This window comes from Rattus norvegicus, chromosome 17 (genome assembly GCF_036323735.1).
Source record: "Rattus norvegicus strain BN/NHsdMcwi chromosome 17, GRCr8, whole genome shotgun sequence".
In the NCBI taxonomy this organism is placed as follows: domain Eukaryota; kingdom Metazoa; phylum Chordata; class Mammalia; order Rodentia; family Muridae; genus Rattus; species Rattus norvegicus.
In genome coordinates this window covers 39,594,698-39,666,786 of record NC_086035.1, presented here as the reverse complement: position 1 = coordinate 39,666,786, position 72,089 = coordinate 39,594,698, and the positions used below count along the sequence as shown (strand labels likewise).

Below are 72,089 nucleotides of genomic sequence, written 5' to 3'. Positions count from 1 at the left end.
ACAGTGGCTCACTACTTCTTGTAACTTCACTTCCAGAAGTTCCAGAAGATCCGAGGCCCTTTTCTTGCCACACACAAAATGTACTTCCATACATGCAGGCAAACAAATGCACATACACATATATAAACAGACATACACAATACATATACACAAATTAAAAGTATTTTTAAATGATAAAACTCAAAACAATCAAAATATCATTTATTACATTGACTAAAATGCAGAAGATTCTGAAAATGGAATATTATATAACACTAAAAATTAGAGGAGGTCGTATCAAGTTATGAAACAGCATGGAATCATTTAAATCCCTCTTTCCAAGGGAAAGAAGGCTGTACTAGGCATGGTTCTGCCTACACAGCTTCCTGGAAAAAAACAAAATCGCAGAAAATGGACATTTGAGCTTAGAGAGGAGAGAGGGATGGTGTCTCAGCATGGAACCTACTGTGTGGGATATTAGCTGCTGGGAACATGCTTCTCCATGTATGTCAGAGCTCCATAGAATGCATGGCACCAAATGGGAACTCCACTGTTTTGTAGTGTGGGAAATGTTACAGGTGTGGAAATGGGAAACATAGGGACTCGCTCTCAGTTCTGTTGTGAACTGAAGATAATTTTATAACAAACGTGTTATTAATTAAAACTTAGAGTAAATGAATACTGGTTTAGAAATAAGATGTTTTTACACATTTATTTTCTCATTCCCTGTCGCTACCCCCACCCCCGTGTGTGTGTGTGTGTGTGTGTGTGTGTGTTGTGTGTGTTTGCATGTAGATAAATGCAAGTGTGCCTGTGCCTGAATATAGAAGTTGGGTGGACAATTTACCGGCTTGGAGATTGCCAAGTATACTCGGTTGGCTGGCCAATAGGTCTCAGGGATCTGCTTGTCTTGTTTTTCCAAACATGAGACTAAAAAGCACAGAATCATACCTGGTTTTTCTTTGTTTTATGTGTTTTCTGAAGATGGAATGCATATTCTTATGCTTCCAGGGGAAGATTTTCCTGGCTGGGCTGACCACATCCATTTCCACCCACCTCTTTCTCTTTTCACTCACCAAACTAAAAACAAATATAGATTTTTGCACAATATGAGCTTTAAGGTAGGTCACTGTAATCTTATAACAAACTTATAAGGCAGTGCTCTGTAACTGTAACTTTGTAGTGATGTAATAGAAGGTCAGTGCGCTAGAGTCAGGGAGATTAGTGTACACTCTACATAGTTCCAGCAGTAGAAATATTATGACAAGAATTTTGGGAAGCAAAGGAGTATATGAACATTGCAGAATGGAAAGCTGGGAAATTTATAAACATGAAAACATTTCAATTTTCTTTTAAGACTTAGTGCTAAAATGTGTTTCTAAAGAGTTCATAGCTACCAGGCAAACAGACACCTTTTCTAGATTTCCAGAAGCAATGAAAACTAAGACTCCATCATGTACAACAAAATATTCAGTCTCAAATTCTGCCTTCATGTTATTTGAAAGCGCTAGGTTTGAGAATCTTTTAGATATAGTTGCTATTTCTACCTTTTTCTATTACTACCTTTGCAGTTCCAGAAGGAAATTGATCATGATTTATCCTCAGTTGTTCAAAGCGAAGTGAGAGAACCATTATACATTGAAGGTTTCTTTAAGAAACTCACCTGGAAATTGGTACAAGGTTATGACGAAATTAATTGTGAATTGTTACTTTTATTGGCAAATGTCTGGTATAATTCCATGCCTTATGTGTTCTCTTTCCCTGGTTCATGAAAATCTGAGGATGATGTAACTCTTGATCCAGAAAGCTAAACTCATACTCAGACTCAAAATTGTGCATAATATGCCCAATATTACATTACATGCTCTGAAATCTACACATAAGCCATGTCATTTTAACATATCCTGCCTGTGTGTTTGAAAATGGTGTCATGGAACATTCTGAGGAAGGAAAGGTTCTGGTCAATGGATATTCTAGCACACAAGGACTCACGAGAATCCATACCCTGTGCAACTCTCTGGTTCCTATCTGGTTTTTTGTTTTTTAATACCCTAGACCTAACTTGCCCCTCCCCTGGATCCTGCATAACTCCTTTCCCTACACACTCTGATTATTTTAACTTTCATTTTTCCATACTTGTAGCACCTAACATCATTTGGTGAAAATAAACTATAAAAATAAATACCGAGGTCTTGAATTCTACTGCTAAGACTTCCTACATCTTTCAATATTTATAGCACATAAAACAGCCACCAATATATCATTTTATTTTTCTTCTTCTTAGGCAGCTACCATTTGTAGGATCTCAGTCCCACAACTATTGAATCCGATATATCGGTTGTATTCATTTTTTCTGGGAAATGGACAAACATCTGTTTATACCAGAAAGAGCAGTTCTGAACCAAAATGATAATCCCAACCAAGTCTGGTTTTTATAATTCAATGAATTAACTGGGGATACTTACTCAAAGGCATGTGGAGCCCCCAAATCTCACTCCATGTGGGTAAAACAAATGCCATGTCCCTGAAGTTCCTTTTCTAATTAGTGGGTGATTCTTCCTAATAAGTCTCCTTTTCTTAACCAGTTTCTTACTGATTATGGAATGCAGTGAGGAGCAACATGGCTGGGACAACTAGTTGAGCTACCTGATTTTTCTAAGTTTTGTGAGCTTCTCAGCCTGGTGAGTTGCATGATCTTCCTGAATCTCATGAACTTCTCCTAAGTCTACAGGATGGAGTGGTTCAGTATCAAGGAAATGGGTACACTGCATTGTCTCAGCTGCTTTGGCTGGGAGAGAGTTTTAAGAGACTGCGATTTCTGCAGCATATTCCTGAGACTCATGAAAGGTCATGGGAAATCCCCAGGTCCCTCCAGGTAATTAAGATAAGCTGGTCCTGACAGGACCCTCTCCACTGATTTGTTATGATGGCACTGTGCTCCATTTCTTCATTACTCCCTATTTCCCTTTTCCCACAAAGCCAGAAGATCTAAACAACAGCAGTAACAAAACCAGGTATGCTGTAACCTCTCAGCCACCTCCCATTTAAAACAGCTGCTCAGTGTCATGGCTACAGCGCTTTTGCAGAGAACAGATGAGTTACTAAGCTAACTGCATCCCAGATTTGGTCAGTTACATGGTGCCTCATGGTTGGAAAGATCTTTTGCTTTTCATCAAGAACATCACAGAAAACTATGTTTCAGTACGTCCTCTCAATGTGAATCATTAAACCTAATGTTGATATATTATACTGATGATTCTTACAAATGAACACAAAATGAGATACTAGAATCAGAAAAGAAGATATTATTGGAAAGAAGGATGAAGGTTCCGAATGAGTTGCAATTTAGCAACTTTAGTACTATTATTGGTTTTCGTCCCAGTTAGGCTGTTATATAAGAGTCAACACCTGTGAGGCAATCTGATGCATTTTAGGAAACTCCCTGTGGTATGTTTGTAATGTTCTATAAATCAAACCTTATTTCAAACTCAAAAGTTTCCAAAAACACAAAATCTACAAGACAAACAAGGGAGATGACTGATAAGTCCAGAAATCTGTCAGTGAACAATATGGTTTTTCTCTGACTGTCTGGAATTTGAAATTATCCCCCAGACACATTTAATATTCTGCACTAGGAAACAAGAAATGTGGCCAAATAGAATTTAGGTGTTCAACTTTCATTATTTACAGTTATATACTCAAAAACAGTTTAAAGTTAATTAAACCTATTGGTGCTCCATCTTCTCCAAGACTAAATGCAGAATGTGGTGGGAGTCTTCCTTTCCCCCTATTTTCAAATACACTGGGAGAGGATTGTTCAGAGTTCAGCAGCGTGACAGCTTCAGAGTCTTGTGTGGCTGTCCTCCAAATGAACTAAAGTAGTTTTAAATACTCCGCCCTCCCTCTCCTCAAGCCCTCTCTCAACCCATTCAGTCCCATCTCAGACCACAGGAGATTCCAGAAAGCACTGAGAACTAAGCCCTTCCTAGTGCAGCTGGAGTTTATTAAGTTGAAAGATTCCCAAGGCTTGTCTCAGTGTTTTTACAAATTTGCATTTGAAAGTAAACTTAGGAAAAACGAATAATATTTGTTTAAAAATGTGTTGCTCTTGCTATTAAGACACAATTTAAGAACACACAAAGGAGCTTGCATTATCATTTGTGGGATGCTTGTGGCTTTCCTTCTTACTCTGGTGTGATTAGGAAGCCTGCAGTACTGTTTTTATATGAAGTTGTTTGAATCAAAGCAGCTGTTTTTTGCTGAGACAGTATGCCAAATTTGCTAGAAATTTTAAGGGCATAGTTTTAATGGGGGACTCTATCCAAGAAGTTGCAAGAGGCTTCTCTAGGCTAAATTAAACAAATTCCATATCCCCATTGTCTCCCCAGAGCTCTAATAAACATCATGGACGGGAAAGGCACTGTCAGGTGAGTAGTCACAAGTTCATCCATATGGGAGAAATGGCTGCAACACTGCAGCAAGAAGTCCAAGATGATTGCTTTCTTGTTTTCTCACAAAATCATATTTAACTTCTCTATTTCAGCAAACAGTACTCAGTTTTTTTTAAGATTCATGAAATATATAATTTTTAGATTTTTCTTACTTGTCTGTTGTTATTGGCTTAAATACAGTTTTCATTATTCACTAATTCATTCAAAATGACTTCAATACCAATGTTTGTTAGGGCATCCAATATATTGATGAATGTTGTGTATACACCCTTCCTGGAGTTTTTCATTTAACCAAATGTTTCTGGAGGAAGCTCAGCTCAAGGATATCAAAGAAGCCCCGGAGTGACTTTTATTGCCATTAGGAGTTCAACCCTCACCATGGTCCTATACGCTTTCAAACTTACTGTTTCTTGCATAGGGACTTCTTTGCATGGAATTTCTTTCTTTCTTTTCTTTTGTTTTGTTTTATCTTCTATATATTGCATTGTGGGTTTTTTTTTTGTTTTTGTTTTTCCATCCTTATTAACTTGGGTATTTCTTATTTACATTTCAAATGTTATTCCCTTTCCAGATTTCTAGGCCAACATCCCCCTAACCCCTCCCCCTTCCCTTCTATGTGGATGTTCCCCTCCCCCTCATTACCACCTTCCCCCAACAATCCCGTTCACTGGGGGTCCAGCCTTGGCAGGACCAAGGGCTTCCCCTTCCACTGGTGCCCTTACGAGGTTATTCATTGCTACCTATGCAGTTGGAGCCCAGGATCAGTCCATGTATAGTGGTTTAGTCCCTGGAAGCTCTGGTTGCTTGGCATTGTTGTTCATATGGGGTCTCAAGCCCCCTCATGCTCTTTCAGTCCTTTCTCTGATTCCTTCAACTGGGGTCCCATTCTCAGTTCAGTGGTTTGCTGCTGGCATTCGCCTATGTAGTTGCCGTATTCTGGCTGTGTCTCTCAGGAGAGATCTACATCTGTTTCCTGTCAGCCTGCATTTCTTTGCTTCGTCCATCTTATCTAGTTTGGTGGAATTTCTTATTAAAGAATGTAGTTTTCCTTTTGCACGTGCTTCAGAGTCAGCCCTAGGATTACCTTTTCTGAGATGTGCCCTCCACTGAAGGCTTATACAACAAAAGAATCATCTAAACTAAAAGAGATAATCCAGTGGATAGGTTCTGTCTTCCATGTTGTCTCAAGAGTTTTCAGATGCTTGTTTCTGAGGAGAGTATCTAAAGCAAGACTTGGCCAGGGCCAGTTAAGGCTTGTATCAGGAAGGTTTGGCAGTTGGATGCCAAGGGATGGGTTTTGGCTGTTGCTATGTTTGTGCACTGTTTTTTGGTTACTGTTTTTCTTGCTATGATAGAAAAGATAATGGCTATTCTCAAATTCATGTAAGTTGCTTAATAAGAACAGGCCATGTTGCTCTTGCTCTGAAGGCATCCTAGAATCCTTGGCTAGTTCCCAGTACACTAGCATAACAGAATAGTCCCAGTGTAGGTTAGTGATGGTATTATACACCAAGCTCCAACCATTGTCTAAATTGTCTATCAGGTGACCTGTATTCTCTCAGAAACATCTTTACCGACTAGAGCAAATCATGAAAGATATAATCTGGTCAATAATCTAAAGACATATTTTTTTCTGGAGGATTGCTGACCAAGCTCTCCAAGTGACTCCAGGGAACTGAGGCAGTCTCCAGTGGAGCCCTTGTATCTTCTTCCTTTTTTTGTATTCTGACTTTGAACAAGGGGCACTATGCTTCTGGTCCTTTGGGGAGGACACGACCATGACTATGATCATATACATGGAACCGACATATGATTGGGCCTATTATTATCCTTCAGCGAGGGACAGGAGAGGATCACAGGCTCACAAAACTTGGAAGACTCATATTACCATTATCAAAATTATATAAAGAGCAAACAACTGCTGGGAGAGAGGAAACTTTACAGTTAGGTGCTGCCTGTAAGTTTTTGAGTGATTGCCCATTTTAAGGTGAGGCTTTTGGATGACACGGTAGACAGAGCCCGACGTGCTCTTATAAACAAACCTTTACTGATGCTCTTTTAAAGAACCCTCCACCCATGTTTTTATAAGGTACCACAGTAAACGCATTGGTTCACAAACTTGATTGGGGTGAATCTTTCATTTGGTCTGCCATTACTTCTAAGTCTTGTGGAACATAGTTTCCTCAAGAGAAGCAATACAACAAATGGCTTCCCATAGACCTACTTCAAAAGTGGCCCGTGGTTATTCTGAAGATCATTCAGTCCTTGAGAGGTTAGGTCAGCCATTCTCCTGTCTACAGGAAGGTATTGCTGTCAAAAATTTTACCGTTTCCTCTCTCCAGCTTATTCTTATATAAAGTTTCCCTTTAAGATATTGTAACGGCTCTTTCTTTTCTATTTAATTCACCTTGACTTCACTCTTTCAGGGACTTCCAGCATCCCATTGTGAACGCAGGACATAATAACTCTTATCAATTTTATGGCATAGTGGTTAGAATTAATTTATATCCATTTGCACACACACACACACACACACACAAATGGGTCCTTAAATTTATATTGTACATTTATTGTTGTTTAGATTATTAATTCCATAAGAAAATTATGTTCCAGCTTTTATTTTAGCTTGTATTGTGTCTGACAATATTTTACAAATAGAGATAGTTAAATGTGAGACCAGTTAATGAAAAAAACAAATATCACTTCTGATTTCAGTGTGTGGAGAATATGAGGAGACCTTATTTCTCTCTGTTTTGTAGAAATCAATTTCTTGATGGTATCAATGTTGAGCAGAATCTGATTACCTTACTTGGATATAAACACAGACTGTTTGAAAACCATAACAAAATCTATGGTGGTGGTTTGAACAGTATGGCTCCCATGCACTCATGTGTTTGAATGCTTGGTCCATATGGAATAGCACTATTAGGAGGTGTGGTCTTCATGGAGGAAGTATGTCATTGTGAGATTGAGGTCTCTTATATTCAAGGTATACTAAGTGTGGCTCAGAGTCTTTCTTTCTACCTGTGAATCCGGATATAGAACTCTCAGCTCCTTTCCTAGTACCATGTCTGCCCACATGCCAGCATAAAAATAATGGACTAAACCTCTGAAACTGTAAGTCACCCTGAATTAATTTTTTTTTGCACAAGAGTTGTCATGGTCATCGTGTCTCTTCACAGTAATAAAATCCTAAACAAGACACTTATTAATGAATATTCATAAAATATGAAACAATATCCTCATTCCAAAAAGACGTTTTAGCATTCAAAATTGCTTTTATTGAAAATTGCGGTTTTCAGGCGAATCTATTGGTCTTTTAAACCTTTGTTACTTTTACATGTATTTGTTGTTGTTTTTGTTTTTTATTGTGAAGGCAAGTTCAACCAATACATTTACTGACATAAAAATATATTTTAGTTAAAATAGAATTATATTACTTTTCCCTTCCCTTTCATCCTTTTAGCCTTCCAGCCCCTCATTCTACCCTCTCAAACTGAAAGCTTTTTTCCTTTAATTTTTATTGTCTTACACACACACACACACACACACACACACACACACACACACACACAGGCACACCATATACATACACATATATGAATTTGTATGCATAAATATACAAAGATAACATAATGGATCCATTTTTATTGTTGTTATCTATGATTTCAAGCCTGACCGTTTTGTACTGGGTAATCAATAAGAAGATGCATACCATGGAGAGGTTAATTACTTTTTGTGGAGAGTAACTATCCAAATGGAAGCTTTGTTAATATTTAACTTATATTTTTCATTTTAGCAATGATAACATATATATTATTATTGTATTGGATATTTTCTTTGTATACATTTCAAATGTCACCCCCTTTCCCCGTTTCCCATCCAGAAACCCCCCATTCCATCCCCCATCCCCTGCCTCCATGAGGGTGCTCCGTTACCTACTCACTCTCACCTGGCACCCTACCCTGGCATTCCTCTTTAATGGGACATTGAGCCTTGACAGGACCAAGGGCCTCTCCTCCCATTGATGCCCAACAAGGCCCATTCTCTGATACCTATGTGGATAGAGCCATGGGTCACTCCAGGGATGCTCTTTTGTTGGTGGTTTAGTCCCAGGGAACTCTGGGATGTCTTTTTGGTTGATATTGTTGTTCTTCCTATAGTTTTGCAAATCCCCAGAGCTACCTCAGGCCTTTCTCTTAATTCCTCCATTGGGGACCCCATTCTCAGTTCAGTGGTTGGCTTCGAGCATCTGCCTCTGTATTTGTCAGGTTCTGGCAGAGCTTCTCAGGAGACAGCCATATTAGGCTCCTGTCAGCATACACCACTTAGCATCCCCAATAGTGACTGGGTTTGGTGACTGCATGTGGGATGAGTCTCCATGTGTGTAGTCTCAGAATGGCCACTGGATGGAGTTTCTGCTACACATTTTATCTCGGAAATTCCTCCTGTGAGTATTTTGTTCCCCCTTCTAAAAAGAACTGAAGCATTCACACTTTGGTCTTCCTTCTTCTTGAACTTCATGTGGTCTGTTAATTGTATCTTGGGTATTTGGAGGTTTTGGACTAATATCTACTTATTAGTAGGTACATATCATATGTGTTATTTTGTGACTGGATTACCTCACTCAGGATGATATTTTCTAGTTCCATTCATTTGCCTCAGAATTTCATGAAGTCACTGTTTTTAATAGTTGAGTAGTACTCCATTGTGTAGATGTACCATTCCTTCTTTATCCATTCCTGTATTGAAGGACATCTGGTTCTTTCCAACTTTGACTATAATAAATAAGGTAGCTATGAACATAGTGTCCTTGTTATATGTTGTAACATTTATTTGGGTATATGTCCAGGAGTGGTAGAGCTGTGTCCTAAGGTAGTATGCCCAATATTCTGAGTAACAGCCAAACTCATTTCCAGAGTTGTTGTACAAGCTTGCAATCCCACCAACAATGGAGGAATGTTCCTCTTTTTCCACTTCCTTGACAGCATCTGCTGTCACCTGAGTTTTTGATGTTGGCCATTCTGACTGATATGAGGTGATATCTCAGGGTTGTTTTGATTTGTATTTCCCTGATGACTAAGGATGTTGAACATTTCTTTAGGTGCTTCATAGCCATTCAGTATTCCTCAGTTGAGAATTCTTTGCTTAGCTTCTGTACCACATTTTTAAAAAGATTTATTTGATTCTCTGGAGTCTAACTTCTCTAGTTCTTTGTATATTTTGGATATTAGCCCTCTATCAGATATAGGATAGGTAAAGATCTTTTCCCAATCTGTTGGTTGCCATTTTGTCCTGTTGACAGTGTTCTTTGCCTTTCAGAAGCTTTGCAATTTTATGAGGTCCCATTTGTTGATTCTTGATCTTAGAGCATAAGTCATTGTGTTGTGTTTAGGAAATTTTCCCCTGTGCCCATGTGTTTGAGGCACTTCCCCGCTTTCTCATCTATTAGTTTTAGTGTATCTGAATTTATGTGGAGGTCTTTGACACACTTGGACTTGAGCTTTGTGCAAGATGATAAGAAAAGATCAATTTGCATTCTTCTACATGCTGACCTTCAGTTGAACTAGCACCATTTGTTGAAAATGTCTTTTTTCCACTGTATGGTTTTAGCTCCTTTGTCAAATATGAAGTAAACATAAGTGTGCAGATTCATTTTTGGGTCTTCAAATCTATTCCATTTATCTAGCTGCCTGTCTCTGTACCAATACAACATAGTTTTTTTTTAAATCACTTTTACTCTATAGTACAGATTGAGGTCAGTGATGGTGATTCCCCCAGAAGTTCTCTTATTGTTGAGGATAGTTTTGGGTATCCTGTGTTTTTGTTATTCCAAATGAATTGGCAAATTGCTCTTTCTAATTCTATGAAGAATTGAGTTGGAATTTTGATGGAGATTGCACAGAATCTGTAGATTGCTTTTAGCAAGATGGCCATTTTTATTATATTGATCCTGTCAATCCATGAACATCGGAGGTCTTTCAATCTTCTGAGATCTTCAATTTCTTTCTTCAGAGAATTGAAGTTTTTGTCATACAGATCTTTTACCTGCTTGGTTACAGCCACACCAAGTTATTTTATACTATTTGAGACTATTGTGAATGGCGTTGTTTCCCTAATTTCTTTCTCAACCTGTTTATACTTTGAATAGAGGAAGGCTACTGATTTGTTTGAATTAATGTTATATCCAGCCACTTTGCTGAAGTTGTTTATCAGGTTTAGAAGTTCTCTGTTAGAATTTTTGGGATCACTTAAGGATACTATCATATCATTTGAAAATAGTGATATTTGACTTCTTCCTTTCCAATTTGTATCCCTTTAACCTATTATTGTTGTCTAATGGCTCTGGCTAGGACTTCAAGTACTATATTGAATAGGTAGGGGGAGAGTGGACAGCCTTGCCTAGTCCCTGATTTTAGTGGGATTGCTTCCAGTTTCCTTCATTGAGTTTGATGTTGGCTACTGGTTTGCTGTATATTGATTTTACTATGTTTAGGTATGGATTTTGAATTCCTGATCTTTCAAAGACTTTTATCATAAAGGGGTGTTAAATTTTGTCAAATGCTTTCTCAGCATCTAATGAAATGATAATGTTTTTTTTAGCTTGTTTATATAGTGGATTATGTTGATGGATTTTTGTATATTGAACCATCCCTGCATCCCTGGGATGAAGCCTACTTCATCATGAGGAATGATCATTTTGATGTGTCCTTGGTTTTGGTTTGTGCGAATTTTATAGAGTATTTTTGCATCGATATTCATAAAAAATTTGGTCTGAAGTTCTTTTTTTGTTGGGTCTTTATGTGGTTTAGGTATAAGTGTAATTGTGACTTCATAGAACAAATTTGATAGTGTTCTCTCTGTTTCTCTTTTGTGGAATAGTTTGAAGAGTATTGGTACTAGGTCTTCTTTGGAGGTCTGATAGAATTCTGCACTAAATCGATCTGATCCTGGCATTTTTGTTTGTTTGTTTGTTTGTTTGTTTGTTTTTTGGTTGGGAGACTTTTAATGACTGCTTCCATTTCTTTAGGAGTTATAGGATTGCTTAGATGGTTTATCTGATCCTGATTTAACTTTGATACCTGGTATCTGTCTAAAAATTTTTCCATTTCCTCCATATTTTCCAGTTTCGTTGTAATATAGTCTTTTGTAGTAGGATGTGTCCCATAATTTTGGGTGTGTTGCACCTTCATTTTTACTAAATTCTAAAACGTCTTTAATTTCTTTCTTTATTTCTTCCTTGACCAAGTTATCATTGAGTAGAGCGTTGTTCAGCTTCCATGTGTACATAGGCTTTCTATTGTACTTGTTATAAGAAAAACAAGCCTTAGTCCTTGATGGTTTGATGGGATGATGGGATTATTTCAATCTTTTTGTATCTGTTGAGGCCTGTTTTGTTACCAATTAAATAGTCAATTTTGGAGAAGGTACTGTGAGGTGCTGAGAAGAAGGAATATTCTTTTGTTTTAGGATGAAATGTTCTATAGATGTCTGTTAAATCCAGTTTATTCATAACTTCTGTTAGTTTCACTGTGGTGTCTCTGTTTAGTTTCTGCTCCCATGATCTGTCCACAGCTGAGAGTGGGTTGTTGAAGTCTCCCACTTTTATTGTGTGAGGTGCTATGTGTGCTTTGAACTTTAGTAAAGTTTCTTTTATAATGTTGGTGCCCTTGCATTTGGTCCATAGATGTTCAGAATTGAGAATTCATCCTGGTAGATATTTCCTTTGACGTGTGTAAAGTATCTGGTACTGGCGGAAGTCTAAAAATAGTTTCAGGGCTAGTCAGGCCTTCAAAGTCACCCTCCCTTCTAGATATGATTGCTTATTTCAAAAATATAGTTGTGAAGATTGTTTTTATTTTCTATGAGTTCTGCTGTACTGCATTTCTTATCACCTTAATAAACCTCTGCTGACCCTCTTTGAAACCCCTTTTCTCAGCATTCTTCCCCTATTCTTTTGTGTGTGTGACTCACTGGGTTTAATTAGAGTTGCTTTTTTTGAGCATAGGTAAGGGGTTATTCACTGGAGTCTGGGCAACTCCTCACTACACCACTGAAGAAAATGACTCCCTCTTAGGATCCAGAAAGGTTGGGGATTGGCAGGAAGGGCCTTATGGCACCTCATCCCACATCTTTATTTTCTTCTTGCTCCCTTCACACAATTTTACAATCACTCACCTTGTAAACAACAGCCTCTGGATTTAGGGACACTTGGTGCATGCTGTGGTTGTACTGTCTATTATCATTGGAGATGAAAGCACTTCTTTCTTTGGTTTGAGGTAATAAATTAATAGACTAGTGGGGACTCCAGTGGAGAAGTTAGGGGAAGGACTGAGGAGCTGAAGGGGTTTGTCACCCCATGGGAAGAACAACAATATCAACTAACCAGAACCCCCAAATCTCCCAGGGACTAAACCACCAACCAAAGAGCATATATGGGGGACCCATGGCTCCAGCTGCATATGTAACAGATGATTGCCTTTTCTAGCATCAATGGAAGGGAAACCCCTTGGCCCTGTGGAAGCTCAATGAGCCAGCATAGGGGAATGCTAGAGTGCTGAGGCAGGAGTGGATGGGGATCAACCTGATAGAGTCAGGGGAGGGGAGATATGATGGGTGTTTACAGAGGGAAAACTGGGAAGGAGAATAACATTTGAAATGTAAGTAAAAATAACCAATACAAAAACAAAAAAATGCAGTCAGGTTGAGAATGTGCAGAATTTCTTTGTGTCACTCATTCAGCTAGGTTCTATAATGACTCTAGACATAATGCATACTATAGGAGCAGGTGTCCTCAGGGGACATGGAGAAGTGACACCATTTTAGATAAGAAACCTGAACATCTGTAGCCTTTTGTTTCAATGGTGAGGTCCTGACCAGTCTCCAAAGACATAGACAGAACCTACATTTCATAGAACTTAAGGGAGAAAGTCAAATTATCAACCTATGCTGGGAATACTGTGGGATAAACTTTCTTTTGTTGAGTTTTGTCATGTTAATCAGTTGTTAACAAATAGTCAATGATATAACATGCTAATGAACTACAGACCACAGAAGCAATGGCTGATCCCCACCGTCCTCTGCTAGCTGGTGACCTTGGTCTGAACTTTTTATTTTCTGGTGTATGAAACTGAGCTGTTAGCAATGCATTATTCTTTCTTGTTGCTTTTATGGGTTCAGTAAAATGCTTATAAAATAACTCATATAATACTACACAAAAGAGCAACAAAGCACCCAGCTGGGGGTAACTATTACTACCATTTTAGTGATTCTTACTTATAGTATTTTGAAAGGACGCCTTGGGGATAAATTGGGCTTTTTGGCACTATTGGGGATTGGACCTAGTGCTTCCCAGAAGCTGGGCAAGTGTCTACAAGTCAAAGCCAACAGTCAACATGGTAATCTATATTACACATATTCAGATACTTCTGTCTGGATACTTCTTAAGATTGAGTTTTAAATACACGCCCTTGAACAGTATCTATTGAGGATATTTTATTACCAACGTCATATTAAAAAGTCAATGAAGTATTCTATGTTGGAAATGGCCAGATAGACTTTGATTGGAATGGTAGATTATTTCTAAGGCTGTTAATGGTACTTTTTAAAAAAGTTATTTTGAAGTCCAGAAAACAAGAAACAGTAATTTAAAGATTGAAATTGTAATCTTGATTAATTTGAAATGATAAATCCACTGTGAATGTAACTTCAATATTTCTAAATTAAATTATTTTCAAAATTAAATTAAATTAAAAAACAACTTAATTTCAAATTAAATATAGGCAAATTGATTTTAAATTATCTAAGAATTTTTGACTATTTCTTTTTATCCTGGGGAGACTATATCATTGATACATTTGCTGTAATCTTTGAAAACGGTAGTATGGTGGATTCAACATAAACATTGTAATTTCTTGCCAGTTTTCATGTATAATTCTTTCTCGTTCCCTCTTCATCTGCTTCTTTCTTCTCTCTTCTTTTCTCCCTTTTCTCTCTCCCATCCTCCCTCCTCTCTCTCTGCCCCCTCACTCTCTTTCTTTTTCTCCTTTTCTCTGCAGCCTCACTATGCAGCACCCTCCCTTCTGCCTGAATCTGCTGAGCCCTGGGATTATGAGAATGCTTTTCATACTGAATTGCTCACTGTATTTTCTATGTAACTTTAGTTTTATTTTTTTCGCAGTATGACTAAAAATAACTATTTTTATACAGTATCTAGAAAGAAATAAAATTAGTTTTCATTCTAGGAAAAAATATTGCTGACTTTTCTCTTTTATTCCCCTAATTTTAGAGTTTTCTGAAGACAAGGCCAATGCTTCAACCACTGAGTCTCAGAATTCTTCAAGTTAGCCCTTTGCCCAGAGCAAAAGGCTGCATTTGAATACCATATTGAATGGGAAAGTCCTGAAGGTTACCAAAGTACAATTTCAAGAATATTAACTTTGAGCCAGTATGATAGCTCAGTCAGTAAAGGTGTCTGCCACCAAGCCTGACAACCTGAGTTAGAACCCAGGAGAGAACTGACACTTGCAAGGTGCCATCTGACCTACATATGAGCATGAGTACATACAAACACATACAAACTCAAAGTAAACACAACACATACAAACTCAAAGTAAATTGTACCATGTTCCCTTGTTGGACTGGCATACAAACAGTTGAACTGTATACTCATTTAAATTGATCTAAAAGGTGACTCAGCAGTCAAGAGTGCTTCCTGCTCTTTAGAGTACCAGAGCTTAGCTCCTAGCACTTGTACAAGGGGAGCATCCATCTTTAACTCCAGCTCTTAGGGATCTGACACTTTCTTATGGCCTCAGTGGGTACCTACATATGCATGATTAAATGCTCACATAAACATGTGTATACAAAAATAAAAATATATTTTTCAATGATTATCATTTTAATGATTTATGTGTTTGATCTTACCTTTGCTCTTACATGTACCTTTGATGGTTTTTCTTACTTATATTCTAACCAATTAAAATTTATTTTAACATCTTCATGTCACTGTACCCATTGTACACATAGTTTTATACCTGCGTCTCTTAACTTGTCTGGCTTTGTTGAAAACAAACAAAAACCTTTACCAGAATAGGCCCAGATAAATGTCAACATGATCCTATTTTTGCAGCTGCTCAGATTTAGGTTTATCAGAAACCTAAATGAAACTGAATATTTGTCTCTGTGTATAATGATCTTAAGTTAAAGGGAGAAGGGTGCCCTTTAAAGAAGACAGCTCTCTAAACCCTCACTCTCAATTAGACGCTATTCAGAATTAGTCTGAATTGTTGAAAGTCTTGGATGTTCACAGTGTTCTTATGCTTGGTGTTCCGAGAACCATGTAATTATCTCAGAGAGTGCTTCACTAGTGCTGATCTCTAGAAGGGATCCAAGACTTAAAGGACCCAAATCAGCACAGATGTGCAGCTCTGGTTTTGTTCTCTGCCTCAGCATGTGAATATCCACCCTTTAATTCCAGGCTTCTTGCTTTTCTGCGGTTGAGATGTTCAGCTAGACAGATCAAGTAGCTGTTTGGTAAATAACAATTTCTCCAGAGAGCTGGAAGACCAAGTTGCTGTTGGAGTCTCAGAGGCAAAATTCCCTTAATGGCAATTGACATGGGTCTTCCTTACCTAGCAATGAAAATGGCTGATTCTCTTGTATCATTCCTCTTACTCAGCAAGAGAAAATCATTTACCTTATTGCTTTGGCTTTTCATGATACATTAATTGGATTTTGTGATAGTATCAGAAAATAAAGGGAAAAATAAGACAAAAACAAAAATCAAATGGCTGGGAAAAGAAGGTGGGGGGCGTCCAGCTTGTCCAAGCTACATCTCTCCCTGGGGAAGTAAGCTGGTACTTAAAGTGGTGCATCATTCCAACAGAAGGGAACAAAATGAGTAAAAATGCTTTCCTTAGGTGATATTGCCTCTAAACCACCCTTGCTTTGCTCAGGGATACAGGGATGGTCCTGAGTATTAGTAAGAAAACCTTCACTTGAGTTTATAAACTCTCCTCTCTCAGCATCACTTCGGGGCCCTGCACATCAGCCTATACTCCTAATTATTCCAAATGGGGGTGCCTACTAAACCACAGGGACAAGGCTGAGAAGTCAGAGGCACTGGTGAGTATGTGACAAGCCTCTTTATACTGGGGGCCTGCTTAAATGACACATTAATCATAATGGCACCACTAACTATATGTCACTGTAGGTGATTCATTCCTAGCATAGTCAGTGGGACTCTGGTGAGTGAGCCAGAGAGAGAACCCAGTGCTCATTTTTCATCATTTGGTTTGACACCTTCTGCTTTAAACATAATTGCAATTTAGGGCATATGGCACTGGTTATCCATCTCCAAAGGTTATTCTTTTAAATGCAGCCTGGATCAATAAGACCAAAAAATCGTGGACACTTAGACATGGTTAAAAGGGGCTTGTTAGAAATGAGGCGCATTCCACCCCGGGCACAATCCTGAGTTACTTGCTGGGAACTGGAGCTAATAGGACAGTTCCCCACAGGCTAAATGAGTCCAAGTTTGAAGCAGTAGCCTAGATGAGTCAGGCAAACTGCCCTCTTCTACATGGAGAGTCAGGGAAATTGCTCTAATTACCCACTCCCCTTTCATAGTTAAAGCCCTAGTCAGTTTTCCTCACCATTTTATCCAGCACTGAGCTTCTCTTCCTGCTCTTTGGCTGGGATTGAGAGCATGTGTCAGAGCTCATTCCCAGTAGCTCTGTGGCTTCTGTTGAACTAGGTGAAACTGAGACAATGATTTTGGTGAACTCCTAGGAGCTTCACAGCATACCCCAGGCTCCAGATCAGTAACCAGCACACCCATCCTTCTTGTGGTTCTGTAGTTTGTCACCTTACAGAGATATTTCCTCAGTGTCAGGGTTATGGTGGATGTTGGTCATTGCTTTTGACTACTAGGTTCCAAAATGGATTTCACGTGTTAGAAATTTCCCAATTATTTGATAGTCTTCCTTAGGTAACCCACTTTTGTTCCTTGTAGTATCTTGCTTTTCTTCTTGAGACGGGGTCTCACAATGTTGCCCTCCCTGCACTGGAACTCACTATGTTTATCAGGATGGTCTCAAGGTCACAGAGATCCATCTGCCTTTGCCTTTCAAGTACTGGGCTTAAAGGTATGTGCTACCTGATCAGCTTTTTAAGAATAGCTTTACTTTTAAAGATTTATTGATGCTTTAAATTTTGAGTATATGATGCTCTGTGCATGGGTGTGCATGTTGTACACATGAATACAATGTTCACGGTGTCCAGAAGCATCTGATACCCTGGAGGTGAAAATACAGATGGCTATATTAGCTGTCTGATCTGGATGCTGGCAATTGAATTCAGGTCTTCTAAAAATATGTAGCAGGTCCCATTAACTGTTGAGCCATCTCCCCAGCCCTCTTCTTTTGCTTTTTATTTTATTTCTTTTATTAAATTTATTTATTTAGAATTATTTTGTGTCCATTTGTGGACTTGTGTGGAGGTCAGAAGAAATTTGTTGGGGCCAATTCTGTCTTTCCCACATGTGGGTTAGGGGTAAACTCAGGTAATCAGGCTTAAGAGTTAGTACCTTTCCCCCAGTAAACCATCATATTACTTGCTCTTTAGTTATGAAACAGGCTAGATTTTGGAGATGAATATGGTGAATCTAGCAGTCAAGTACTTTCTAAGAAGTGGCAGCTTTAACTGAATTCCATAGCAGCAGACTCCAGAAGCACCTCTAGTGCCTATGATTATTATCTTTGGCTAGAGAAACCCAGGGTGTGTGCATAGGGTCACAGAGGCAACATACCATTATTTTAGGCTGCATGGTCTCCATGATTGTCCCATTTCCTCTAATGTCACCCAGATGCTACTTACTATCATGTAATAATACATAGGTTATCAATTACCTAGCTAGAGCTTCCTTCTCTTGCTTTAGACAAAATGTTTCTGTGAGATACCCAAGAAGATAGTCAAATCTACTAAGGGGAAAGGGAGTGAAGAATTGAATTACACATTATCCGTTCTCAGGTTTCCACTCCAGCGACTCATGTTTTCAATTCATACATGACAATGCTTGCTCAGGCTTGACAAAAATTTGATCTTTGAATAAGGTCCAAGTGAAATACAGATACATGGAATGATTGCGTAGATTAGCGATAGGTAGATGTTGAAAACTCTCATTTCAATGAGGAAATTTGATAGCTAAGTATGATTGAAAACATTTTCAAGTTTCATTTATTGGTTCATTAATTTTTGCTGTTGTTTTAAGACTCACACTGCAAGCATGTAGCATGAGTGCCCTTGCTTCTTCCTGTCCTGGACTGCGGGTGTGGTGTAGGCATTTGTCTCATAATCTGGTCCCTGAAACTTTCTTGTAATGATGAACTCTAATCGGAATCATAAGGTGATGATGAAACTACAACACTCAAACTTGCCTCTAAGACTTGTGCTAAAACACAATTGGGAACCATTGTCAAACTGACAGGGGCAAGATGGCAATTACCACATCTCATTCAGCAGGTGTATGAGAAGTCTTCAGTGGTGCAGGAGGAACTGTGTACTGGTGCTTTCCTTCTTTCATGCTTTTCATGTACACATGTTCCCCATTCATCCTGGAGCGAGATGCCCAGGTCTGTACTCCTGATGTTCCTCCACTTTCGTCATCTTCTTGGGTAATACCTGAATCAGATGCTGGAGAATCTGCCCATTCTGCCAAGTTGCACAAGTTTCTGAGCCAGGTTTTCCATTGTAGGTTTTGGTCTGTCTGATGGTCATTTCAATTTTCAAACTCTCAAATTGGCTTTCCTTTTTATTAAGAATGGTTGATATTTTATTGGCAAAATTAGTGTATTTTCTCTTAGAAACTCAGTAGATTTCTGATGCATTCCTAGACAATTTTGCATCACCAACCTGAACGATGGTGTTCTTTTTGAAAAACAATTCGTAAAAGCCCATCTTTTTTTTATTTCTCATTCAGAAGCCAAATTCTTTCAACTCTGCTGAGTTTCAATTTGACATTCTACACTCCGCTTTGGAAGCTTGGCCCATACTTCCCTGTGGCTAAAACTATTCAGGTACAAGTAGGCTTTGAGCACTTTGCTTCAGGTATTACCCAGGCCTTCCAGCATCAATTATCTGCTGTCCTTGAGTCTGTGACTTGACATTCTCAGAGGATGCTTAGTCCAATACATAAAGCCGAAATGGGACTCCGAGAAATGATCACAAATAGATCCGTTCTTGGTCATTGAGAATGGTTGCCTGTGGAAGCAAACCTTCTGCCTTCTTCTTTTTGAGATTAGTTCTAATACTCTGTTATAATTTGGTGCCCAATAGCCTCACTAACAGACACTGAGGGTCCCTGTCCCCAGGTGGCTTTGATTGATAATAAAGAATTGTCATACAGACAATGTCTAAACAGGGAGAAGGAGGCAAGACTTTTAGATCATGTGGGTAAGGGACCAAAGAGGAAGTACAGACAGAATCCCCATGATAAGGAAACAAAGAGAGCAGACTTAAAGGCCCACTGGCATGTAAGAATTCCAGGAAAGTGGTCCTAGAGGCCACTTCCTTGATTGTGTCTGGGGTAGCAGGGATGAAATATAGATTTTAAAAGATTTTAACTCAGGAATAATTTGGGATTTTAACTCATTTTGTTATATATTGGGCGTTTTAGAAGTGCCCAATCATTGAGCTAGTCAAGGTACATCAAAATTTGGTGGTGGTGGTGGTGGTGGTGATGGTGTGTGTCCTTCATTTGTGAATACAGAACTCTTGGGCAGGTGCAGTGTGTGCATGACTCACCCAAAGCCAAAGTAGATTAACTATTCACCACTACATCTCTTCAGTGAAAACTTCTGAGATGAAAACTCTAAGCCCCAGAAGACCTCGAAAGATGGATAATTGCTTTTTAACAATAGCCAAACTCCCTCTTTCTTTATGTACTATGAATTTCTTATTCCCCATCTTTGTCCACATCACTTTCTAAATGAGATGACCTTGCATAAATTTGCTTTTGGAAATGCACAGGAAGAGATAGTCTCAATCCTGATGAACCTGATGGAAAGGAGCCTTTCAATTTTCCTTCCTCAGTTATTTCTTTCAAAGGAAAAGTTTTACAGGAAATCTTCCCCTCAGTGTCTTTTGCCTCATGTGCAGTTCCTGAATTTCTGAACTTCCTCTTTATTTTAATGTTGTTTACTTATAAATCCTCTTTATCTCAGTTTACAGCTATTTGTTCTTGTCAAATATCAATATTTGTAAACTCATACAACACATTTACTCTTTCAAAATTCTTTCTATAAGCTGCCAAAAGACCAAGTACTTGATTCGTGTTCTATCTGATCCCAAATGACATTGGGACTGATGTCTTGGATTTTCCTACACCAAAAGATGCCCAAAGCATCTTTTCTCCTCACTATTAATACTGGAATGCTGACTCATGTATTATAGATTTTAGGTTTTGTTTCAGTTCTGTCCAGCTGTCAATGCCAATTTATACATTGGTCAGAACAGTAAAAGTTACGAGTAAATATTCTGAAAGCCAGTGATTTCTGTAAGAGACATTTTAATATCCATGGATAGTTCCACCATTGTGCACCATGAATCACTGTAAATGTGACCCAGTGAACTCTCTGAAGCTGAAATGCAGAAGGAAGGGAAGTAGGGGTAGGAAGAAAGGAAGACAAGACCAGGGACTGTCATTGCTTAGATTATCTTCTTCTGTATGTAGTCTGTTAGCCATGGAGCTCGAACACTTCAAGACCCTGAAGGACCAGGTAGGAAACAAATGGGGATGGCCAGACTATTTTATGACATGTTGCTGTTATCTAAACTCCATTTTTAAATTTGGAGAATAGAAAAAATAAAACCATTCTACAGGCATCATGAAGCTAAAATAACATAATCTGTTCCTATATCTATCTGTAATGTATAGTTTAAGATATGACATCATTTAAAGAGGAAAATGACCTATCCTGATCTTTGTGTGTGTTATTGTCTGGTCTGACCAGTGAGAATAACTCCCCCCCCAGTTTAATCTACATTTTCCCTACAGTTTGGGAACTTTGCTTCTGGTTATTGTTTTCTGGTTAGCCAATCATCTGTGAATAGGTCAAAATGGATGGTAAAAATATCCTGGTGTTAGGGGAATTCATCTGATAGAAGGTATAGCTTTATACAACTCCTTTTCCTCAAGATAGCTGTTCATTCTTATTTTCTCTGAAATGTCCATCTGGGTTGTAACTTATATCCACAGCCACATGTGGTCTGCATGATAGAGGAAAAGTCTTTGATATGGACCCTGTAGCAGAGCCTCAAATGCTCCTATATTGAGAGACGTTTTTGTCAATAACTAATAATGATTGTTCCATAAGCCCAGAATCCCCAGACCCTGTAAGTTTTCCAATGTTACACTTTTATTGAGTCATATGGACTGTGAAATGTTTAAAGTCCTATGTCATTAATCTTTCATTTCAAATCCAGTTTAGCACTTCCCTGTGGCAAATCTTTTTGCTTTTACTAAAGATTAATGATTGAGATGGCCTGGAGTGGGAGAAGTTGTAAGATGTTGGGAGACATTTCCAGATACCTTAAAAGATGTGTTTATTTCTCCAATGGGACTCAGTTTCTTGGAGTCCTAACTACCATTAAGTTTCTCACTAAATGAAGAATTCTGTACAATGAAGAAGATGTAGTTGATAAACTCAACCCCATTCTAGAAGACTCACACTTAGTCTATTGCTATCTATTAATTTGTATGAAATAATGTTTCTTTGTAACATTTCAAAGACTTTTATAAATGCATCTGCTGTAGTTATATTTCATTCAGTCCTTAAAACTAAATACATTCTGAGTTATTTCCTTGTACCTTTGACTTTTTTTTCACTCTGTGGCAAATGATATCTTATGGTCAAAATGCACATGCTAATTTTCTTCTCCTAAGCTTCAATGTAGTTGAGCCCTTCTCAATTTATCCCAGTAGCAATTATATAAAAAGTCACACAAGTAGTGGTATTGGAAGGATAGTGATATTTAACACTTGATGGGTAATTCAGAATACCTTTTGGGCATTTCATTGAATGTTAAATAGATTGATTGAATGAATGAATGACTAGATTGAATGCTAAAACCAGAAAATGAAAATAAAATTAGAAAGGATGTAAGGCTAGCTTCTGAAAGTCAGTATCCAATTGAGGTGTTTAAGAAACCGCAAAAGAAAAACATCTTATACTTGAAATATTACTTTTGGGAGGCCGGGGAGAGAGCTCATTGGATAAAATACCTTCACAAAGGTATGAGGCCTAGAATTAGGTCTGGAATTAGGATTTCCAACACCTACATAAAAGATGGGAGAGTTCAGTGCACAGTGTGTAATTCCAGCCCTCAGGTGGTTTAGTCAGGCATCTCTACAGTAAATAGCAGAATCATTAGTGAGGAGACCCATTGTCAATCTCTGGCCTCTTCATGCATGAACACCCACCCCTGTGTATCCACACAAATGTAAAGACATATGCACCAACAAGCAACATTTTCTTGATGTGCCATTTGTTGTGATTAACAAAGCAATAATATCCCTGTATTATGTTAAATTTATTTATCTGCATGTCTGTATGAGTGGGTGGAGGTTACCTGTGGGATCCGTTCTCTACAGCTACCAGTCTGAAATGGACTCAGGTTGTCAGGCATGTTAGCAAATGCTTTTACCTGGTGATCAGTTAATGGACCGTTGTGTGATTCTTTTTTTTTTTATTAACTTGAGTATTTCTTATATACATTTCGAATGTTATTCCCTTTCCCGGTTTCCGGGCAAACATCCCCCTCCCCCTCCCCTTCCTTATGGGTGTTCCCCTCCCAACCCTCCCCCCATTGCCGCCCTCCCCCCATAGACTAGTTCACTGGGGGTTCAGTCTTAGCAGGACCCAGGGCTTCCCCTTCCACTGGTACTCTTACTAGTATATTCATTGCTACCTATGAGGTCAGAGTCCAGGGTCAGTCCATGTAGAATCTTTAGGTAGTGGCTTAGTCCCTGGTTAACACAAGGAATCTCACTGCTTTGCAGGTGTTTATCCTAGAACTATATTCTCATGGAGAATCATTTTGTACAGTAAAAGGAGTTTGATATGGATCAGCAGTAATCACTAGGATAAGGAAATTCATCCAGTGAAGACTAACCTGTCTGTAAAAAGAGGGAAAAAAATGGATAGTGAAAAAAACCCACAGAAGTTTGTAACAGCCTGACATTGAAGAAAATACCTCCATTTTCTTTGCAGAAATGGTCTCTAACAGTTTGGTAATAGTTTATGAATAGTTTATGTTATAGTCTGTGAAATAAATGGAACAGGCTCATGTAGTTGAACATGTGGTCCCCAGCCAGTGATGTATGAGGAGGTTGAGGAGTATTTAGGAAGTAGAGCTTTTCATGGGGGAGTGGGGTTCTGAGATTAGATGAGTATAAGTGTAAGGTTATATAACTTGGCCTACTTCTTGTCTTCTCTCTGTTTCCTGATCCATCCAGATTGGAAGAGTCTCTCGCTCCTGTTGTCATAGCCCAGGCCTACTCTCTCTACCCCTCTTTCCAGGGACTGTCTCCTTAAACCAGGGCCAGAATAAAAGCTCCTACATCTTACTTCTTGGCATATATACGGTCACAGTAGTAAGAAAAGTAACAATCCAGTCTTTAGGCATCAGAATGGGACTTCTTGTCTCAGTGGCTTCCCCCTTCCTCTCCTCTCTGCATTGTGGTTAACGTGGGCTATGTAGTTAGGATGCCATTCCAAAGTATATGAAATGAAACTTAACATTGTGTCTTCTGGGGGTTTATGAAATATTTAATCTTGAATTAAGGTATATGCTTTTTAGCATTTAGCAATTACAAACAAAAGCAAAACCATCAAATGTCACACTTTTTTTTAAATGTTGGCTGCTGTTGTTTGAGTTCCCCAGATGTCTTCTGATTTAGCAGAATCGTCTGCTCTCTCAGACTGTCAAATCCTATGTGCTTGCTGATTTGCCCATGCAAACACTCAGCGGGAATTGGAAATTAGCTTTTATGGAATGAATATCCATCTTTTTGTTATTCTAAATTTATTCTTTTTACTTTAACTTGAGGAATTAATTTGCTCATTCTTATTTCATAGAAATGTAGACCAAACATGTGCCTTTTTTCCACTCTACAAAGCTAATGTATCTCCAGGATCCTTCTTCAGCTGATTTTGAATAAAAGATCCAGCTGTAATTTTGAAAGAGTAATATAATACAGAGCCTGCTTGTGCCAAACATCAAGTAGTAGAGGCACAGAGTGGATTCTAGTTTGTAAAGTAGAAGATATTTTTGACATAATCTTCAATTTTAACAACTCGTTCTTTGGGATTAATATTGAAAAAGTAAGCTGATGACTCAGCTATTTGAATGTGCAATCAGTCACATGACTAGCAGAGATGGTTTCTATCAATTTTTCTGTGTGGCTAGGAAGGGGAACTGATCCTTGGACAGTCACAGCAGTGGCTCATCACCTTTAGAGATATGCAGGTCCTTATAGCACTACTCCCCACCCAACACTCCGCTGTATAACAGTCTCCTCTGATGCACATCAACAAAGTCATCCAGTATTATGGACTATGAGGACACAAGGGTCACTCTCAGAAAGGAACTGGGCTTTTCCTCAGCAGAGCAGCTTCAGGGATTGTTGTTACCAGCTGTGCCCTAGATCGAAAATCCTACAGATCTGTCAACGAATAAGAGAGATCCTGCTTCCATTGCTCTGACAGTTGCTTCCCACATTTGCCTAGTGCTGGACACTGTGAGCAGTGAGCTTGCTTTTTATCCAACCATGTCATTGAGAAACCATTTCCTCAGACACTAAGAAAGTGAACCCGGATGTCTCTTTGGGAAGCTTTGCTTCCAGCCTTTCTCAGGAAAGACACAGAAACCATCTGCAGCAAGCAGGTTGCCCTTTAGCTCCAAATGTTGCTTGTATTTCTGAGCAGACACCATGTGCACTTTAAAAATGTCCTTTTGGTAACTGATTATTCTGGAGTGGCACCAAATTTGGGGATTCTTTTTCTTCACTACATTTATTTTTTCTGAGTTATGATCTATCTGAGTGTTATTATCAAGAGTTTCTAAAATAGCTCCAATTTAATGCTCAACTGTTAATAAATACTCATAAATTTTTAATTAATATTTTTGAAAGATTAACTGCACTTGTCTGAGATTGAGGGGTTGTTTGCCTAAAAGGCAGAATTTATTCACTCTTGTGTTTCATAAGTATTTTTATCAGCCATTCATAAAGATGATTTTATGTCTAGAAATTGTTCTTGTTTTCCACACAGAATTTGAGAAATTATCATTTTAAATAAAATAGTTTATATTTATGAAATGATATAAAATCATGTCAAATATCCTATTTAGAGGTTTGATTAAGAAACCAAATAGTTTTTTTCAAACTTTGTACATAAAAAGGCAGTATTCAAGATTTTCTGTAAATCTTTGTGCCACAAGGCATTTTAGACTTATTTTTCTCTCTATTTACTAATGGGGTCTGACAGAAAAAGCATTGGCACATTTGAGATACGAGTTTCCACTTAGAAAAGTTTAATCAGTATTGAGAAGGATCTTGAAGTGGTCTCTTCTAATTTTGGTCGAAAAATTTGGTTTGCTTTATTACTATTTTCTTTCTTTGCATTATTTATTATTGTTTCCATGTACTGCAGGCTTCTTTCAACCCAACAGAACTAGTAGCAATCCTCCTGTCTCATCTTTTGTGTACTGAGATAAAGTTTGTACCAGCATGCCCCACCCAGGAAGTGCAATTTTCATAAGGGAAATGATTACAGAATAAAACCTTACAAGACATCAACTGAATGACTGAAAGTAGTCCTCCTTCTCTTAGCTTTTAATACAAAATTATAAAGGAAACTTATATTTTATATTTTAGGATTACAAGGCATAAGATTGCTTTTCATGTAACTAGTTTCTATAACTTTTATTCAGCTTAACCTTGTCCAGTAGTTTTGATAATGGTCACACATGTTTGAAATCTTTAATTCTTATTGGAAAATGTCTATTTTATTATACAATTAAGCCTGTTCTCACAATCAGCAAGTGTCAGAAATGTTCTCTTTACGGTTTAACTAGGGACAAAAATCAAGCTTAAAAATGCTTAAGAATCTGTGGCTCATTAACCAGGCAGCTTATGCCAGCTGACATGAGGCCCCTGATATACTTACACAGCAGAGGACTGCCTGCTCTGGCCTCAGTGAGAGAAGACCTAGCCCTATAGAGACTTGAGGCCCCAGAGAGTGGGGAGGTCTAGTGGGACAGGGGTAGTGGTGTGGGAGTAGGGGAAAGAGTGGGGGTGGGCTCATCCTCTTGGGAATCGGGGAGAAGCTATGGCATGAGGAACAGTCGGAAGGTAAACTACGAGGGTGATAATGACTGGATTTTAATAAAAGATATAATGATAATAACAATAACAAGAACAACAACAAAGAATCTGTGGATCATACTATGGAACTCTCCAAGCTGGAGGTCTGGGGCATTTTTATGGGCAAAAGGGCATATTTCTTTCTATTTTAGGACTAGGCATATTTTTCTATGATATTCTTAGTTAAAGAAAGCTAAACGAAGCTCTTGTAGTGTGGTAGAGGAAATATCTCATCTCTCATTCAGTCTGGGGCCCTTGGATTCTGCTTCATGACAGAAGCTCAGACTAGAAAAAGAAGCAGAACAAGAGGAAGAGGAGGAGGAAGAGGAGGAAGAGGAGGAGGAAGAGGAGGAAGAGGAGGAGAAAATTGAGGAGATGGAAGAGGAAGAGGAGGAGGAGAAGAGGAGAAGGAGGAGGAGGAAGAGGAGGAAGAGGAGGAGGAAGAGAAGGAGGAGGAGGAGGAAGAGGAGGAAGAGGAGGAGGAAGAGGAGGAAGAGGAGGAGGAGGAAGAGGAGGAGGAGGAGGAAGAGGAGGAAGAGGAGGAGGAAAAGGAGGAGGAGGAGGGAGCGGAGGAGGAAGAGGAGGAGGAGGAGGAGGAAGAGAAGGAGGAGGAGGAAGAGGAGGAGGAGGAGGAAGAGGAGGAGGAGGAGGAGGAGGAAGAGGAGGAGGAGGAGGAAGAGGAGGAGGAGGAGGAAGAGGAGGAGGAGGAGGAAGAGGAGGAGGAGGAGGAAGAGGAGGAAGAGGAGGAGGAGGAGGAGGAAGAGGAGGAAACATTATTCCTTTGCCCTGTGCCTTAGTCTCTCCATATCGGTTTTTAGTTACTTGATGATTTGTGACCATCTTTTAGAGGACAATTAAATTGATCTACATTTTTTTCTTCATGATTTATATGACTAGAAGTCGTGTAAGGCAGCAAAAGTCTAAGGACCAAGTTAAAAACACAGTGACCCTTGCTAACTGCAGGAAAGTTCACAAACACAGTTCCTCTTATACTGAGATCTTATAAAGTTTAGACTTTTGGTAAAGTGCTAGGAAAATCCTATCCTCTATATATGGTTGTTGAGCAACAGCATGCGGCTCACTCCTTGTTCCTTTGAAATGATAGAAATATTATTCTTCAAATTTTGAGGAGAGGATTTTTAAAGAATATTTAGTTAGTTTTTATTATTTTATGTATGTGAGCATTTACCTGTACGTATCTATATGCAGCAAAAACATGACTGTTGCTCCTGGAGGCCAGAACAGAGTGACATCCTCTTGGAACTGCATTTATAGACAATTGTGAGCCACCCTGGGGATGGGAAAAAACCTTGTCTTCCAAAAATGCAACCAGTTCTCTTAACTGTTGAGCTATTTCTTCAGCCCTCCAATCCCTAAACATATATTTTTTCTTTAATCAGAGTCATTTTCTGTAGTTCTATCTTTTCTAAAATCCTTGTGTATATCCTTCTGCCTCAGATATTAATTTCTGAAGTTGTGGATGCTTGACTATTTTCTATGTGTGACCATTGTGAGCAATGAAGTAAACATTCCGTGCATTCATGTTCTCTTACATTGATTGGCTTTTCTCATGGCTTTCCCATTGCTTAAATAATTCCCAAGTAGCCTGCTTGACCCAAGCAAAACTTGTTAACTTCCCACCAAAAAACGAGACTGTTAGAATGTTAAAGCAAGAGCATTTTACTTCTGTTACAATTATAAGGAGTATTCACAACTCTTCCTTAATTTCCCGATTCATTCGAGGTTACGTTCTTTCAATGTTTGATATGTATTATTGCATCTGTCTTATTGGCATATATTCATATCCACAACGCCAAGTTGCATAAGACATTTTTCACATAGATATGTAATGTACTTTAACTGTTTGCCCAACCATACTTCATCCATTCCCTCCACTCCCTCCCCTCCTTCCTTTACTTCCCCTCATTCCTTTGGAGATTTTGTTTATTCATGTCCTATCACATATATGACAAATACTTTTAAGTGAATTGCCCTCTGACATAATATAGTTATGTATAAATATATTATATTATATTATATTAACCTTACTAGATTTGCAGCATCATGTAGGTCTCCATACAGTTGCTTTATGCATACTTTATTTAGATTAAGTCTTTGACTCCACTATTTTCACATTCCCATTAGTTCACCATGTACCTGAACTTTCCTGCCTCTCATATTCCCTCTCGCTACTTATTACTCCAATATCTTATCCATCCTCCCTTCTAATGAGTATGAGGACACAATGACTTTCACAATATACAGAAAAGCCTGGACATAAACAGCCCTAAAACAATAAATGGTACCTAATGAGAGAAATATTAAGAAACATTTTTTTCTTCAAATTATTGGGATGAAACTAGGGCCTTGTTCATGCTAAACCAATGTTTTATGCCATAGCACAGAAACAACTTTTAAGAGACAAGGATGAGATTTTAAGGCTTCAGAGCAGAGTATGATTTTCAACAAACCCTTGTGGGCTTCAGAAAGAGGGACTGGTATCTGATCTCAATGTTAAATTGTTATCATTTATTTGTATGCAGACATATTGCTCTTATCCTTTGTTCACCAAGAATTATCAGGAGTGTGGGTGTGAGAGAGAGGGGGGGTAAGGGGTAGGAGGAGGAGAGGGAATGGGGGAATATTTTATGTGCCCCTTTTTGGAAAGACGGGAACATTTTAATTCGTACTTTCTATTCAAATATCTTAAGCTGCAAGATATTGAGTACTCAGGTTTATAAGACTTAAACTATGTTTCAACCTCCTTAAAGCTACAATATGAATGTAATATGCAGGTTTTTCCTGAAAGAATTTTAGTGATACCAGATCCAATGAGCATAAACTGTCAGTTGGACACAGCCTAAAACCACTCGATAAAAGGCCTCAATTGAATAATTGTCTTCATCAGGTTGGTTTATAGTTATGTTTGTGGAGGATTTTCTTGGCTGTTAATTGATATAAAAGTGCTCAGGACACAGTAGGTGGGACTGTTCCCTAGAAACATTGGTCCTGGTTGTATATGGAAGCTAGATGAACAGGAACCTTGGAGTCAGCTAGAAGAAGTCAGCAAGCAATTTCTGTTTTGAATTCCTTCTCAAACTTCCCTCAATGATATATTGTGACCCAGAAGTGAACACCAAATGAACCATTTACTCCACAAGCTGCTCTTGGTCTCAGTGTTTTATTACAGCAACTGAACAGAATTAGAACAAAGTATAAACTAAGGCTATCTGTAATGTGTTTAGTGTTTCTCTTTGTTGGCTTTGATTCTACATGAGCATTCCTACAGTGCTTGAGTGGAGACCTCTGATAAAGTTGATTGTTGATCCCTTGGTAAAGGTAGCAAGTGAGAAGGTTCTACCCAGGCAAAGCTTTGCCATTGGTTAAATAGGGAAAAATATACAAATCTTTAAAAGAGCAAAATAGGAAATCTATAGACAGAGAAAGAGGACCCAAGATTTAATACGTGAAAACCATCAACCTAAAAGAATGAGAAGCTTTTGAATTCATTTGTAAAGGTGACAAGCCTTAATGGGACCTATGTTAACAGTTTCAGGAAGACATTTTAGTTATCCATTACTCAGTGTGGGAAGAGTTAACACAGGCTTTTACTTCTAAGTTAGGTTCATGTACGTAACCCCTCTATTTAAACAGGATTTGTGTGATGTTTATGATACAAGAAGAAACTATCCGAAAGTACCATGATATAAATACTAGACTCTTAAAAATTATGTATTAGTATTGTTCAAATCTAAAAATGGCTAGTTTGGTATTTGACTCTCTAGATCCTTAAGCTGATGGTCGTAACAGTTTGTTGGCCACCCTGAGTTTTAAGGAACAAGGAGTTTAAGAAACAATTATGGTAACTTAATACTAAAAGTTCTTTATTTAAAAAAATCAAAGGTCCTATCATTCCTTCAGCAGCTCATGTTATAATGCTGAGCCACTCTGTTCCCATTTGTAACACATAAGTGATAAAGACACAATGATGTTTTCCAGTGGCTTACATACGATTACTGTTTAAAATCCAACTGAAGACTAAAGCCGGTGTACTGTCCTGATACAGGAGAAAATGATTTTCTAGGGAGCTGTGATCATGTGTTTTGAAGCCCATCCGTGACTTTTTCAAGAGAAACTTTTGTACAATGTCCTAGATGTTATGAAATATCTCATGAGAAATTCCAAAGCTAGATTGGCCACCAATTTTAAAGCTGAGGATGGGAAAAGAGTTTCACATCATGGGAAAGAAATAATCTAAAGATCCTGGGTAAATTGAAAAAGTTAGATTGAGGCAAGTCTGGGAGGTATATAGTAGTTGTCAGTTTATTACTGAGGGTCGAGAAGGGCTGAATCTAATAGCATGATGTGATCTACTTGTTATCCTTCAGTCCACCAAGAATTGTCAGGAGTGTGGGTGGGAGAGTACTAGGAGGAGGGGGAGGGGGAGAGGAGAGCATGTATGTGCCATGACACTCCTGTGGAGGTCAAAGGACAATCTTGAGTGTCAATCTTACCTTGGCTGTGACATGTTTCCGTTGTTTTCTACTGAATATAGCAGGGTAGCTGGCCTGTGAGTTTCACAAGGTGCTCCTGTCTCTAGTTGCACTTTTTCAGTAGGTGTGTAGGGATTACAGACAACTGTGTAACCTGTACACTTTCTTCTTTAATTCTGGAGATTTGAACTCAGATCCTTGTGTTTGTATCCTAGTGCTTTGATGCATCATCAGTTTCCAGCCCTGTTATGTTGGAGTTTATAGCTTATCACATAAATTATCAATATACCTCATTACAACATTTAAGATTTTCTTGGGATAATATATGTCACAAAGACTTCACTAATTTACATATGATAAACTACAACAAGGTTAATTAATTTCCCCCTGGAAACAAAGTAAGCCTTCAGTGCTACAATTCAAACTTATATAGTGCATTTATTTGTATAATATTTATTGGCTAGGCAGGCACAGTGCAATTTGAACACTTTAATATTTAATAGCATAAAAGAGGTTTTATTTTTATTATGACATTAATCTAATTTATGATATTTTAACCTTTGTTCCATTTTATAATAGGCAATATTTAATGTTTATGGAAAACATAGAATAATAAACTGATATCCCCATTCACACTACCCAGATCTATCAAGCTTCAATATTTTATGGCAGTTGCAAAAGAGATTTTAGGAACCAGGCTGTTTTCTGGAAGCATTTTCAATCCCTGTGGGCCAGTGAAAACCCACTTCTTATCTAGAGTATCTATAATCTTTATGGTCTTAGATATTTTTCCAAATGATTTTTCTTTTTAAAAAAGATTTAGTGTTATTTCTGCTCTCATGTTTGTGTGTATGTGTGTGTGTCTCTGTGTGTGTGTGTGAGCTCGCACATGTGTGTACATGTCCATGTGTGTGCCATGTGTGTTCATGTGCTTGCAGAGCTCTCAGGTAGGATGTAGAATCCCAGAGCTGGAGTCTCAGGCGTTTGTGAGCCATCTGCCATGGGTGCTGGGAGCTGCACTCAGGTTCTCCAGTGGAGCACTAAGTGCTCTTTGCTGCTAAGCCATCTCTGTGGGTCTGCCTATCTTTTACTTTCCAAAGAGACAACTCTGCCCTGCAATATTGGTAAGATAAATTCCCAACTTATTTATCTATTTCAGTGGCTCTCAACCTTTCTAATGCTGTAACCTTTTAATACAGTTCCACATGTTGTGGTGATTTCCAACCAGAAAATTATTTCATTGCTACTTCATAACTGTAATTTTGCTACTCTTTTGAAGTGTAATATAAATATCTGTATTTCTGATGGTCTTAAACAACACCTGGGAAAGAGTCACTCAGTGTTAAAGGGGTTGTGACCCACATGTTGAGAAACACTAGACGATTTGCTTTCCTTCAGAAAATTTCAAAATATAATCTTTGAAAAGTTTTACATCAATGCATATATACACAGCTTACACCATGTTTTCTTTGCTCAGCATATTTTGATTTTGATATTACCTACATTCTTTTATTTTCTGGAGCTGAAGGGCAAAACCAGGGCCTTGTGCTTGCTTGGCAAGTGTTCTACCACTGAGCTAAATTCCACTCCCCCACTTATTCGTATATACAGTTATATTTTAATCATTCTTGTTTTCATTTCTGAAGTTGTGTTTTATTCATTTTAAGTTTTATTCAGATATATATATATATATATTATGGAAGTCTTTATTTTAGAAATCTCAACTAATTTAGAGACTACAGCAATAGGAATTTTTGTGGGGATATAGTTGTGCTCACCTCTGGAATTGACAAAGCCAAGAAGAAGAATGGAAGTCAAGGAGGGAACGACTAAGAGGAGGCAGCCGAAGTAAGATGCTGCTACCTGACTGCAGAGCATCCTTACTGGTATCAGGGTGGCATTTGCTGTTGGAGAAGGGTGAGAGATGAAGAACATGGTAAGATAAGAAGGATAACCAGATATGAAGGGTTGACGGAGGGTCTTTGCTCAGGTGGCTGTATACGGAAGTGCAGATAGATCAACATTCTCAGTAAGGTTGATGGAGCAGTGAATCTTACACAGGTGGACTTACAATGAAATCATTACACTTTAAATGATCTGACTTCATCTCCTTCTTATTCTTCTCCTTCTTTATCATCTTCTCCTCCTCCCTTCCCCCTCCTCCTTCTTCTTATTACTTTTATTGTATTCATGTAGGTACTTTGCATGCATCTATGCATGTGCACCACGTGGATGCCTGGTGCCTGTAGAGGCCAGAAGAAGCCATTGCACACCCCGGAACTGGAATCACAGATAGCTGTGAACTGACACATGGGCAATGGAAACTAAAGTGCAGTCCTGTAGAGTAGCAGCCAGTGCCTCTAACTGCTGAGCCACCCTTCCAGTCCGCTTTCACTGACTTGTAACTCTTTTCTATCTTTCTAATCATAAACAATACCACTGCCATCATTGCATGCTTATTACATATATTTGAAGATATATGATACAAGCTTATACAATCAGGGTGTACACATCCTTAACTTTACTAAATATTGCACATCAATCCTCAAAAAATTTATACAAAGCCCCTCCCCTTAGAGCAGAGGACTTACTTTGTTTAAAACTCTCCAATCACTTGTAAGTTCTGACACTGTGGTGGATAGCACATGATGCCTCATTATTGTCTTTAGTGTCTGTTTGATTACTCGTAAGTTAAGCCTAATTTTGTGTCTTTTAGCAAATAACATTTCTTTACTAGTGCCCCAGGTTTGCCACTTTTCTTTTTTGGGGTGATTATCTATTGATCAGAAATCTGGAAAAGAGATGGTATGTACTAAATTTCAGTCCTCTGTCAATCATACAAATTCAGGTATATAATAAATATAATTTGTCTCCTTAACTATCCTTAAATTGGGCGCAGTAAAAGAAAGTGTCTCTTTATAGTTGTTGCTCTTTATATTAACTGAAAAGGAAATCATTTCCTAATGTGTTCTTTGTTTTTATATATACAGTCCTTTTTCTTCTATTTCCTAATCAAAGATGGACAACTTTACTTCTCACAGTAAAGTTTAGTTCAACTTACATTTCTGTATTGCGCTTCTATGTAGTCCGAAGTTAGAAACACATTTAAATTTTCTACTTGTTTGACCAGTTACCAGAGAGGCACACAGCACTTCCCCATTGCCTTCTTATTCGCAGCTGCCATATGTCCACCTTTTCATACAAGGAATAGGTGTGTGCCTTATTAATTTAATATTTTGTTCTATTTGCCTGTGTTTCCTGTCCCTGTGCTTAATCCATAATCTCATGTATTTTATGCATTAATCTTGTTATCCAGGTACTGCCAAAATCATGTCCTGAAACACAATTCAGATCTGACATTTATTTTTTCCATTTCAGAGAAGGAGATTGATGCAGAATTTAACAGTATGTTAATTACTACTTACACAGGGCTTTGGTCGAGTGTAGGGATAATGTATGATTGATTTCTCTCCACTTCAGAGTGAGTGCGGTTCCTTCAAAGAAAGAATCTTTATGCATTATGAAACTCTCAAACAATATAAAAGAGAACTGTACTTGAAGTCAAAATACGTCCTTGAGTTTTTTTCTGGCAAACCACAGTGTGAAGTGGGAAGGAAAGTCAGTACACCATTCAAATGAGGGAGGAAATGTTCTGGAGATACTTATTTTGATATTAATTTTTTTCCTTAATTTTTGGGGCATAGGTGTGGTTTTGGACATAGTCTTATTCTGTAGTCTAGGCTGGCCACAAACCCTATGGCAATCTGCCTGCCACTGCCTCCCAAATGTTGAGATTTCATGTGTGAGCTACCATGCCTAACATTGACATAAGTGTCTTCAACTACACCATTAGATGACTTATTAGAAACGTGAATTAAGACAGATATGGGCATACCCAGAAACGTATGTTTTTATTATTTCTGTTTGTCCACATGTCTGTCTGTCCCCCACAGTCACGGAGCATAATGTTTACCCTCTACTGGCTAAATGGTGGCTGGAGACTTCGGAGTGGAATTGTGGTGGGAATGAATATGCCAGCATAGTGGTTACGCTGAAGGAAAGGGCCATGTAGAGAGAGGCTGTGCACTGACATCTAGTAAACTGTCTGGACTTGCTGCGTGGGGAAGATGAAGTGCTTTGAGAGTTGTTCTCACTGAAGGGATCTTGCACTGCCCTGGCTTGGGTAGAGGAAGCTGTTTCCAACCCCTCCCTCTTCCTTCTCAGTTTTGACAAGAATCAAGATGACCCTGGAATGAAGGCTTTGGGTTGTTCAGCAACATTTTTGACAGTGTGGCAGTACCGTGCTTGGTAATTCCCTCTCCTGAACTGCTCACTTCTGTCCTCATTAACTATCCCCTCTTCTGCAATCCGACTTCTGCTTTACTCTGCGTACATCTTGAGATGGAAATTATTAGGGTACTGTGTCTGTGTCTGTCCTGGTCCCCTGTTCTGACCCCTGGGGACAGCTCTGCTTTATTTTAAAGAAACTATCCCTAGCAGTGTCCCTGGATTCCCATTGCTAATGAATAATTGTGTGGACCACTGACATTGTTCAGCGTTGTCTGAGGTTTAGATTAACTAAACTAGAAGAAAAAACATGAAGTGAGACTTTCCTCCTGGAAATGTGTTCAAAACTGTGGTCTTCATTACAGCATACATAGTGTTGGTTAATGGAAAGTCAGGACACCCTTTGAAAATGGCCCAATTATGTAAAGCAAAGAGAATGCAGTCATAGACTGTCCATTATGGCTTAGCATGTGCAATATGATCCTGGCGCTGATTAGATAAGTGCTTATGGAGAGCCACCATGTGCTCTGAGCATACAGAGAAGAGAATTTCATACACACAAGTGAGCAAAAACATGACAGTAAATAAAAAGTGCTGACTTTCAAAACTTTTGTTCCTTTTAAATTTCCAAGTATAAAATAAAATTCTCCCTCCATCTAGCTTCTGCTTTCCCTTTTACTCCACACACAATATTCTCTCTTTCTCTCTCTCTGCATACACACATATTTGTGTACATATATATATATATATATAATCTGTATACTTACATATAATTATATGTATATAAATAAATACATATTTATGTATTTTATATAAATACACACACATACACACATATATATGAGCAAGACAACTATTACGTAAAATATACAAATTTAAAAAAGCATATTTTTCAGCAGTAAAATAATAAAATTGACATTATTTATTAAACCAAACAGTAACATATCCCAGAGTTTTAATAAAATTCTTTCCTGCTTTGTGGTTTGTTTTTGTTTTGTTTTGCTGGTTCTGAATAATCTCAGAGACATGGAAGACTGTAGTAACTCTTTCAGGTTGTAAATGTTAGAAGTAACTGTTTTTCCTCAGTGGGACTGGTTTAACTCTTGCTCAGCACAAGACAGCAAGTGCTAGTTTGCAGGAGACACATGCATTAAAAAGATAATTCCACATAATTTAAAGCATTTAAAATCATCTTTTAGGAACTGGCAAATGTGCAAATGTGTGAAAAGCTATGGCCTATGACGACAGATTGTGGCGAAGTAAATTGAAGACTTAGAAAGATATTTAGATGAGAGTGAAAGGAGAGGAGCACTCTGGAAAGCAATGGCAGGGACCTGGTTTGGGAGAAACAGAGGGTGCAAAGACACAGAAGTGAGAAAAGCATTTATTCTACCAAACAAAGGGAAAGAAAACCATTGTGGCTTGTTGAGGGAAATGTTGCCAATATATGAGGCTTTGTGGTCATTGTGGGGCCTATTATACAAAAATAGATGCACACAGAGTTTTGAATATTTCCCAAGAATAATAGAGAACTACTAAAATGTCTGGTGAGGTCATAACTGAAATGAAATTTTATACTAACAGTTGTCATTTCTCAATTATTTATTGTATATCAGTCCTTGGGGGTCTTATCTACTGCAAGTTCATATTCACAACACTTTAGAATCATTTCCTGGGCAGTGAAAGAATTTGAGCATGTATGTCATTTTAGAAACAATCATATTGCCAAAGGTTAGCCGACTCGAAATGAGAACTAAGATCTCCTTTTCTTGTATCAGTATTTATAAGACAGCATGCATTCTAGCCACAAAATTAGAATCATTTGCACTCTTCTTACATACACACGATTTCCTCATCCCAGGGAGTGAGACTGAACTCCTTGCACATCCTGCTGCTTGCTTAGTCTTGTTTGTGATCTGCTCAAAGTAAGGGGTCTGTGTCATGCCTTTGCAAATTTTACTTTTATTAACTTTATTATTTGTAGTCACATGTGTTTGTGTATAGATATGTACATGTGAATATAGAAGGCCATGGAGGTCAGAGGCGAAAAGTAGATCCTGTAAAGCTGGAGGTGTAGGAGGCTATGAGCTGTCTGACATAGGTTCTGGGAACCAAACTCTAGTCCTCTGTAAGAATAGTATGTCCTAAATAAAGGATGAGCTGTTTCTTCAGCCCGATCACAAATTTAGATTAGCCTGATTCTGTCTCTGCCTCCCAAATGGTGGGATTCAAGGCACGGGTGCCACTCTTGGCTACATAACGCTTAGAGAAACCAATGAACTCTGAAACAAGGGTGCAGTTAGCAATTTCTCCATGATAGTTCCCGTGAGGGTGATTCTCAGAGAGGCAACTGTGATCCAGTGAAAACAGAACATTAGCCAGTGGTTTCCAGATGTGATCCTTTCTATCCTTTCTTCTGCTTTCCCATTTCTTAAATGATATACAGTTGTTAATTAACTCTCATACTACTCGTTTCTTGTGAGATACATTTTTCTTACTCTGTTTATGAATTTTCTTATGTTTGATGGAATTTGACTGTGAGAAGTTTTTGCAATTCAACTTGTGTTTCCCTTGGGTTGTGACCCTCATGATTTCTGCTACCATACAGACAATATTATTAATCACATACTCCAAATATAATCTAGTTCTCATACTTGAGGCAATTTCCCTAGGAAGCTCTCAGTTTTTTTAATTAAAAATATTAAGCATCAAAGTAGAAAATATATTGCAGTGGTACAATCCATATAATTAATATTTCTGGGGGAAAAGTGATGTGGATTTTGTTGAGAATTATCTAATAAAGATAGATAGCCATGAACTATATTAATTTATTCAGTGAATATTTATGTCTTGGCAAGAGGATGCCAACAACATTGTAGTACTCCAGAATCTTAGAGTAGAAAAACAGTAAAGGAAAGATAAATGTGTCAGGAAGCACTATTTTCAGAGTGAGTGTTACACTGAAAGCCCAGAGGCCCACTTGGGTTGTGACCCTAGTTTGGTCTATGGTATGGACAGTTAATCTTCTTGAACATCTTCCCCCCCCCATCTTTATTAAACTGGGTATTTCTTATTTACATATGTATATGCATGTATATGTATGTATATGTGTATGTATATATGTATATATATTTATATATGTGCATTTGTGTGTACATATATGTATAGAGTTGTTTAGGTATGCATGTATGTTAATGTGAATAGGTTTATGTGTAGATGTGTGTGTGTAAGTATGCATATGTGCATGTATGTGTAGGTGTGTGTATGTATTTGTCTATGTGTTTTATATTCCAAAGTCAAGTTGCTAAGCTATTTTAACACTCTATACTGGATGCATCTGAATCATTTAGCAAACCATTATTTTAAAACTCTCATGTAGATAAAGGGTGTTAGGTAAATATTGAACACACGTAAAATAATACCATATGTGAGTATGAGTTTTTATGCACTTTCTTAATCATGTAAAAATGATGGGAGCAGCCTGATATCATGTTTACATAGTATGACGTAATCAAATAAAGCAAGAAGTCCATGATGCAGTAATGACAAAATAAGCATAATAATTAAAAGAAACCAATCATCCTATTTAATTATTAGTGTATCTTGCAAAGTTGTCATTAGCCTCCTCGTGAAAACTATGAGAAACTTTACTTGTATTACCTGTAAGCTTTGTACTGCCTCTTGGGGAACTATAATGTACTAATGAAATTCTCAGTGTCGAAATTAGTAATTCTTTCCAAAACCTACTAACATGTGCAGACAGATAAATCTTACATCATTTGGAGTTTAGATATTTTCTCTGTTTAATAAGATCCATCAGCCTAGTACATTCAAGAATGCAGTTTTAATGAAAGCATCTCCACAGAAATGGACTGAGTTTCTAGAAGTCTCCATAGCATATGACAGAAGGCATTGATCTAACAGATTTTATATATGAATGTGTATGATGACCATGTGTAAAAGGTTAGGGTGTGCCTTATTTGAGAATCCTTGCCTAGTGTGTATGAAAACCTGGGTTCATTATTCAGCATTATATAAAAAGTCAGGATGGCTGTGGTAACATGTAATATCATCACTCAGAAGGTGGGGAGAGAAGAAACAGAGTTAGATGACTCCATGTAATATAGTAATTTTGAGAACAAACTAGGGCATATGAAATACTGTTTCCAAAACATACAATTGAAAAACCCCAACAAAAAGGAACATTCATCAAATATATATGTATCATTATCGAAACATATCAATAACATATATGTATACTATGTATACATATTTGTACTTTATATACTAATATCATAGATACATTCTGACTTATGTCTTTCTAGCTATCATATGTCTGTCTATCATCTATTCATCTATCTATCTATCATCTATTATTCTATCTACCTATCTAACATATGTAGTATGTCTCTCTATATATAATATTAAATAATGCATTTTAAAAAGAAAACCTTATTGGTTTAAAAGAATGCAGCACAAAGGGGTTGTTTGTAATAGTTAAAACACCTAAAAGGCTATAGAAAACAGAAAAGGATCTTATAGATTGGATCCCTGCACAGGTGAACAAGAGAGGATGAGAGAAATAAAAAGAAGAGCTGAGGTGTGGCAGATAGGTGGCCAGACCATGTCTTTCAGCCAGAGAGACACTGGCTTTTCTTCCAGAAGAATCAGAAAACCAGTGGAGGTCATATGTAGAGGCTTTCCACTCAAGGGTTTGCCTTTTATTTTTGGTTGTTTTAAATGGAATATGAGCTATGCTGAGTGAGGAAACTTTATTCCACGTCAGATTCTCAAAGGAGAAGCTTGATACCAGAGCAGCAATCAACGCATCTTCTCATGTTGAAGTCCAAAGGCAGGTGTGGAGGCACAAAGACTCCTAGCACTTATCCTTTCAAATGGGAAGGACAACTTTTATAGGAGCTTCTTCAGAAATGGTTTTCTCAGATCCCATTGGTAAATACTTAGGCCTGTGTCTACCTTGAATCAGTCATTGCTCAGAGCAGCCTGATCTTGATTAATCATTGTTTTTTTTTCTTTTTTTCATTTTTTTTCTTTTTTTTTTTCGGGGCTGGGAATCGAACCCAGGACCTTGTGCTTCCTAGGCAAGCGCTCTACCACTGAGCCAAATCCCCAACCCCCATTGTTGTTTTTTGAAGATGAGCTGACCTCACTCACCTTTACGTAACACCTTTCTTGTAGCTTTGCTATTTGAACTCAATTTGGAATCAACGATTATGTAAGGGCATTAAATAGGCTACTGACATGATTTTCCCAAGTATAAACACAGACCAACATCTCCGGAATATGGAAGGGATGGTATAGAGTCTCAGTCTGCTCCATAAAAGGAAAGGCTACAAACAATTTAATCCTCTTCTTCATCCCCCTCCCTTCTCCTTTTTCCCTCAACATCCAGATTTTGTGGCTCTGTCTTCATACTTTATCAAATATCTCGGAAATCTCCTACTCCCAAAGTCTATTTATCTTTCCCATGTCATTTCTCAAGTCATTTGCTTTACAGGGCTTTCCAAATATGGAAATGTAATATTTGTTTATTTACTTAACTTTGGGCATTTTGTTGTTTGACTATTCTGGGGCTGATTCTAAGTTGGTCAAAGAGATACTTTGAGTTCATGGTTTCTTCCTTTTTTGGGAATGAACTAGAATTGTAAGAAAATTCATTCTGACAGCAGAAGAAAGTAGGCTCCTCCTAGAATCATTGCCCTGGAAATATAGCATTTCCCATTAAAAATTATGTATTATTATCTCCAGAGATGGACTCTGAAAATTTGTCTCAGTTTGTACTCATATGTCCACTTTTTGGCCCCTCCAGCTTAGCATTACACTGATTCCTTGGCAGAGCCCTTTTCTCCCACATTCACAACAGCCTGGGACTATTTTCATTTCATCTTTCTTTAGTTGCTCAAAGCTTCAATACATAATTTAATAAATTAGAATTGCCACATGTAAATTCAAAGAAATATCCAATTAGTTGTCTTTCCCTTGGGCATTCTCACAATGTATTGAGACAGAGAGACTTCCATCAAAAGGACACTTTTTAAGTCTTCAACCTCTCAATGTCAGGGAGCATTTGAGCATATGCTTGGATAGGTGACAGGAACTGAAATCATCAGCTTGCTAGTATGTCTTATTTTAGCTGTACATTTTATCTATAAGCCTGAACTGGTTATCCCTAGATTTGATGTATTAAGTAAGTTTTTGAGAAACTAATATATAAGCATCCATTGTCTTTAAACAGACATACACGAGCAAGATGACTTCATAGAGTTAATAAACATAAGTGCTTACATCCCTATTGTCCATATAAAATTGGGTTGCATGCACTGTGTCTCTGTGCGCTAAATACTTGGGAAGCAGAGACAGGCAGGTCCTGAAGCTTATCAGTCATCATGCTTAGCTGAACTCATGAGCTCCAGGTTAAATGAGGACCCTATCTAAAAAAAATAAGGTGGAGAGCCACAGAATAAGACACATGATGTCAATCTTTGGCTTCTTCATGCATCTAGATGACATATATACATATCCACATTAATATATATATATATATATCACATATTAATCCCACCAAATCTGTATTTTGGGATGTAAGAATGGAGAGATGAAAGGACTATTATGAGAGTGTATTCAAAGTACAATGTAAGGTTATAGAAAAAGAATCCTTATATAACCTGGTACCATCTACCTAAAATATAGTAATAAAATTATATATATGATGCATATATATTATAATGCATATATATTATTTTTATATACATATTATTGCATACCTCTGGTCACACCGATAAGTGCAAATATAAAATGCATTTATATGAGGATATACATACTAATATTCAACAGCTTATGTGTACATTCTTCATGATTTTAGGATTGTATGTGATGTTTTGTGACCTGTGTGTTTCCTACATCATTAGAAAAAGAACTAAAAATAAGAACAGCAACAGAGGTAGTAAACATTCCCCAGCAGGTGAAAGGTTAAATAAATCGTCACATATGTTTAAAAGATAGTAACAAAAAGTATGCACACTATAGTTATATCAATTAACCATATTAAAAAGCACAGAATTACAAAACTGAGAAGGTATCGAACTAAGATAGAAGGAATAGGCCTATAAAGCAGCTCTTTTTTTCTGTAAAGTCTGAGATGTAGAGATAACCTTAAAAGGACTCGGAATTACTTCCCTCATTCTTCACGTGACAGAGCTAGATTGATAATCTCAAATGTCCTAATTATTTTTATCCTTCACTTGTGTTTGCTGAATAATCAGCACTCTAATGAGAAGAAAAGAGGAAGAAGGAAGGAGACAAAAATGGAGAAAGAGGAGGGGTAAATAGAAAAAGGTTTAAAGTGTGTGAATTAGCATATTACTGACAATCTGCAAACACTGAGAAGACACAGTTAGAGTAGAGAACAAACCAGCATGTGGCCTTCATCCGGCTGCATAGCAACTGAAGCTTCCAGAGTAGCATGCTGTGAACAAGAGGCTGTGTAGAGGACACAGGGTCCATGCTGGAGGGAACAGAGGGAAAGGATACAGGATGAAGGGCAGAAAGAGGATGCTGAGCCACCAGGAGGCAAAGGAGTTGTCCTGTGAGTTCAGATCACAGGCAGAGCTGAGGGTAAGCAGGAACAGGGAAGGGATCTGAAAGGAGACTTGCAGAGGAACAAATATTTTTGTGAAGCAGGGATAAGTTAGAATGGGTTATAAAATCCCTGATTATGAATTTCCTCATGTGTAACAAATTAAAAATGGTATCATAGGAACTAGTTTGAATACTCTAAAGAAAAAAAGGGAGGATAATTAATCCAAAACAGGAGGCACAGTTGGTATTGATATGTAAGCTGACCTTACATTCTTATAAGGTCTATACTTTCTTTATGAATATGGAGATCACTGAACCTCCGGTAGAAGGTGCAGTCTGGATTTAGGAATGGAAACCACACCCATTTGAATATGGTGACTTTTAAATTGTAGTTATTTTCCAGCCAGCTTTCCACAGATACAGACTTATGAAGCATTGTGGAGCCGACATTTCCTTTGTGGGATTGCTAATTATGCCTAAGGGAACAAATAAACTTCCTGAAAGCAGAACCGTGGCGCTACTTCCTACAAGTGGTAAACTTCCAAGCTAGACCAAGCACAGAGAAGAAATATTGGAGAAATATGGGACTCTAAACAAGTCTAAAAACTACCTGAGAGTATACATTGGCATTGCCAGAAGGATCCCCTAGGTCTAACTTTCTTTTTGACATTTATTTGCACAGTAACTTCCTGTGAAATTTCTGCATTCTGCTCCTGATGAAGGATAGACAGAAATTTACAAGGATGCTGATTTCAGCTTCTTCTATGACCACACAACAGAAGATGCTTTTCTCTGCACAGAACATGCTCTGAAAGATTGATGGTCAGGTGACCCCAAATTTTTTAAATCACCATCTGCTTTGTGAGCCTTAGATACAGAGTTGGTGAGCAAGTTTCATATGGTCTGGTTGCCATGGTGATTTTCTTTTCATCAGAAAGAAAATCACCACACATGTGATCTGTTGAAGAAGACATTCTGAACACCATAGCAGCATAAATTTTGATGCTTAGATTATAAACTGGAACACATCCTATCAGGTGTAATAATATAGTGATTTAAGTAACTGCCATATATTGAGAGCCTCTAACAGATGAACACTGTGAAGAAATCCCAACACATGTTAGCACCTTATGAAGCTCTGTCTGTAGCTCCAGTAATATCACTCCCAACTTACAGATGGAAAGTACCTAGTAACAACTGGTGGATGGTTGAGCTGAGATTCAAATATTCCCAATCACACCCAAAGTCTTCATGATTTTAGTAATTGTGTTGTATTTTAATTTCCTGGGTATCAGTCTCTTCCTGTGTGAAAGGGAAGCAGAGATCTGTCTGACTTGCTTGCACACTGTGTTGTGTTCAGGAGACATATGCTGTTGGTGTCCTTACAGTGAAGTGAGAATAACTCCAGGTGTGTGATCTGGAACTAAACTACATTCAGAGTATTTACAGCATTGCCTCATGCACCTGACAAAATGGTCCCATTTTCTACAAACTTTACCGTCACCCATCACCATTACGCTGGGTGTCTCATTTCAAAATTACTTTTTATAGGGTGTGTGCACTTGCCACAGTTCATAAGAGGAAGCTAGAGGACACAATATAGGAGTCAGTTCTTGACACTTAATTTGTGGATCTTGTGAATTGAAATCATGTGGTTAGACTTGGCGGTGTCTTTACTTTCTGAGTTACCAAGATATCTTGATTTTTCAACAATAATAGTAATAGCAACTATAATCCTTTACAATACATCAAGTATTTACTGTATGCTCTGCATGTTTCTTATTACTGTGTAGTTTACCTGAAGTTAATTACATGATATGTGTTTTAATTTACATTTCAGAGAAAAGAAAACTAGTACGTAGGGCATAAGGACAGACAAGCACAAAAAGTAGGGTTTCCCTGGCTCCATAGCAGGTAAATACCAATTTTAGTACAATCCAGGTCTCAGACCCTTCATGACTACTCATGTTGACTTCTGTTACTTTAAGGGTGAAGGAGTTCAGAATCTCACAACTGCCCACCGAAACTAAACATCATCCATTTAGGATGCTGCTCAGGCTTAGTCAGTGTTCATAGACTGGAGAGCCAGAGAGAAAAAGAAAAAACACTCTTCTCCTCTGTATTGGTTAATCTTCTCATGACCCAGACAAAATTACTGAGGAAAGCAACTTAAGAAAGGGTTGGCTTGGTCCACAGTTTAAGAATCAATTCAACCAATCATGATGGGAGATACATGGCAACAGGAACATGAGGAGGCAACTGGTCACTCTGTATGCATCTCAGGGAGCATAGTGATGGATTGTAAAATACCAATTGCTGTGCCCAGAACTATTCAATGAGTCTCCATCTTTTAAAAGCCACACAACCTTTCAAGAAAGAACCAGCACTGAAACACATGCAGATATGGGGCACATTTACATACAAACCACAAGACCACCTGAAAGATGCAACCCTCAATAGACCATGTTCAGTAGCTTTAAAATGTCCTCTTCAGTCACAGTAAGAGCACTGGGAGTTTAAAGTTGCACCTGATGACGTTTCTCAGAGCCTGGACAATTGTTCTTTCCCAGGAAAACACAGAAAGAATTTTGGCATGTGACTTTTCACATGGCATAGAAAAAACTGGACCCCAGGAATGGGGAAGTAGGATGATTTTCCCCAGGTCCATATGTTGCTAATAATTTGCTTAGGAAAAACTATTGTGGGCCTCAGAGGCCATAGGCTCATTGTGATTAGTATCACATGAAATTAGATTGAAATTTTGTTTTGAAGATTTTTTTCTAAAAAAAGTTAGATTGTGTGTGTGTGGGGGGGTGTGGGTGTACGCACGTGGATATACAGGAGTTATGCCTGTAGATGACAGAGGATGGTGTTGGATCCCCCAGGGCTCAAGTTGCAGGCAGGTGTGAACCACTTGACACAGGCACAGGCAACTTAAACTGGGTCATCTGGAAGAAGAGTGTAAGAGCGCTCTTAGCCCCTTAACCATTTCTCTATCCTCAGTTGGGAACAACGACAACAACAGCAACAACAATAACAACAAACCTAACAAACAACAAAAACAAAAAAACTTGTCAGCTAAAGAGAAAAATATATAAAGCTAATTATTTTCAAGTTGTAAATCTGACATAGATTTTCTTGTTTTGTTTTTGAGGAGTAGTGGTTGTGGATAAGTTCATAACATATATTGGATAGTGAAAGTGTAAACCCAGTGTGAGGCTCTACAACTTCAGAATGGCTATTTTAGCTCCCTGGAAGTGCAATAAAATATATAGAGATTGAGTCTGTGTAATATCCTTGCAGAGTATTTTTGTAATAACAGTTTGATAGTTTTTAAAAACATCTGTACTGAACATGCATGAGTCTTTTTGTCTTGTCATCATCTTTAAATAATGCAATCTAGCTAAGGTTACATTGCATTCTCTGACACTTAATTCTCTTAGGTGCCTTAGAATATAATTAGCAAGCTTGACCCCCCATTGTTCCCCCACCTTTTGCTCTCTTCTTACTCTGGTAACTAGCATTTAATTCTCAACTTCTAAAAATCCAGCTTTATGATTCTACACGTGAATGAGCTCAGCCCATTGACTGTTGTCTTTGTGATATATTTTAGTTAACATTATGTCATTTAGTTTCATCTATGTTTGACAGAAAATAAAAGTCCATAGTGTGTGTGTGTGTGTGTGTGTGTGTGTGTGTGTGTGTGTGTGTGTGTGTGTGTGTGTGCTTATCTGCCACACCTCCTCTGGGCAGACTGCTGATGGACCTTAAGGTTAACTCTATATCTTTTCTACCTCCATTTTCACATGTTCTCTCTTTTGTTTCTGACTCAATTTTGCCTCTCTTGTCTCATGTAAGGATTTTAGTTGTTGAGATATAGATTCATTTATAATCTAAAATTATATCTATTCAGAAATTTAACTTAGTCACATCTGTAACGATTCTGCTACCAAGTTATTCCATATCCACAATCACTTTGAAATAGAAATGGGGCATTTTTTGGGAGCCACTATTCAAGCTTCTAGAGTAGCTTCACCTGTATTATGTATTTCTACATAGACCCCAAGAGACATGAATAATTTCCCAACATCACATTCAAAACCTGAATAATCTAGTAGAATGCTTTATAATACTCCATATTTTTACAAGTCAATATGTTATATATTAACTATGTGTGCATGTTAAGTATTTGATCTGTGGCCAGTGCAACCATGGAAACATATTTCTATGCATTTTATTTTAATTAACAGATGTTTTAAAGTTGCATGTATCTTAGAGTTTTTTATTTGAAAAGATTCTTACTGGTAAGAAAAATTATTAGATACAAATCACTTTAATTCAATATCATGTCATGGAAATGTGAAATTGGAGTGAATGATAGAGTCACATAAGCAATGGTGTAGGAGTGAAAATTTATCAGGTTGGAATAGGGCTATCCAATGTCTAAACTATGCATAGAGACTCAGGGGAGAAGAGATGGCACACAGTAGTGTAGGCACAGGGTGCCTGTAAGAAGAGAGACAGCATAGTAGACATGTATATAACTTGGTTACTATGTTGGAGAATATAAATTTGACTGTCAGCGTAAGATAGAGGGGGGTTTGTGGTCATAGTCATCTTTAAAAGGCGGATTTTTTTCAGCATAATGAAGCATTAGTTGAAGCATGGGCAAGCAGCTCAGACAAGGCTTTCTGTCGCAGCACCCATAAGATATTATGACCTTTGTGTGCCACAAGTAACTCATCTAGATTTCAGAGCTAAGGAAACTCCCAAAGTCACATGAGAGGACTGAGTTCAGCTTTGAGTCTGATGTTCAAGCTAGTTAGGAAAAGCCTATTTTTCTATGACATTTAAACCTTAAATATTGTTGCTTATTTTTGAGCAGTATAAAGTAGTAATATACTATGCGAGAAAAAAAAAGGATGAAATATTTCCCTTCTTCTTTCTACCCCGAATTACTGGGGATCATACAGCTTTTAGTTGTAGATTTTGATTGGTGACACAAAGTATTTCTTCGTAATTTTTTTGTTAATTCGTCAATAGTCATTGGAAGTCCCACTATTAAGTCTGAACCACAATGATCTGCTGTGCAACTGTATGGATCCCTATTAAACTTAAAAGAAAGAAAAGAAAATACAAAAAACATTGTTCGCATTGTGTGCTTGCCAGAGACAATTCATGGCTGACCCAATAAAGTTTCAAATCAGTTTCTTTTGAAGAAAGACAGTATGGCGCTTTGTGTTTTTGTTTGTTTGTTTGTTTGTTTTTTTGGTTTTGTGTGTGTGTGTTTGTGTGTGTGTGTGTGTGTGTGTGTGTGTGTGTGTGTGTGTGTGTGTGTTTTATTCCTTGAAAAATGAGGACTTAGCATTCAGGAAAATTCCGTGTATAATGAAAGTAGATGGCATTTAGGCACAACATGTACCAGGCCTGCCTTGAGGAAACCTTTTATTTCAGGAACAGATTAAAATTTCAAAGCTGTTTTCTGGTGGCATTTATATTGATAAACCTACATTTGAATCAGAGTCTTTAAAAATCCATGAGTTACTCATAAGCAGAACATTCTGTGTTAGAGGCTAGCTGAAGCCTGAGAGCTCAGAGCATTGAACACCCTTCAAGACATATTTTAACATGTTGAGTTTGTTGACATTCAACTGTTTGGGTGACTTAATTATTTGAGATCAGTTTTTATTTGCCATTAAATTGGTAAAGAATATGTATTGTATTCTAATTGTACATAAGAAGAAAGGAGTACTTTTTAATTTTAGACAGAATAGATATCAGGATGCATTAAGGACTGACCACTTGTTATTGGATAATTTATGAGGAGGCTTATCCTTGGGAAAGACTAATTCTCCTGTTCTCAGCAGTCATTGGTAGCCTATAGCTTTTTGTTTATCGGTAGGGCCCATGAGCTTTCTTCCTTCCACTTCAGCATGTCTGTTGGTATTATTATTGTTCAGCAACAATAATGTCAAATTACAAGTGTAGCTTCTCTGTAATTTCTAGGCAATAATCTTCCAGAGGAATTTCTGGTTCTCTGGATCTTCTCTACCCTTTGCATGATTGTTTTCTGAATCTTAGATGAAAAAGTTGTCTTGAACATGCATCCTTAGGGGGTGAGCACCTAGTGCTCAATTGTTCTCTGCATTTTGACTGGTTATGATTTTCTGTAATAGTTTCTGTTTCAAAGGGAAAGTTTGTTGATGAGATGCGAAACCACATTTATCTATGGGTATATGAAAACGTATCTAGAATGTTGTTGGAGATTGTGCTGGTTTAGTAAAATGGCAGCGATAAGTTCCCATCTAGGATCTATGACCTCACTAGTGCTTTGTAGTTGGCTAGGTTCCCAGTACCGGGCAAGATTTCCTTCCTCTTGATCAAGGCTTAAGTTCAATTAGGCTGCTGTTGGTTGTTACCTAGACATGAGTACCACTATTGATTGCTTCCTCCCTTGGCAGCTAACAGAGCACCTTCTGGTACTAAGAGAACTAGGGAAGAGATTTGCAGGTCAGATCAAACTCTTAATCTTCTTAGTCCTGTATCCAAAGTCCATGGTGTCTTTAGCATTGACCCTTAACCTCTGGGAAGTAGCGCAGGGCCATAGCAATAACTTGTATTATTTTAAGAGTCTGTTTAGTTTCTCTGATTAACAACCTATGGGGAAATTTCTTGTGCCCGATACTGGACTTTTTGTTAGAGAGACACAGCTCTTGTAAGAAGCACTGTCAGCCCAAGTGGAGTAACTGTACTGTGTTTGTGTGTACATATTTATTTTTACATGTAACATAGAAGATACTATGATCCCTTAAGGCTTTTTCAAATATTCTTAGTGTTATTTATCCCTTTCTCTTAGTTCAGTAGTATGACTGCAAAGAGATACCACGATCATGGCAACTCTTATAGAGGACAACATTCAATTGTGGGCTTGGCCACAGTGTCAGTGGCTTAGCTCATTATTATCTTGGTGAGAAGCATTGCAGCACGTAGGCAGACATGGTGCTGGAGAAGGAGCTGAGACTTCTACATTCAGATTTGAAGGCAGCAGAAAGGGATTGGACATAGGGCCTGGCATGAATATTTGAAAACCCAAAGCCCACCACTAGTGACATACTTCTTCCAAAAAGGCCATATCAACTCCAACAAGACTACTCTAATGACCAAGCATTTGGATCTATGATGATCTGACAGGGGCCATTTCTATTCAAACTACCATTCCCTTTCTTCCCTGTTCTTCTGTAGTGACTTCCCTCTCCCCCCAGTTAAAAAATCATCAGAAGTAGGTGCTAGAGATGAATGCCTCATGGGTATCATGCAATTTAGTCACAGAAATAACTTTGGTTGATGGTACCTCTGGTGGCTATCCTTTTATGAATAAAGAATTGTCAATTTAACTAATGACAGTACTAAAGATAAGGAATAATGGTGTTATGATTCAGAAAGCCAAGCCCAGATATGGAACCTACACTGTTTGCTGACAGCTGCTGTAAGGTCAAAAATGGATCCTGTAAATTTAGGTGCCAGCTGGACAAAGACTTAGTACATAGAATTTAAGCACACCCTCAGTAGTAGAGGGGATACTGTAAGACAGTAGACATAAGGCATACTGTGCTCTACAATACAGTGCTATTTTCCAGTACTCACCAATATTGATGGGGTGTAGGAAGAGAAGTAGGGAGGCTTTTCCTGTATAAGAGGCTTGAATATGGATTGCAGAGAAATGTAGATGCATTTCTTGTGTAAGAGGTTTGGACATTCAGCATAGAACAGTACAGAGGTCTCTTCTTCTGTGTCAGTTTAAACAATGGAAAGAAGCTATCAATGAATTGATAATGGGACACAGCTGAGTACTAAGTCCATTTGTGCATTTTTGTTCAGGATTGTTCTACTCTGTCCTCTCATTATTGCTAAACTCAAGGGCAATTTGTATTGAATTGATAGCAGGTTGGCATTTCAGGTCCTATTGGTCAATTTTCTCTCCCTCCTCAAGAATTCACATGAAACGAGGAGCCAAGTCTCTTATCCATCTGGCTGAGGTGACCTCACCATATGGGTACAGTTGCTCATGATAAAGGGAAGGCTCCTCCTTGAGTTTTGCTTCTCCTCCTACTGTCAGGGGAGGACTCTAATTGACAGGGCTTCTTTCAGAATAGGTGCCCTTTTGCCATTCAAGAAACATTTTACTCTCTAGAGAGAAGGTCAGAAATACTCTCACTTGTGAGTAGGTGTGAGCTGACAGCTCCTGACGCCAGCGGAGACCTATTAAATTAGTTTCCACTAAGCTCTGGATATCTCAAAACAGCACAAGGTGGAAGCTGCCAAGGCACTTTCTGAGCAAACCATAGCAGCCATTGCCAGACCATCCTGGGTCCTCCTTTATTCAAACTCTGTTGTTCTTCTCTTATTGTGTTAATATGCTTACTGTGCCATATTATGGGGGTGTGAGAGTTTACTGCTCACTTTGAACTCTAACAGCTTGTTTTCTACCCAACTTTCTGCAGACTTTAAAAATAGAGTTTAAATACCATGATTTAATTTTTTGTGACAATGATTCATGATCCCTGTATTGAGCAGCATATAAAAGTATACAGTTAGGGAAGCTACAAATTGTCACCGATTTTTTGAAAGCAGTCACAATGAACAATGATTTGGGAGAGAGAGAGTGCTTAGCTACCTTAGTAGATGGACACATTAATATGACAATAACATTTAACCAAGATTGACACTACATGTGTTTAAAAATTGTACATTTACAGTTCTCTCTCTCTCTCTCTCTCTCTCTCTCTCTCTCATTCTCTCTCTCTCGGTATAATACTGGGGATTGAACTACAGACTTTATACATTATTTGATGCAAAAAATGATGATCCATTTTTTAATACTTACACATTGTATCTTTAATTGTGTGTGTGTGCATGTGCATGTATACATTAATATGCATATGAGAACAGGTGTCCAATGAGGCCAGAAGTTCACCTGGACCTAGAGTTCCTGGTAGTTGTGAGCTCTCCAATATAGGTGCTGGGAATTGAACCCTGGTCCTCTGTAAAACCAGTATTTGATCTTAATTCCTGAGAAATCCATGTCTTGCCTTTATATGCAGACATTAAAAAATATTTTAAGAAATGGTCCAGTTAATTTTCCAGGCCAGGTTTGGACTCATTCTATAGCCTAGACTGGCCTTAAGGTTATTTTATAGCCTAGGTAGACCTTAAATTTGTGGTCTTCCTGTCTCAGCTTTTTTGTGTTTTTTTAAATTATTTTATTAGATATATTTCTTTACTTACATTTCAAATGTTATTCCCCTTCCTGGTTTCCTGTCCATAAGCCCCCTTTCCCTCCCCTCCTCCTCCATACTGGTATTCCCTCTTTAAATCCCCCTTATTGCCCCAGGTTTAGAGAAGTTTGGATTAAAGGCTAACACCATGAGACCTGTTTTGGCTTTTGTTTCTGTTTGAGGTCATGCTTTGCTATGAAACCAAGGCTCGCCTACTACTTGCTATGTAACTTGTTTTGCCTTCAAGCTTGAAAAGTACCCTCCGCCTCTATCTTGTAGTTGCTGATATTGAAGTTGCTGTCACCACACTCTCTAGTTTACTTAAGCAAAGAAAGCAGACTGTAGTAAAAGAAATCATTCTCAGTTTCTTTTCCTGCTATTATAATAAAATACTCCAACAAAATAAGAGCTTTACTTTGGTTCACAGTCCATTTTGTCCCAAAAGCCCTGGTCCAGGAGCTGGGAGCAACTGGTCACACTGCATTCCGAGTGAGGACTTACCTAGCTTTCTCCTTTGTGTATCTCAGTATCCAAGCCCAGGGAATGGTGGCATCCATTTCTAATCTCCGTTAAACTTATCAATAAAATCCTGGCCCCCAAGTGGTTTCAGATTTTGTCAGATTGACAATATTAACTGTCACAAATGGAATAACAAATCAAAGAGTTCTTGAATTCATTTTATTGCTCCAATAAATATTATTTTAGCCACAAATTCTATGAGTTGCACACAAGTCTGGGTTATGCCATAGAATCATGATGCACACAGCTCTAAGTGGGAGGTCATCATCAAGTTCCTCCTCCTAAAGATGAAGGAATACCACAAAAGAGGAAGGAGAAAGAGCTTAAGAACCAGAGAGAATGGAGGACAACAGGAAAAATGACACAAAGCTCATATGAACTCACCGAGATCGAAGAAGTAAATCAGGGTCTACCTAGGTCTCTACCAGATCCTCTGAGAATATTCTATAGCTTTTATTTTAGCATTTTCATGGGGATTCTGTGTGTGAAGGAGTAGGTCTCTTGTTCTTTTGCTTTTTCTTTGACGCTCTTTCTTCTGTTGGGTTGCATTGCCGAACTTTGGTGTGAAGGTTTTCATTGTGGTATGCTTGCTTGATATCCTTTAGAAGCTTTTTCTTTTCTAATGGGAGACAGAGGGAGTGGCTGCAGAGAGGAGGGGAGGAAAGGAGGGGCTGGGGTGAGAAGATGGAGGAGAAACAGTAATCAGAATATATTGTATGAGAAAAGAATTTATTTTCTTTTATCTTTTTTTGGGGGTTCTTTTGTGCTTTTTTTTACCTCCATCTTTATTAACTTGGGTATTTCTTTTTTTCTTTTTTCTTTTCTCTTTTTTGATCTTTAATAATTTGGGTATTTCTTATTTACATTTCAATTGTTATTCCCTTTTCCGATTTCCATGTCAACATCCCCCTAACCCCTTCCCCGCCCCTTCTATATGAGTGTTCTGCTCCCCATCCTCCCCCCATTACCACCCTCCCCTCAACAATCACATTCACTGGGGGTTCAGTCTTAGCAGGACCCAGGGCTTCCCCTTCCACTGGTGCTCTTACTAGGATATTCATTGCTACCTATGAGGTCAGAGTCCAGGGTCAGTCCATGTATAGTCTTTAGTTAGTGGCTTAGTCCCTGGAAGCTCTGGTTGCTTGGCATTGTTGTACATATGGGGTCTCGAGCCCCTTCAAGCTCTTCCAGTCCTTTCTCTGATTCCTTCAATAGGGGACCTATTCTCAGTTCAGTGGTTTGCTGCTGGCATTTGCCTCTGTATTTGCTGTATTCTGGCTGTGTCTCTCAGGAGCGATCTACATCCGGCTCCTGTCGGTCTGCACTTCTTTGCTTCATCCATCTTGTCTAATTGGGTGGCTGTATATGTATGGGCCACATGTGGGGCAGGCTCTGAATGGGTGTTCCTTCAGTCTCTGTTTTAATCTTTGCCTCTCTCTTCCCTGCCACAGGTATTCTTGTTCCCCTTTTAAAGAAGGACTGAAGCATTCGCGTTTTGGTTGTCCTTCTTGAGTTTCATGTGTTCTGTGCATCTAGGGTAATTCAAGCATTTGGCTAATAGCCACTTATCAATGAGTGCATACCATGTGTGCTTTTCTGTGATTGGGTTACATGACTCAGGATGATATTTTCCAGTTCCATCCATTTGCCTATGAATTTCATGAAGTCATTGTTTTGATAGCTGAGTATCATTCCATTGTGTAGATGTACCACATTTTCTGTATCTATTCCTCTGTTGAAGGGCATCTGGGTTCTTTCCATTTTCTGGCTATTATAAATAAGGCTGCTATGAACATAGTGGAGCATGAGTCTTTGTTATATGTTGGAGCATCTTTTGGGTATATGCCCAAGAGAAGTATAACTGGGTCCTCAGGTAGTTCAATGTCCAATTTTCTGAGGTACCACCACACTGATTTCCAGAGTGATCATAACATCTTGCAATCCCACCCAAAATGGAGGAGTGTTCCTCTTTCTCCACATCCTCACCAGCATCTGCTGTCACCTGAGTTTTTGATCTTAGCCATTCTCCCTGGTGTGAGGTGGAATCTCAGGGTTGTTTTGATTTGCATTTCCCTTATGACTAAAGATGTTGAAAAATTTTTAGGTGTTTCTTAGCCATTAGGCATTCCTCAGCTGTGAATTCTTTTTTTTTTAACTCTGAACCCCATTTTTAATATGGTTTTTTGTCTCCCTGCAGTCTAACTTCGTGAGTTCTTTGTATATTTTGGATATAAGCCCTCTATAAATTGTAGGATTGGTAAAGATCTTTTCCCAATCTGTTGCTCACCGTTTTGTCCTAACAACAGTGTCCTTTGCCTTAGAGAAGCTTTGCAGTTTTATGAGATCCCATTTGTAGATTCTTCATCTTAGGGCATAAGCCATTGGTGTTTTGTTCAGGAACTTTTCTCCAGTGCCCATGTGTTGGAGATGCTTCCCCACTTTCTCTTCTATTAGTTTGAGTGTATCTGGTTTGATGTGGAGGTCCTTGATCCACTTGGACTTAAGTTTTTTACAGGGTGATAAGAATGGATCGACGTCTACATGCTGACCTGCAGTTGAACCAGCACCATTTGCTGAAAATGCTATCTTTTTTCAACTGGATGGTTTTGGCTCCTTTGTCAAAAATCAAGTGCCCATAGGTGTGTGGGTTCATTTCTGGGTCTTCAATTCTGTTCAATTGGTCTATCTGTCTGTCTCTGTACCAATACCATGCAGTTTTTATCACTATTGCTCTGTAATACTGCTTGAGTTCAGGGATAGTGATTCCCCCTGAAGTCCTTTTATTGTTGAGGATAGTTTTAGCTATCCTGGGTTTTTTGTTATTCCAGATGAATTTGCAAATTTTTCTGTCTAACTCTTTGAAGAATTGGGTTGGGATTTTGATGGGGATTTCATTGAATCTGTAGATCGCTTTTGGTAAAATGGCCATTTTTAATATATTAATCCTGCCTATCCATGAGCATGGGAGATCTTTCCATCTTCTGAGGTCTTCCTCAATTTCTTTCTTCAGAGGCTTTTGAAGTTCTTGTCATACAGATCTTTCACTTGCTTGGTTAAAGTCACACCAAGGTATTTTATATTATCTGGGACTATTATGAAGGGTGTCGTTTCTCTAATTTCTTTCTCGGCTTGTTTCTCTTTTGTTTAGAGGAAGGCTACTGATTTACTTGAGTTAATTTTATACCCGGCCACTTTGCTGAAGGTGTTTATCAGGTTTAGTAGTTCTCTGGTGGAAATTTTGGGATCACTGAAGTATACAATACTATTGTCTGCAAATAGTGATTTTTTGACTTCTTCCTTTCCAATCTGTATCCCTTTGATCTCCTTTGTTGTCCAATTGCTCTGGCTAGGACTTCGAGAACTCTATTGAATAAGTAGGGAGAGAGTGGGTAGCCTTGTCTACTCCCTGATTTTAGTGGGATTGCTACAAGTTTCTCTCCATTTAGTTTAATATTAGCTACCGGTTTGCTGTATATGGATTTTACTATGTTTAGGCATGGGCCTTGAATCCCTGTTCTTTCCAGGGCTTTTATCATGAAGGGGTGTTGAACTTTGTCAAATGCTTTCTCAGCATCTAATGAAATGATCATGTGGTTTTTAATCTTTCAATTTGTTTATATAGTGGATTACATTGATGGTTTTCCGTATATAAAACCATCCCTGCATCCCTGGAATGTAGCCTACTTGATCATGATGGGTGATTGTTTTGATGTGCTCTTGGATTCAGTTTGCACAAATTTCATTGAGTCGATATTCATAAGGGAAATTGGTCTGAAGTTCTCTTTCTTTGTTGGGTCTTTGTGTGGTTTATGCATAAGAGTAATTGTGGCTTCATAGAAGGAATTCAGTAGCACTTCATCTGTTTCACTTTCATGGAATAGCTTGGATAGTATTGGTATGTGATCTTCTATGAAGGTCTGATAGAATTCTGCACTGAACCATCTGGACCTGGGCTCTTTTTGCTTGGGAGATCTTTAGTGACTGCTTCTATTACTTTAGGAGTTATAGGGTTGTTTAAATGGTTTATCTGTTCCTGATTTAACTTCGGTACCTGGTATCTGTCTAGGAAATTGTCCATTTCCTGCAGATTTTCAAGTTTTGTTGAATATAGGGTTTTGTAGTAGTGTTTGATGATTTTTTTTTAATTTCCTCTGGCTCTGTTGTTATGTCCCCTTTTCATTTCTGATTTTGTTAATTTGGACAAACTCTCTGTGTCCTCTCATTAGTTCGGCTAAGGGTTTATCTATCCTGTTGATTTTCTCAAAGAACCAGCTTTTGGTGTTGTTGATTTTTTTGTATAGTTTTTTTTTTTTGTTGTTGTTGTTGTTTCTACTTGGTTGATTTCAGCTCTGAGTTTGATTATTTCCTGCCTTCTGCTCTTCGTGGGTGTGTTTGCTTCTTTTTGTTCTAGAGCTTTTAGGTGTGCTGTCAAGATGTTGATATATGCTCTCTCCTGTTTCTTTCTGCAGGCACTCAGAGCTATGAGTTTTCCTCTTAGCACAGCTTTCATTGTGTTCCATGAGTTTGGGTATGTTGTACCTTCATTTTCATTAAATTCTAAGAAGTCTTTAATTTCTTTCTTTATTTCTTATTTGACCATGTTATCATTGATTAGAGCATTATTCAACTTCCATGTATATGTGGGGATTCTTTCCTTATTGTTATTGAAGACCAGCTTTAGCCTCTCATGCTCTGATAGGACGCATAGGATTATTTCTATCTTTCTGGATCTGTTGTGGCCTGTTTTATGACCCAGTATGTGGTCCATTTTGGAGAAAGTACCATGAGGTGGTGAGAATCAGATATATCCTTTTGTTTTAGGATAGAATGTTGTATAAATATCTGTTAAATCCATGACTTCTCTTAATCTGTCTGTGTGTCTGTTTAATTTCTGTTTCTATGATCTGTCCATGGATGAGACTGTGGTGTTGAAATCTCCTACTATTATTATGTGAGGTGCAATGTGTGCTTTGAGCTTTAGTAAGGTTTCTTTTATGTATGTAGGTGCCCTTGTATTTGGAGCATAGATATTTAGGATTGAGAGTTCATCTTGGTGGATTTTTCCTTTGATGAATATGAAGTGTCCTTCCTTATTTATTTTTGATGATTTTGGTTGACAATCGATTTTATTCGATATTAGAATGGGTACTCTAGCTTGCTTCTTCAAACCATTTGCTTGTAATGTTGTTTTCCAGCCTTTTATTCTGAGGTAGAGTCTGGCTTTGTCTCTGAAGTGTGTTTCCTGTAGGCAGCAAAATGTTGGGTCCTCATTGCGTAACCTGTTTGTTAATCTTTGTCTTTTTATTGGGGAATTGAGTCCATTGATGTTGAGAGATATTAAGTAATAGTGATTGTTGCTTCCTGTTATATTCGTATTTGGATGTGATATTATGTTTGTGTGCATTTCTTCTATGTTTTTTTGCAAGACAATTAGTTTCTTGCATTTTCTAGGGTGTAGCTTGCCTACTTATGTTGGGCTTTACCTATTATCCTTTGTAGGGCTGGATTTGAAGAAAGATATTGTGTAAATTTGGTTTTGTCATGGAATATCTTGGTTTCTCCATCTATGTTAATTGAGAGATTTGCTGGATACAGTAACCTGGCTGGCATTTGTGTTCTCTTAGGGTCTCTTTGACATCTGTCCAGGATCTTCTGGCTTTCATAGTTTCTGGTGAGAAGTCTGGTTTGATTTTGATATGTCTGCCTTTATATGTTACTTGACCTTTTTCCCTTCCTTCTTTTAATATTCTTTCTTTGTTTTGTGCATTTGGTGTTTTGACTATTATGTGACGGGAGGAGTTTCTTTTCTGGTCCAATCTATTTGGAGTTATGTAGGCTTCTTGTATGTTTATGGGCATCTCTTTCTTTAGGTTAGGGAAGTTTTCTTCTATGATTTTGTTGAAGATATTTACTGGTCCTTTGAGTTGGGAGTCTTCACTCTTTTCTATACGTATTATCCTTATATTTGATCTTCTCATTGTGTCCTGGATTTCCTGTGTGTTTTGGTCCAGTAGCTTTTTCTGTTTTACATTATCTTTGACAGTTGTGTCGGTGATTTCTATGGAATCTTCTGCTTCTGAGATTCTCTCCTCTATCTCTTGCATTCTATTGATGATGCTTGTACCTACGGCTCTTTGTCTCTTCCTTTGGTTTTCAATATCCAGGGTGGTCTCCCTTTGTGCTCTCTTTATTGCTTCTATTTTCACTTTTAATTCCTTCACCTGTGTGATTGTGTTTTCCTGTAATTCTTTCAGGGATTTTTGCATTTCCTCTCTGTAGGCTTCTGCTTGCTTATTTTCTAAGGGAATTCTTTATGTCTTTCTTGACGTCCTCCAGCATCATGATCAAATGTGATTTTAAATCTAGATCTTGCTTTTCTGATGTGTTTGGATATTCAGTGTTTGCTTTGCTGGGAGAATTGGGCTCCGATGATGCCATGTAGTCTTGGTTTCTGTTGCTTGGGTTCCTGCGCTTGCCTCTTGCCATCAGGTTGTCTCTGGTGTTACCTTGTTCTGCTATTTTCTGACAGTTGTTAGACTGTCCTATAGGCCTGTGTTTCAGGAGTGCTGTAGACCTGTTTTTCTGTTCTCTTTCAGCCAGTTATGGGAACAGAGTGTTCTGCTTTCAGGTGTCTAGTCATTCCTGTCTACTTGTCTTCAGCTGTTCCTGTGGGCACGTTTCCTGAGTCTACCAGGCAGGTCACTTGGAGCAGAAAAGTTGGTCTTGCCTCTGGAGTTGCTTCTCAGAGCCGGGGTTTCAGCTCTTCTGAGGGCAGCAATCAGAAGTGCCTGCCCAGCCATACCTCGGGACCCTGTGCACAGGGAGCCCAGATGGCGCTAGGTGTTTTCCTCTAGAGTCAGAAATGTGGGCAGAGAGTAGTCTCCTCTGGTTTCTCAGGTGTGTCTGCCCCTCTGAATGTCTAGCTCTCCCTTCCATGGGATTTGGGTGCAGGGAGCTGTTTGACTGGGTCCCTTTAGATCCGGGTGGTGTTCGGACCACAGTGTTGAGTGCCCCTATCTTCCTGTTCCCAGAGGCCCTGTGCAGTTTCCTCTTGGGCCAGGGATGTGGGCAAGGGTAGGCAGTACTGGCAGTCTCTCTTGCCCTGCAGTCTCAGGAGTGCCCACATGTCTGGGCAATGAACACTCTCTCCCATGGGGTTTGGGAGCAGGGAGCTGTGGGCTGGGATCAGCAAGGTCCAGGCCCCAGCTAGAATCTGGAAGTGCCCAGTTCCGGAGGAATTTTGCCTTTGTGAGTCCTGAGTCCACCATGCACGTCACTTGAAGCAGAAAGGTTGATCTTACCTCTGGTCTGAGGCCTGAAGTCGCTTCTCAGGTCTGGGTTTCAGGTCTCCTTGAGGGCAGCAACCAGAAGGACAGGGATCTATTTTCAATAAAAGGGAAAACACAAACAAAACCCACACAAAACAAATAAACAAAAGCAATAAAATAAATAAAAAATAAAACCATGTTCCTGAAAATCAAAGACAAAACCAAGCCAATTAAAAAATATCATCAAATTATTTTTCCATAAAGTCTTTCTAATACAGTAAAGTATAAAATTTAGAAAACTACAATAATATTGTCTTTGTAAATTCTGTTGTACAATTTTACTTAGTGGATATAAAAGCATATTAGATGATGGATACTTCAATTATCTTGTACACAGTGTTTTACATGTACATAGATTTACATCCTATTCTAAAGTCACTATTCCAGTACTTGGTACAACAGTGGATGATCTCCCCCAGCTTCTCAGGGTCTCTCATTTCTTCATTGTTAAAGTAATTTTCAGTCCTATTCCACATAATGTCTATAGCTGGAGTTTCTAGAGCTCTTCACTGACCCCTCGTTTGTTTTATGCTTTCTGTCCTCTGTCTCTGTCTCTGTCTCTGTCTCTGTCTCTGTCTCTGTCTCTGTCTCCTTTTCATGATGAAAGTATTCTGAAAAGTATATACATATATCACAAATTCACTGTTTCATGTTTTCTTTCTACAGCTTATTTTTATTCTATTTATTTAAGGTTCCTTGTGTTCTATATAAGAAAGTTTCTTCACTCATCTGGGAATTCTTAGTTAGTAACGCATGATTAATTGATACACAAGGTAGAGGTTTTAAAGGAACAAGTAGTATGGAGGATAGTTTTGGCATTTAGTGCTTTCCTGTGAAGTGTAGCTTTCTATCTTTTCTTAGACTTGATTTAATAAGGCATATCCTTTCATTTCCTGTCTGGGTTTTCTCACATTCGAAGAATAGCATGTGACTTTAGTATTTGTCATCTGACCCTTGAGATGAGCATATCAATTAAAATGTTTGTGTGAACATTTGCCACATATTGATAAGCATGCTACTATCCTACAGAGCTTAGTATTGACACTTTTCTTGTCATCTTAGGTATTTGTGTAAAGGGAATCTTTATCATAATTGTAGTGAATTGTAGGATGGAGTGAATGAATGAATTCCTGTATGTTTAATCTACACACCTTAAAGACTTTCATATTCATTTACTAATTTTTGATTTCCTCAGATCCCCTGCAATGACACTTTTGCACAATTTTACTGAATTGAATTTCAATTGGTCAGTTGTCTCCACATTCTTAGTAATATATTTAATAAAAGTCTTATTAACTAATATGACAAACCAATGCGAAAGAAGCCAATTGTGGTCACATTCTAGACAAGGACACAGGCAACCAGAGTATGTGGAACTTCCTCTGCGTCACACAGTTAGGGACAGTTTCTTGGAATGGAGGAGCTTTCAGTCATACTTAATTTAATGATTGCTCTACTAGTCTGGTTCTGCAGTTTTCCTTTACAATTTATCACTTTGAATTCTCTATTACAGGGTCAATGTGCTATCTCTGTGGGCAAACATACTTGACAGACACATAGGCATGCAACTTGAGTTGGATCACTGGTAGCCACATGAATCTGTAAAGAGAGAACTGATTTCTTAAAGCTGACCTCTGATCTCCACAGGCACTCTATGGTACACATGTTCACACAGACATTAGGCACATATGCACACAGAGTATTAATAATAATAGTAATAAAACAATAACAGCAATCGTCCTTTCCTGCAACTGCATCATTTCACTGTTAAGGTTTACCTGCATTGAATTTTGACTCTTCGGAAATTCATCTTGTGCATGAGACACCACTGGGGACATTTTTCTGATCCTCACTTTGATTTATTTCCAGACTGTGTCCTTTCATCTTTGTAGTGTATAGTGCTATTTTAATCATTCTTATATTGATTGTAACTACTTGAATTAAGAACTTTTAGCAATCAACGTGACTTTTCCCTGAGTATTCTCTGCCTAATGTGAACAGAGTTAATTGCTCTGATATTACATGGCTGACCCTTATTCAGGTCAATCTGTCCTGCACTGAGTGCTTTTTTCTTTCCTTTGAGTTGTGGTTCTGGGGAAGGCAGCACATTTCTTTTACCTGCCTTTGGTCTGGACAAGAATTCCTTGATCTTCTTGGGTGCCTTGAAGGGTTTTCTAAATTCTCAGTTGGTCAGTGAATAGTGTCACTGTACACTACAGTGTTTGCAATTCAATTTTCTTCCTAGCTAGCTAGCATCAACCTCCATAAGTTTCATGAGACCTTTGTCCTGGCAAAAGCTCTGAAGTGATTCTAATGTGAACTGTTTTGTCTGACTTGTCTCAGGAAGATGTGAAAAGATTATTCATTGCAGATAAGGCACCAAAGCCAATAAAAGAAGATTCCACTCAAATCCTATTTGGTGAAACAGTGAATTTATTATAGTTACATACAAGAGCATAGATGACTTACAGGCAGCAGGGCATTACCAAAAAGCTCACCCCAGTATGGTTAATGGCTCACAAATTGCATCCCTGCAGTGTCCTGTCCAACCTGAAGGCAGCTCCACTAGAGAGTCTCCGGTCATTCTAACTGTTCCTATAACCTCAGGGAATGACCTGTGAGTCTCATATTTTCTGAATTTCCTGGCAACTGTAAGTTTTATTAGTTTCCTGAGTCAGATGAACTCCATTCTCTACTCCAGAAAGAACTATTTCAATTCTGAAGAAAGAGGAACTCAACAGAAGCATTGCCAACATTTTGGTAAAAGTTACTGAAATCAAGCAACTGTCAATAGCCGGCTTTCTCTTTGTAAAATGATCATGAACTACCAAGAAGTTCCTCTTCTTCATTTCTTATGCAGGAGCAGATGAGCTAGGGCAAGTTGGACAGTGAAATATTTATGTGTTGGGACATATTTTCTGCCCTTGGACAACAGCATTAGAGTTTAGAGCTCAGGACTACATGTACCTTCCTCGTTAAGAAAGCTTCCTTACATTCCTGGGAAAGACTTTTTCTTTTAATATTTCCAACTACTTAATTAAACACCCCAAGCGATGTAGTCTGCAGTACTTTTTTCTTTTAAAATGTGTATTTGTATTATTTTCAATTCTATGAAATTGTGCATGTTTGCATGCGAGGGTAGGTGGCTCCACAAACCGGAGGCACTGGATACCCTTGAGCTGGAGTTATAGATGAGTTGTGCTGCCTCACTTGGGTGATGAAAGGCCAACTCATGGCCTCTGGCAGAGCAGCAAGTGCCCTTAACTGCTCAGTTATATCTCTAGCCCTGTGCATCCCAGGTTCTTTGCACTGCTTCATTTTAATAAACCACTCATTTTAAAGACCAAAGAGAGATTATAAAGCCAGACTGAGAATGATTAGCAATGAGAGTTTTACTTAATATTATTAGCTGACTTATTTTCTGCTCAAGGACACTGTCAAAAGTTATATTCATGCTTGTAGTTCCCATCAAGAGACCCCTCATAGAGATGTCCTTTTTACCATTTCAGTTCTACCAGTTTCTAAGTGGCTACTCTGTACATTACATACAGTTGTGTATGTTCTTATCCACACATGCTATAAATATCCCCACACAGGAAATAATAACTAAAAATCAGTCAGTGTGGTTCTTTTCATTCTATGGGAAATACTGTTTTTTAAATAGACAAAAATCCAAAACATCTGTTTTTATCAGAAGAATTTATTTTTCAATTATGTTCTACCTACTCACAATATGGAATCTTCCCAATATGTGTCTCTGTTATTTTTCTTGTCTTGTTCAATTGGAAGGAAAAAATCCAATTTGAGGGAGAAAGGCTCTTGAGGCTCGTGTTTTATGTGGATAGATTCCATCACAGCAGGAGAGCTATGGTAGCACCATCACCTTGTGTCTGCTATATAGAAACTGATCGAGGACACTCAAGCACTTGCCCCACCCATGCTGGCCCAGACATGCTGGAAGAAAGACACCTAAACACCTGCCGCAGGCATCACTGCAATCGATGAGTGAGTGATAGAGAGATGGACAGATGGAGCCCACAGAGACGGAAGAGCACGCAAAGCAGAGGGGTTCATACATATGGAGAAAGGTAGAACTAGAGACTCGATGGCAGTGATGAGCAGCCAGATCTGAGGTGAGGTGGCCTGGGATGCTGCCAAGGGCCATGGCTCTGTGATCCTGCTGCAGCTGGAGTCAGTGTCAATGTCTGACCTGATTTACTACCAAAGGCCAAGCTGCTGTCAGTGGTCTGGCTTGCAAAGGGAGACCATGTGCATATCTGAGGGCCATGCTATTGCTGGGGACATGCTAATCTGAGTGGTCTGGACTGCCACCTGAGGACATGAGGACATTGTGGCCCATGCTACTGCTGGGGGCCATATCTGGGTCTGTAGTTAAATGGCAGCCAGGATCTGTGTGCTTGGGTGGCTTGGACAAGAGAGAGATTACCTCTTCTCTCTACTCCAGTAGATGGCTTAGCTGGCTGTGCCCCTCACTGACTGTAGCATTTGGGAGAGAAGGCCCTGAACCTCACCTTGGCAGAACAATAGAACTGGCCCTGGTGGCTAAACCACTCTGAGGCCATGACAGCAGGAGTGCTGACTCAGCTTCTTGGCATCTGTTACATTGGGTGAGCAGGCCAGAGCAGTGCTGCAGAGCTTGCCATGAAGTTGTTGGCACAGGAGAGCTGATGAGCTTACAGCTACATTCCAGCCTAGATCCAGAGCTTTGAGTTGGTCCACCCCAACATCTACACCACCTACAATCTGGTGGAGCACATGATAGGACTGGTCCTGCACATCCAACAGGATAGCTGAGAGAATTCCCCATGAGGACCCAGTATAGATAGTGTAGTTGAAGCTAGAGTCATTAAAACAGATCAATTACTTATTGTAATGAACATTTGCAAGTAAAGATGTGTGGACAAAAAGGTATACCATGTGACACACTGTGACACCCTACAGCTTCCATGACAAGATTTTTTTATTCTATCTTGTTTTATTTTCTTTGGGGAGGGGAGATGAGTGGCATTGGGATGCATGATGTAAAATTCATGAAGAATCAATAAAAAATTAAACAGAGGAAGAATGAAGGATGAATACTGGTGCTCAGCCTTTCTTCTCCTTTCTTCCTCTTTAATTCATCTCAGGACCTTCAGCCAACCAAGAGTACTATGTACATTCTTGTTGAGTCTTCATTCTTCATTTACATATTTTTGGACACATAGAAACAAATTGTTCTTATGTGCATCTCCTAGAACAAAGAAGATTACACCTTATTATGTAATAACTTGATACCTTATTAGATAAAGACAAGCTCATTTGTTCTCCCTATTGGGTAGGTTGACCACTCCTTATGCATTGCTTTATCCACTTAAAAACTACAACTTTCATAACAAGGGGAATGAGAGAATTTATTGTGTGGCTTTTTTGAGTGATCGTGGCCCAGGAACACAGACTTAGGTTATGCCGAATTCCATGATCTAAAATGGAAGCAGTTTCATGAAGTTTTTATTGTTTTGCATTGCAAAGAAAGTTATAAATCAAGACAAGTTTAAAATATATTGCTGGGTGTGTCAGAATGTCAGATACAGCCAGATGTAGGAGAAATTATTCTGTTGGTCCAAGATGCTGAATAAGCTTTTGGGTTGGTAGAAACATGTTGCCTGCCTTGTTAATAGATTCCAAAGGGTTTTAGTTCTTAATCACAGGTTATTAATTCAGACACAGAGCTGGGGTAAAGTTCAGTTCTCCTGGAGGGCTAGAACTATCCCAAGATGAGGTAGGCCACCTCTGGACCTGCAACATTCCAAAGTACTGCAATTCTGACCAGCTTATCTGTTTCTGCTGACATAGCTTTTTAAGGGAGTTTTGTCTATATCTTATATGTCGGCTTATCTGCCACTCTGAATGATTCTGAAATAGTCAGATTTTAGTTTCTAGACAAGTCTATGAATGATTATAAAAGTTATTATTGTGATTATTAAAGAAGTATGTGAATCTTTTAATGTACCTCAAAAACTCTTAACAGATATAAGCCTGTTTTGTTACTATTTCATATTTGGAGATGCTAAATTTCATGCCTAAATTCTTTCATGTTATTAAAGAGTTGAGAGGAAGTGGAAGGTAGTTCTGTTTTTCCTTCTAAGAGTTTATGTATAACCTTTCTATTATATTGTAATAGGAAAAGCATGTCGCTATGAAAAGCACTTCCGTAAGAATATTCAAGTTGGTCATCATTTACTCTTAGGTGTTCTGTTTATCCTTTGAATGGCAGCAACAAAAGAAACTAAAACCATGAAAGCATAATAGCTTTCGAGCTTTTTACACAAATATAAAAAACATCTGAATTTGAATCTCTGTGGTGTGGAATTTCTTAGTATATTAGAGTCTTGAGTACAGTAGTCCTTTTCATCCATGCTCACTCTCCTATGAAGCTCATGGTACCCAGACTGTATCTTTCTCATTTATTTTGAAACCCACAGCTTTGTTATCTAGGATTTTAATGTGTCTCTTCAAACAGACATATTTGAAATAACAAAAGTACTATGCTTGCTAGTTGCTAATAATACATACTTACATCCTTTCAATTTTGTTAGCTTCTTTTAAAATATACTTATGATATAATACCCACCACAACATTTTTCATTCTCTAGCACTGGGGACCTTCTTGTGCACCAATCTGTGGAAATCTTCATCTTAGAAAGCTCACGGCCTATACCTTCAAAAAGGCACATTTTCCCCTCTCTCCCTCTTCCTAGTCCTGCCAGCTCTTCTATGCCCTTTCTGCCTGGCATTACTCTACACAGTATGCACGATTTGTCCTTATGTGACTGGCTTATTTCACTTAGAGCAATGTCCTTAGCATTGAGCTGTGTTTAGTACAAGAACATTGTATAGGCTTGAAGACTTGGCAATATGGTGCCATGAATGTAATGTCAAATAATGTAATTACTTTTGGTGGACAGCATCAACATGAAAGACAGACCTTGGTTGCAGGATACCAAAAACCATGTATATCCATCACAACTAAGATCATCAACTCTACTATAACACTCATAATAGAAACAACATTAGTCATTTTGTCATCAAATCAATACCCTTTGTTTATAACAATAAGGCATTATATTGAATGCAAATTCTACTAATAAAACTTTCTCTTAGAATACATTCTTGTCTTAGTTTGTCAAAGAGATTTTTATTTATTGTTTTATTTTGGAAACATTCATTCCAACACAAGAAAAAATTTAAATTACAAAATATGAAAAGAGAAGTAATTTTTTCTTTCTTTTTTCTTTTTTTCCTTTTCTCCATCTTTATTAAATTGGTTATTTCTTATTTACATTTCAGTTGTTACTACGTTTCCCAATTTCCAAGCAAACATCCCCCTAACCCCTCCCCCTCCCCTTCTATACGAGTGTTCCCCTCCCAATCCTACTCCCCTTACTGCCCTTCACCAATAATCCTGTTCACTGGGGGTTCAGTCTTGGCAGGACCAGGGCCTTCCCCTTCCACTGGTGCCCTTACTAGGCTATGCATTGCTACCTATGCAGTTGGAGCCCAGGGTCAGTCCATGTATAGTCTTTGGGTAGTGGCTTAGTCCCTGGAAGCTCTGTTTGGGTGGCATTGTTGTTCATATGGGGTCTGAAGCCCCTTCAGGCTCTTTCAGTCCTTTCTCTGATTCCTTCAACAGGGGTCCTGTTCTCAGTTCAGTGGTTTAATGATGGCATTCGCCTATGTATTTGCTGTATTCTGCTTGTGTCTCTCAGGAGAGATCTACATCTGGTTCCTGTCAGCCTGCACTTCTTTGCTTCATCCATCTTGTCTAGTTTGGTGGCTGTATATGTATGGGCCACATGTGGGGCAGGCTCTGAATGGGTGTTCCTTCTGCCTCTGTTCTAAACTTTGCCTCCCTATTCCCTGCCAAGGGTATTCTTGTTCCCCTTTTACAGAAGGAGTGAAGCATTTGCATTTTGGTCATCCTTCTTGAGTTTTATGAGTTCTGTGCATCTAGGGTAATTTGAGCATTTGGGCTAATAGCCACTTATCAATGAGTGCATACTATGTGTGTTTTTTCTGTGGCTGGGTTACCTCATTCAGGATGATATTTTCCAGCTCCTATGCCTATGAATTTCATAAAGGCATTGTTTTTGATAGCTGAGTAATATTCCACTGTATACATGTACCACATTTTCTGTATCCATTTCTCTGTTGAAGGGCATCTGGGTTCTTTCCAGCTTCTGGCTATTATAAATAAGGCTGCTATGAACATAGTGGAACATGTGTCTTTGTTATATGTTGTGGCATCTTTTGGTTATATGTCCAAGAGAGGTATAGTTGGGTCCTCAGGTAGTTCAATGTCCAATTTTCTGAGGAACCACCAACAGTGGAGGAGACTTCCTCTTTCTCCGCATCCTTGCCAGCATTTGCTGTCACCTGAGTTTTTGATCTTAGTCATTCTCACTGGTGTGGGGTGAAATCTCAGGGTTGTTTTGATTTGCATTTCCCTTACGACTAAAAATGTTGTACATTTCTTTCAGTGTTTCTCAGCCATTTGGCATTCCTCAGCTGTGAATTCTTTGTTTAGCTCTGAACCCATTTTTTAATAGAGTTATTTGTCTCATTGCAGTCTAACTTCTTGATTTCTTTGTATATTTTGGATATAAGCCCTCTATCAATTGTAGGATTGGTAAAGATCTTTTCCCAATCTGTTGGTTGCTGTTTTGTCCTAACAACAGTGTCCTTTGCCTTACAGAAGCTTTGCAGTTTTATGAGATCCCATTTGTCGATTCCTGATCTTAGAGCATAAGCCATTGGTGTTCTGTTCAGGAACTTTTCTCCAGTGCCCATGTGTTCGAGATGCTTCCCCACTTTTTCTTCTATTAGGTTGAGTGTATCTGGTTTGATGTGGAGGTCCTTGATCCACTTGGACTTAAGCTTTGTACAGGGTGATAAGCATGGATCAATCTGCATTCTTCTACATGTTGCCCTCCAGTTGAACCAGCACCATTTGCTGAAAATGCTATCTTTTTTCCATTGGATGGTTTTGGCTCCTTTGTCAAAAATCACGTGACCATAAGTATGTGGGTTCATTTCTGGAAGTAATTTTAATAATAAGAAATAAACACTTTTACTTCAGTTTATTTTTTGTAACTTTTTTCTTTCTATTATCAGATACATTATTTGATTTATAATATGAATGTATATTCTCTGCTGGTATTTTCACATAATATTATTTTTGAGTATGTTTTATGTCTAGTTCTCATCTATATCAAGCTGCTCATTCCAGCTGCATCTCCAGCTTCAGGAGGAATCCAGTGTTCTGGCCTCTAAGGACACTGCTTTGAAGACACTGCACTTTTTTACACACACACACACACACACACACACACACACACACACACAGAGAGAGAGAGAGAGAGAGAGAGAGAGAGAGAGAGATACACACAGGGCCTTCTATCGTAGCAGAGTATATATATTGTAAAATCTTGGAACTATTTATGAACAAAAATATGTAATATTTCTCCTTGTCCTTCTCATTCTGATTACATTTACTTTGATTGTATGACCTTGACCTTCCTCCATTTTCCAGCAAGTGGCACAACGTCTTTCTTCCTTATGGCTAAATAAATGTCTATTGTTCTATGTGTGACATTTTCCTAATCCATTCATTTGTTTATGAACACCTAGGTTTCTCTGAACCAAAAATCAACTCCAAATGGATGAAAGGGCTACCATTCTATAACGTCCAAAGGAGAATCTACAAGAAACAAAGATACTGGCATAATGAAGAATTTCTTGGATGGAGCTCAGGAGTTCAGGAAATATGAACATAAGTTGAAAAACAGGGTGACATCAAATTAAAAAGCTTTGGCTTGTAAAGTGAAATACTTATTTCAATGAAGTGACAGTCCCCTAAATAAGTGAAAAATCTGTCCTCTGGGGGTGGCATAGATGAGTTATTTAGAGGATATCATAGATGATTATTTTATAAACAGTTCTTTTTACAACTGTTCTTGCTTTACCTGATAAAGCCAATCCCAAGGACAGTGACAGACCTGGGAGGCAAATATGAGTCAGAGATGGGAGCTTGGGAAGTGAAGAGTTCCTGGGTCAAACCTTAACGATAGCAGAAAGGCCAGGGAGAAATGGGTACATTTACCATTGCTGTTTTTAAGTACTAGTTGTACACATGATCTTATTTTAGATTAGAACTGAGTTATGAACATGAAGTTTTCATGTTTTCTCTGCCCCCAGTAAAATTTGCTGTGGGGTAAATTTGTGTCTAGGAACTAACTCAGGAGTGACCTTGAGCAGATTTTGTGCATTTCTTCACAAACCAAGGTCCATGTGTACAATGGTTCTGATCTATATGGAAAACACTCTTTCAATACATCTTCTGCAAAGATTCCCAAGTCTTCAGATGAAAAATCTACACATTTCCAGTACTTAGTCTGGAATTGAATCACATACTGACAGCCTATGTAGGCTAATGTAATTAAAACATATGAAGTTGGGAAGAGAAATTGGTGATGGTGGGGATAACAGAGGAATTGGAGAGGGGATTTGCAGTGGAGGGAGATTTGACCAATTACACTGCATGCAAGTATGAAGTTCCCATACAACAAAAAGTAATGTATACAGCTCTAAATACATACCTACCTGAAAGCACTAAATGTGTACCCTGTGGAGATATATTTAGAAACAGTATTTCTTTACTATGAGGAGTAGAGAAAGAAAAACATATGTGAACCAAATCCTAGACACAGCAAGTAAATGTGTCATGAAACATGGAACCAAATTTGACAGACTTAGTGAAATCGCACAAATTTGTAGTCAAAGATAAACTTAGCAAAATAGCCAACTATCTTAATTTTAAATGTGGAATAATTTGAAGCACTAACTCGTCCCAGGATGTCCAAGCTCATGTGTCTGGAGCTTTCCTGAAGAGTGGGACACCTGGCTTTTCAATCATTTTCTACCATTTCTTTTATAGTCTGCCTCCACATAAATCACTTGATGATCCGATTGTATGATAAAATAGGTTATCCCTCTCTTAAAAGTTCATTTGGAAAGATTTTCTTTCTATATTCAGTACACAAAATGTCCTCTCTCTCTCTCTGAACAAATAGCCATGGAATCATCATACTTAGATGATCATGGTTATGGCAGAGTTAACTGAGAAGTAATAACAGAGAGAAGAAAGAATTCTTTCCATAGTAGACATTGGAATAGACAGAAAACTGATTTCAGTGTCTGTCCCCATTTCCCACAAAACACACAAATAAACACACATACAGTAAGAGTATTAGATCTAATCATGTTAGATAAACTAAGAGTTCATGATCTTGATCTCAGAGATCGCACATTTTTAAGATGCAATAATTCCAAAATATCTAACTATGATTGTCAATTGTTCATTTTGTGATAAGCCAATATTACAGCCAAAGCACTTTGAGATTTTGCTCCAGTTTTGTTACCTTTTTACCTCCTTAAACCTTGTCTGTACTCCAAGACTTTCTCAGTTTTTAGATGCTCTCTGTTACTTTGTTTGGCAGAAATAATTATTATAGATTACAGAAGCCCAATCAATCTGCAATGTGGAACTAAACCTGATCATGGCCACAGAAGGAATGACTGTATCTGTCAGAGAGGAACAAGTGACTCTGAAGCTTGACATTAATTGGAGATTGATATTTCATTGGATCCCTCAAGGTATGACAGCTTTTAGAGAG

The 72,089-nt window shown here is 38.3% G+C and overlaps 1 non-coding gene across 1 annotated transcript; it reads right to left on the bottom strand.

The window, feature by feature from the left end:
• Positions 1-40,696: 40,696 nt before the first annotated feature.
• On the bottom strand, positions 40,697-40,771 carry Trnap-agg16 (transfer RNA proline (anticodon AGG) 16). Its single transcript has one exon. It is a non-coding gene; the product is annotated as a tRNA-Pro (tRNA).
• Positions 40,772-72,089: the final 31,318 nt, after the last annotated feature.